The sequence below is a fragment of the Cololabis saira genome, chromosome 20 (genome assembly GCF_033807715.1).
Source record: "Cololabis saira isolate AMF1-May2022 chromosome 20, fColSai1.1, whole genome shotgun sequence".
Lineage (NCBI taxonomy): Eukaryota > Metazoa > Chordata > Actinopteri > Beloniformes > Belonidae > Cololabis > Cololabis saira.
In genome coordinates this window covers 37,041,634-37,113,722 of record NC_084606.1, presented here as the reverse complement: position 1 = coordinate 37,113,722, position 72,089 = coordinate 37,041,634, and the positions used below count along the sequence as shown (strand labels likewise).

Sequence of the window (72,089 nt, the reverse complement as noted above, 5' to 3'; positions counted from 1 at the left end):
TGTCCATCAAATAAAATCAACAACGTACATTTTCATATTGTTTCAACAATATTTATTCTCAATTTTCAAAGTGGGATTTAACATACACATGGAACTTGTATGGCACTTGAATAGTAAACAAACAGCTGCCTTTACCATAAATAAAATGTATCCCAGCCTAATGAACTTAAGGCCTACATTTCAAGTAAAAGAAAACAACACAGACTATTCAAAATAAAATAAATAAAAAAGTGCCTCTTTAGAAAAAAGTGCCAACAGAGCCCCTCTTTATTTTTTTTCTTTTACATTTTTTCTACTTCCTTCCTGAATGAGAGAAATGAGCATGTGACTGCCCTGCCAGTATTTTGAATCTTGGCTTGAATGGAGTTAGTGCCATTCTCATGCACATGTGTATGACATGTGTATTTGCTTGATTTTTTCACACAACCCGTCTTTTTGTTTTCTTTCAAGTAACGTCTCAGGAACGGCGTTTAAGCACTCCTTCACAACTGTCCCATCACTAAATATTTTCTTATGTTGCCCCAAAATCCACGCTACCTTTAGTGCACATTCACTTGCCCGTTGCTGGGCTGTAAATGAGTGCATGATGAGTCGGGTAGATCTGTCATACTGTGCTCTCAGTTCGGTTATTTTGCGTGCCCTCAGCTCGGACTTCAGTGGATAAGTTTGCTCAAAAGATTTGTGTTTTGTCTCGTAGTGGCGCTTCACATTACCGCTTTTGATTAATGCCACCTTTTCGGAACATATGAGGAACACTGGTTTAGAACTGGCTGCCGGAAGAATGAACATAAATTGGTCCGTCCATTCATCTTTAAAAGTTCGGTTTTCTGCATCAACTTTCCTTATTTTGGAGCAAGCCATGCTACGCTATCTCTCTCACGTCTCTCTTCCTCTCTCCACAGTCCACAGCATGCAGGCCACACAGGGTAAGCAAACGATTTGATTTGCTCAATTGAGTGACGCTTTGCCGTGTTAACTGGATTAGCTCCGCCCACTGTTTATAGCCGACCCGTGACCGTCAGAAAAAAAATGTTTTTTTGTGATCAACTTTTTATTTCTTTTTCATTTATATATATATAGAGGAGAAGCATCCCCATAGTCCAAGAGAAAAAGACAACAAAACACCACCTGAAAAAAATATATAAAACTCCTGTGTACAGTAAAATTTATTCTGGCTGTTGCGGCTCTGCTGTTGCGTGCTTGCGGATTGGGTAACGTACTGCGTCACGCATCGCGTCACTTCCTGGTGTTGCGGCCTGTTGCTGCTGCACGGCGTGCAGGCTCAGATCTCTCTCGACTTTTTTGTCTAAAACTTTCAACACTCGCTCATTTTCTCTTCCGTAACTTTCACTGTCACCAATCAGCGATACATTTTCTGTCCGTTAGCCTCTGTTAGCATCTTAGCATGGCCTCTCCGTCTTCCACCGTTTCACCTCTTTGCTGCTCAGTGTGTGAAATGTTTAGTTATTCCTCTGCCTCCTTTAGTGAAGACGGTAAGTGCTGAAAATGTAGTTTATTTGCAGGGCTGGAGGCGAGGCTCAGTCAGTTAGAGGTCCGGTTCTGCCAAGTTGACCATAGTCCTCCTCAGCTAACCAGGCTAAGCTAGCGGCAGACCGGCCTGTAGCAGCAGCTGCTAGCCGCTCCCCTGCAGCTCCTGAGCAGCCGGCCAGTCAGGGCCGGTGGGTGACGGTTCGGAGGAAGCGTAGTCCTAAAGGGCTCACGGAACACCACCACCCGCTTCATGTGTCTAACAGATTTTCCCCACTCAGCGACACACCCGTTGAAAAGCCGACCCTGGTGATTGGCGACTCCATAGTCAGGCATGTGAGGCCGACTCCAGCGACCATAGTTAGGTGTATCCCGGGGGCCAGAGCGGGCGACATAGAAGCAAATTTGAAGCTACTGGCAAAGGGTAATCGTAAATATGGTAAAGTTATCATCAATGTCGGAGCTAATGACTCCCGTCTTCGCCAGTCAGAAGTGACCAAAATGAATATTGTCTCGGTGTGTAACTACGCCAAAACCATGTCGGACTCCGTAGGTTTCTCTGGTCCCCTCCCCAATCTGACCAGCGATGACATGTTTAGTCGCATGCTCTCGCTCCGTCGCTGGTTGTATCGGTGGTGTTCAGAAAACGAAGTGGCCTTTATTGACAATTGGGAAACATTCTGGGAAAAGCCCCATCTGATTAGAAGAGACGGCATTCATCCCACCCGGGTTGGTGCTGCTCTTGTAAATAAGAGACCGAAAAATTAGATGCGGACTACTAAATATACAATCGTTAAGCTCCAAGTCTCTGTTAGTAAATTATATAATTACAGAGAGTAGGAGTGATGTTTTCTGCTTAACAGAAACATGGTTATAGGAGGAAGAGTATGTTAGTTTGAATAAATTGACTCCGCCCGGCTATTTTAATCATCACATTCCTAGAAACACAGGCCGAGGCGGAGGAGTCGCAGCAATTTATAATTCCAGTCTCCAAACAAAAATTTAACATACAGTAAGAATCAGAATCAGAATCAGAAAAAGCTTTATTGCCAGGTCAGACATAATCAGACGAGAGAACATGACTCCGGTTTACACCGATGGCACCATTAATATGGACGCCATTTTTAGAGAAAGAATGACACTGGGATGGGGGGGAGGAGGGAAAAAAAAGGCATCTTCACACTGTGTATTTATACCTAGTGTCAAGGTGCAAAAAAACACCTCAGCACAGAAAAGCAACATACACACAACAAAACAACATCATGCTTATGGGTATGATATGGGAAGGTCGAGGGGCGGGGGGGACCCAGCACAGGTCATCCAGGTGAGGGCCGCGGCCATTGCACGTGGCGCTCAAACCCGGAGTCTGTGAGGGGGGGGCTGGTAAGAGGGGGGCCGATAGAAGGCGTTGACATTAATTGAGGGAATTGTGTGTGCTTATCAGTGAGTGTCTGTGAAGCAGTGAGTCTGTCCGTGAACCTCCGCCCAGATCTGCACACAGCCAAGTCCACGGTGTTGTCAGGCGGCTCGGTCAGTTCTGGAAACAGGATCCGCAGTGTTGTGGGAGAGGGAAGGGATAGGGGACAGAGTTATCTTGTTTGCATTCCTCCAGGAGATTGTGAGCAGGAGCGGTCGTGCCAAGCCGCTCTCTCGAGGTCAAATTGGTAGAATCAGCGGTTGTTTTGAGAACAGGCAGCCCAGTAATTTTCCGTTTGCCTTTTCAGTCTCTGATCATCATCAGCAATCAGACGAAATAGTGATCAATCAATTCAATTTCGGCCAAGCTGAGCTCCCAACTTCTCCATGTTGTTAATGTTGTTATCCACCTTGTTAATGAGCTCAAAGACCCCCGCCAGCCTACGGTTCTGCTTGAGAATCGCATCCAGCTTACGGGCCTGCTCCCCCAGCGTAAAAGTCAGAGCGCTGATCGCTTTGCTTGATCCTTCTGCCACGTCCGGCAGCTTTGCCAAGTGGCTGAAAGAGGCCGCCGACGACTTACACATTTGTCGATACATCAGGAAACCGCCACCTCCGATCATGGAGAAAATCAGGAGAAATCCTGCGATCATAAATCCAAATATGTAGGCATCCTCGACTGACAAAATTGCTAAACATAACGGCTTCCACGCTCTGTACGCATCCATCGAATATCCAGCAAAGAATGTCCCGTCAGGGCAGGAGGGCTCCCTTACCCCCTGTCTTCTTGTTGCAAAAATTTGGTCAATTGTGCTGAGAGACCAGTTAATCAATTCCATGTTTGTAGTTTTCGGAGGAGTGAAAAGAAGGAAACTCTGGAGACGAGACAAGCAAGCGGTAGCAGGGCAGACAGATAGGGAGAGGGAGAGGGAGAGGGAGCAGAGGAAAAAGCGTCCGCCTTCGTCGAGAGCCGGAAGAAGAGCTTCAATTATAATACATTTGAAAGCCTCACGCTTAGTCTGAAATTTCCGAGCTGGAAATCAGAGAAGCCAGTTGTGTTAGTGGTAGTGTGTCGGCCCCCTGCTGGCGCTTATCCAGAGTTTTTGTCTGAATTTTCAGATTTCCTTTCTGGATTATTGATCAGTACAGATAAATTCATCATATTGGGTGATTTTAATATTCATATGGATGTTGAAAGCGATAATCTTAAATTAGCTTTCAATTCTCTTCTAGAATCAAGGGGTATCTCACAAAAAGTGGACGGGCCGACGCATTGTTTTGATCATACTCTCGATCTCGTTCTCACCTACGGTGTTGAAACTGATGGTCTGTTGGTGTCACCTGTTAACTCCCTTTTATCCGACCATTATTTAATAACGTTGGAATTGAATGTTGTTGATGTTGAAGTGCAGGTCAGGAGGTATTATTTTAGCAGATGTTTGTCTGATGAAGCTATTGCTAAATTTAAGGAGGCCATTGCTCATCTTGCGACAGTGGAAAATAGTGAAGCCTCTACTGAAGCAATAGAGGCCAGTGACCTGGGTTCTACCTCTGATGTTGATGTTGATTTTCTTGTTAGTTGCTCCTTTGAAAAGGAGGGTTTCTAGCCACAGGAGCTTAACTCCCTGGTATAATTCAGATATTCGCATGTTAAAACAAAACGTGCGTAAAATGGAAAGGAAGTGGTACTCTTGTAAGTCTGTAGACTCCTATCGTGAATGGAAAGATATTCTAATAGTATATAAAAAAGCCATTCGCAAAGCCAGAACAGCTTATTATTCAACGTTGATAGAGGATAACAAAAGTAACCCACGTTTTCTGTTCAGCATTGTAGCCAGGCTGACAAAGAGTCACAACTCTGTTGAGCCGTGCATTCATGCAGCTCTCAGTAGTGAAGACTTTATGAGCTTCTTTAACAGTAAAATCACGAGAATTAGAGAAGAAATCAACCAGCCGGTTGTGGGTGTTTCTTCAGCTTTAGCGACTTCCCTAGGCTCTGACTTGACTCTAGACTGTTTTGATCCTATAGACCTCCCTGAGCTGACTTCACTCGTTAATAGAGCTAAGTCTACCACATGTATGTCAGACCCCATCCCGACTCGACTATTCAAAAATGTTTTTTCTCTTATTAGTGCGACAATACTGGACCAAATCAACCTATCCCTAAGCTTAGGATATGTACCACAGGCTTTCAAAGTGGCAGTAATTAAACCTTTACTTAAAAAACCTTCTCTTGACCCAGACACCTTAGCTAATTATAGGCCAATTTCCAACCTTCCCTCTGTGTCTAAAATTCTGGAAAAGGCAGTTTCAAGCCAGTTATGTGACTATTTGTATAGAAATGATCTGTTTGAAGTCTTTCAGTCAGGGTTCAGAATGCATCATAGCACAGAGACAGCACTGGTTCGAGTCACGAATGACTTCCTCAGATAAGGGACTAGTGTCCATATTGGTTCTACTGGACCTCAGTGCTGCTTTTGACACTGTTGATCATGGCATTTTACTGCACAGGTTAGAGCATGTTGTTGGGATTAAAGGGACAGCTCTACGTTGGTTTAAATCATATCTATCTGACAGGTTCCAGTTCGTTCATGTACATGAGGTTTCTTCAGAACAGTCAGGGGTCTGTTGTGGTGGGGTTCAGTGCTAGGGCTAATCTTGTTCAGTTTGTACATGCAGCAGTTGGGAAGTATAATCCAGAATCACGGCATACACTTTCATTGCTATGCTGATGATACACAGCTCTATTTGTCTATGAAGTTGGATGAAACAGAACCGTTAGTTAAACTTCAGGCATGTCTTAGGGACATCAAGGACTGGATGTCCAGAAATTTCTTGCTTCTAAATTCAGATAAAACAGAGGTTATCATTCTTGGTCCAGAGCATGTTAGGAAGGAATTAGATGGTGTTGCGATGGCTTCCAGTGCAACTGTGAGAAACCTTGGTGTTGTTTTCGATCAGGATTTGTCGTTTAAACCATATAATAATCAGGTTTGTAAAATAGTGTTTTTCCATCTCCGTAATATTGCAAAAATTAGGAAAATCCTCTCGCAGAGTGATGCAGAAAAACTAGTTCATGCGTTTGTATCTTCTAGACTGGATTACTGTAATGTGTTATTAGCAGGATGTCAAAGTAATTTGCTGAATAGGTTCCAGCTGATCCAGAATGCAGCAGCACGAGTACTGACAGGAATCAGCAGGAGAGACCACGTCTCTCCAGTGTTAGCGTCACTCCATTGGCTACCTGTAAAATTCAGAATCCAATTTAAAATTGTATTACTTGCATATAAAGCCCAAAACGGCTTAGCTCCGCATTATTTACAAGATTTGATAGTGCCTTATGTTCCTGGCAGAGCTCTCCGCTCCCAGAGTACAGGTTTACTCGTAGTTCCTAGAGTATCTAAATGTAGATTTGGAGGGCGGGCATTCTGCTATCAGGCACCATTACTTTGGAACCAACTTCCAATCTGGGTTAAGGAGGCTGACACCACCTCCACCTTTAAAACTAAACTTAAAACCTTTCTGTTTAGTAAAGCCTATAGTTAGTGTTTAGTAAACCTTTAGCTGGTGTTGGTAAATCTCTAGGTAGTGTAAACTCTAGTGTGTTAGAGTCAGTAGTCATAGTTGCAGCTATAGAACAAGACTATAATAGTTAGTCTCAAATATAGCTTCGCGGTAGATATGCTGCTATAGGCTTATGCTGCAGGGGGGCACCGACATGATCTGCTGGGCGGTGCCTCTCACCCTTCTTCTCCTCTCCTTTTCCCTTCCTCTCTTCTCCATTACCATTTTTATTTATTATAAATATCTCACAGCTATCATTTTTGTCCATCGTTCCTGTACTTTCTAGCTGGGGGGGTGGGGCCGGGTCTGGGGATCGGGCCTCCCCTGGCCGGGGGGTGCGCGGGCTGGCGCGGCGGCGGTGTGGCACCATTCCCAGGTGTCTATGTCTTATGTTGTCAGTATGAATGGGGGGATGTTGGACTGCACACTCACACTCACACGCGCGCGCGCACACACACACACACACACACACACACACACACACACACACACACACACACACACACACACACACACACACACACACACACAAACACAGACACACAGACACACAGACACACAGACACACAGACACACACACACACACACACACACACACACACACACACACACACACACACACACACACACACACACACTCCCACTCCCATACCCACACACATACACATAGACATGTGCACACACACAAAAGCACACATACACATATATGTGTATGTATTCATACATGCACACATACGCACACATAGCTATACATACACACACACACCTAGCCACACATACATATACACGTGTACACGCACACATACAGCCACTTAAGTCATATTCATATACACACACACATACACACACATAGCCACACATACACAGCCACACAAACATATACGTACACACACACACACACATACATACACACACACGAATAGCCAAACAGACATGTACATACACACGGACGTATACATATACATACACACACACACACACACACACACACCGGACACACACACACACACACACACACACACACACACACACACACAGTCATATACATACACGCATACACACACATAGACATACACACAGGCTTGTTCACCTGCATGCTTTCTCTGTAGTTTTTGGGGTTAGGTAGCGGTAGCGGTAGCTTAGCTCAGACCGTATTCGGATCTCGAGATTTGGGTTGATCGCTGCTCGTGTTTTGGTCGGCTCCGTGTCGGTTTTGTGTTTTGTTTGTGGTTTTTGTTGCAGATTTCCAGTGCTTGACGTGTGCCTCCGTGTGTTCCTGCTTCCTGGATCGGCAGTGGATGTCAGCCCCCCCCCCACCATCCCCACCACCCCAAAAGAAAAAGAATAATAAATCACTGGGTTTGTATGTGTATATGTATGTATGCATATATATATATATGTATATATACTAAATACAGTAATAATGCACATATGTATGCCTCTGGTTTCTACCGGCATGGTATCAACCATTAATATGTGTGCAGACAAGGTAAAAAAAATAAAAAATTACCACACATCCGGGTCCCTACATAGTAACAACCAGCCCCCCTGATTGGCGGAGACATACTAAGAATATGCTGTACTGTAACAGGTTGGATTAAATTTACACAACACTACTGGGCTACACAAACAAGGGATCACTGAAACAAATGGCTGGTAACTACTAGCACGTTATTAGGTCCCCGCTAGCCCATAATTATGGGACTAAAGTGTGCCTCATTCAATGGGCTGATAACAGTCAAATCGGGTGCACTCGATCGGGGCACTGGTCACGTGTTCAGGATCCCGACTCGTCACTTTATGACGTAGATGGGACGCCCAGAGGGAATTCCCTGTGTCAAACGTTCCCTGGTTCAAAAGTCATTAAAAATTATATTTTGTGTTTTGACGACGCTCTGGTTAAGGTCTGGTTAAGTTAAGGCACCACTTATGATTGGTTAGAAGTAGGAAACGGTTGTGGTTTGTGTTAAAAATAATAATTTCACATCAGTTACACCACCTCTGTCGTCATGGCAACAGCAAACCTCACGATTAAATACTCAAATTTACGTTAAATACTAGAAAACACGGTTAAATACTCACCATCAAAACACCATTAAAACATCAATAACACAATGACTACCCCCCCAAAGACCAGTGTTGGGAAACACTGATTTATGCAAGTATAGAAAAAGGTGTGTTTATAATAAAATATTATAAACAATAAAGGTAAATAAAAGTAAATACTGCTGTTTTAAACTTGAAAAACATCATCCAAGTGTTATTATTATTTCAAGTTTATTCAACGTAAATAGTTTTTACAGAAAATTGTTCAGCAATGTTTAATAATACATATGTGTATATTTCATTTATAAAGCAGTATTTGCGTACAGCTTTATGAACTCTAAAACAGTTAACTTCTAATGAATATAAATGAATAAAACAAACATTGAGATGTGATAATTCATCCAACTCTTTCATATGTAAGAAACAATTCTCGGGTCTCGGGACGTAGCAGGCGGGTCAGGAAGCCGTTCTTGGGACGTAGCGGGCGGGTCAGGAGGCCGGTCTCCTGACGTAGCAGGTGGGTCAGGAGGCCGGTCTCGGGACGTAGCAGGCGGGTCAGGAGGCCGGTCTCCTGACGTAGCAGGCGGGTCAGGAGGCCGGTCTCCTGACGTAGCAGGTGGGTCAGGAGGCCGGTCTCGGGACGTAGCAGGCGGGTCAGGAGGCCGGTCTCCTGACGTAGCAGGTGGGTCAGGAGGCCGGTCTCGGGACGTAGCAGGCGGGTCAGGAGGCCGGTCTCCTGACGTAGCAGGTGGGTCAGGAGGCCGGTCTCCTGATGTAGCAGGCGGGTCAGGAGGCCGGTCTCCTGACGTAGCAGGCGGGTCAGGAGGCCGGTCTCGGGACGTAGCAGACGGGTCAGGAGGCCGGTCTCGGGACGTAGCAGGCGGGTCAGGAGGCCGGTCTCCTGATGTAGCAGGCGGGTCAGGAGGCCGGTCTCCTGACGTAGCAGGCGGGTCAGGAGGCCGGTCTCGGGACGTAGCAGGCGGGTCAGGAGGCCGGTCTCGGGACGTAGCAGGCGGGTCAGGAGGCCGGTCTCCTGATGTAGCAGGCGGGTCAGGAGGCCGGTCTCGGGACGTAGCAGGCGGGTCAGGAGGCCGGTCTCCTGACGTAGCAGGTGGGTCAGGAGGCCGGTCTCGGGACGTAGCAGGCAGGTCAGGAGGCCGGTCTCCTGACGTAGCAGGCGGGTCAGGAGGCCGGTCTCGGGACGTAGCAGGCAGGTCAGGAGGCCGGTCTCCTGACGTAGCAGGTGGGTCAGGAGGCCGGTCTCGGGACGTAGCAGGCGGGTCAGGAGGCCGGTCTCCTGACGTAGCAGGTGGGTCAGGAGGCCGGTCTCGGGACGTAGCAGACGGGTCAGGAGGCCGGTCTCGGGACGTAGCAGGCGGGTCAGGAGGCCGGTCTCCTGATGTAGCAGGCGGGTCAGGAGGCCGGTCTCGGGACGTAGCAGGCGGGTCAGGAGGCCGGTCTCCTGACGTAGCAGGTGGGTCAGGAGGCCGGTCTCGGGACGTAGCAGGCAGGTCAGGAGGCCGGTCTCCTGACGTAGCAGGCGGGTCAGGAGGCCGGTCTCGGGACGTAGCAGGCAGGTCAGGAGGCCGGTCTCCTGACGTAGCAGGTGGGTCAGGAGGCCGGTCTCGGGACGTAGCAGGCGGGTCAGGAGGCCGGTCTCCTGATGTAGCAGGCGGGTCAGGAGGCCGGTCTCGGGACGTAGCAGGCGGGTCAGGAGGCCGGTCTCGGGACGTAGCAGGCGGGTCAGGAGGCCGGTATCGAGACTCGAGAGCTGCCTGAGGGGGAACCCGGGTCCTCTGAGCTGCCTGGGCCCGTGTACAAGGGGCTGATGAGGATGAGGGGTTGATCTGGCTGATGAGGGTGGCAGGATCTGGAATGACAGGAGAGTGAGTGATCATGGAGAAAACCTATCCCCAACTGGGAAACCATGACATTTTCTGTCTTGCTTGGGCCAGTTCGTAAAGACCAATGATGTAAAACGGGCGACACACTTTTACATAAATGTTACAGAATGCCAGTATTGAAGATCCTACAACTGACGATCCAGAAGAAAGTTAACCCAAAGATAGTGTATTGTAGGAAGTCCAGATTTCTCTGTAAAACCTTATTGTCTTCATGTAAATCCGATTCAGAATCCACTTCATTCACCACATTTGTTCAAACAAACAAAGAATTTGGCCTCTTCCTGTAACGCTTGAATACGTAGATACATATGTCATTACTCATCCAGATCTGAGGGCGCAGAGGCCATAAATTCAGCTCTCTTTGCATCTATTGACAGTATTTTGTGCCATTCACAACATGACCTGTACAGACGTATAATGAGATAGCAGTGAACAGAAGGAGATGTCTGTACTAACAGTATTTTCATACACTTTCTGTATGTTTAAAGAGTTCAAATGTATTCAGTTTGTTGAAACTCAATCTAGAGAACCACTTTTATATAATAAAATGTCAGGGTTCCTGTAAATTATTTAAATGTTGGTCAAACGGCTTATGTTCCAACATTAATTTGTATTTTTCTGGAAATTGATTTTCCAGTTTCAGTAAGAACTGCATCAACACATATAGTCTTTGACACTAACAAAAGATTAAACTCCATGTTATCTAATAATTAATCTATGGTTGTTCAAATCAATAATCTTCCTTTAAATGTTCCAATTTAAAAGTCATATAACTTAAATAATGAAAGTTGTAGAACATGAGTGCCATGACATGTAAAACACAGTTACTTTCTTTATCGAACAAAACAACTTCATCAAATACAACTTTATTTTTGTTTTTCTTTGATCTGCATTTTTCATTGTTTTTTTATGTGATAAATCTCATTTCAATATTCAAGAAATTAAATTGTTCTAAATGTATAAAAGATAAAACATTTGACCAGTTTATAAGTATAAAACATGCAGTTAACACTAGAACTTGCATTAATCTGGATTCCTACCTTTGCTGCTGCTGACAGAGACTGATTCTGACCGAGTCTCAAGTAGGAACTTCTTTAATTGTCGTGTAAACGAGTTTCTCTTGTTATCAGAAATGCCAACACTATTATTAAACTGACCTAAAGATTCCTGTATTTGGAGGACGGTCTTCCTGTTTTCATCACAGATCAGTAGTCCTGGTACAGTCTCGTGGAAGAAGACATCAACATCCAGGACAATATTCCTGAAGGTCTCAGACCACCTTCTCCCAACGGTTGAGTAGTTGACCTTTCGGGTGTGATGCATCACAACTAGAATGATTTATAACTCCGGTCTCCAAACAAAAATTGAACCTAAGTGCAACTATAATACATTTGAAAGCCTCATGCTTGGTCTGAAATTTCCGAGCTGGAAATCAGAGAAGCCAGTTGTGTTAGTGGTAGTGTACCGGCCCCCTGCTGGTGCGTATCTAGAGTTTTTGTCTGAATTTTCAGATTTCCTTTCTGGATTATTGATCAGCACAGATAAATTCATCATAGTGGGTGATTTTAACATTCATATGGATGTTGAAAGCGATAATCTTAAATTAGCCTTCGATTCTCTTCTAGAATCAATGGGTATCTCACAAAAAGTGGATAAACCGACGCACTGTTTTAATCATACTCTCGATCTCGTTCTCACCTACGGTGTTGAAACTGATGGTCTGTTGGTGTCACCTGTAAACTCCCTTTTATCCGACCATTACTTAATAACGTTTGAATTTAATTTTGTTGATGTTGAAGTGCAAAATAGGAGGTATTATTTTAGCAGATGTTTGTCTGATGAAGTTATTGTTAAATTTAGGGAGGCCATTGCTTATCTTACGACAGTGCGAAATAGTGATGTAATCGAGGCCAGTGACCTGGGTTCTACCTCTGCAGATGTGGATTTCCTTGCTAGTAACACTGCTGATTTGTTGCATTCAGCTTTAGATGAAGTTGCTCCTTTGAAAAGGAGGGTTTCTAGCCACAGGAGCTTAACTCCCTGGTATAATTCAGATATCCGCATGTTGAAACAAAACGTGCGTAAAATGGAAAGGAAGTAGTACTCTTGTAGGTCTGTAGACTCTTATCGTGAATGGAAAGATATTCTAATAGTATATAAAAAAGCCATTCGCAAAGCCAGAACAGCTTATTATTCAACGTTGATAGAGGATAACAAAAGTAACCCACGTTTTCTGTTCAGCACTGTAGCCAGGCTGACAAAGAGTCACAACTCTGTTGAGCCGTGCATTCCTGCAGCTCTCAGTAGTGAGGACTTTATGAGCTTCTTCAACAGTAAAATCGCGAGAATTAGACAAGAAATCAACCAGCCGGTTGTAGGTGTTTCTTCAGCTTTAGCGACTTCCCTAGGCTCTGACTTGCCTCTAGACTGTTTTGATCCTATAGACCTCCCTGAGCTGACCTCACTCGTCAATAGAGCTAAGTCAACCACATGTATGTTAGACCCCATCCCGACTCGACTATTCAAACATATTTTTTCTCTTATTGGTACGACAATACTGGACCAAATTAACCTATCCCTAAGTTTAGGATATGTACCACAGGTTTTCAAAGTCGCAGTAATTAAACCTTTACTTAAAAAACCTTCTCTTGACCCAGACACCTTAGCTAATTATAGACCAATTTCCAACCTTCCATTTGTATCTAAAATTCTGGAAAAGGCAGTTTCAAGCCAGTTATGTGACTATTTGTATAGAAATGATCTGTTTGAAGTCTTTCAGTCAGGGTTCAGAATGCATCATAGCACAGAGACAGCACTGGTTCGAGTCACGAATGACCTCCTTATGGCCTCAGATAAGGGATTAGTGTCCATACTGGTTCTACTGGACCTCAGTGCTGCTTTTGACACTATAGATCATGGCATTTTACTGCACAGGTTAGAGCATGTCGTTGGGATTAAAGGGACAGCTCTATGTTGGTTTAAATCATATCTATCTGACAGGTTCCAGTTTGTTCATGTACATGAGGTTTCTTCAGAACAGTCAAGGGTCTGTTATGGTGTTCCGCAGGGTTCAGTGCTAGGGCCAATCTTGTTCAGTTTATACATGCAGCCATTGGGAAGTATAATCCAGAATCACGGCATACACTTTCATTGTTATGCTGATGATACGCAGCTCTACTTGTCTATGAAGCCGGATGAAACAGAACCGTTAGTTAAACTTCAGGCATGTCTTAGGGACATCAAGGACTGGATGTCCAGAAATTTCCTGCTTCTAAATTCAGATAAAACAGAGGTTATCATTCTTGGTCCAGAGCATCTTAGGAAGGGACTAGATGGTGTTGCGATGGCTTCCACTGCAACTGTGAGAAACCTTGGTGTTGTTTTCGATCAGGATTTGTCGTTTAAACCATATGTCAATCAGGTTTGTAAAATAGCCTTTTTCCATCTCCGTAATATTGCAAAGATTAGGAAAATCCTCTCGCAGAGTGATGCAGAAAAACTAGTTCATGCGTTTGTATCTTCTAGACTAGATTACTGTAATGTGTTGTTAGCAGGATGTCCAAGTAATTTGCTGAATAGGCTCCAGCTGATCCAAAATGCAGCAGCACGAGTACTGACAGGAATTAGCAGGAGAGACCACGTCTCTCCAGTGTTAGCGTCGCTCCATTGGTTACCCGTAAAATTCAGAATCCAATTTAAAATTTTATTACTTGCGTATAAAGCCCAAAACGGCTTAGCTCCGCATTATTTGCAAGACCTGATAGTGCCTTATGTTCCTGTCAGAGCTCTCCGTTCTCAGAGTGCAGGTTTACTCGTAGTTCCTAGAGTATCTAAATGTAGATTTGGAGGGCGGGCGTTCTGCTATCAGGCACCACTACTATGGAACCAACTTCCAATCTGGGTTAAGGAGGCTGACACCACCTCCACCTTTAAAACTAAACTTAAAACATTTCTGTTTAGTAAAGCCTATAGTTAGTTTTTAGTAAACCTCTAGCTGGTGTTGGTAAATCTCTAGGTAGTGTAAACTTTAGTGTGTCAGAGTCGCTCCTGTAGTTTCTTGTGCTGGCCCCCCCTTCTCCTCCCTTTTCTCTCTTTTGTCCATGTTGCAGCATCCTTTGCCGGACACCGGAACCTGCAGGTGGTCGTGGGTGGCTTGTAGCTTGCATTACGGAGCACAAGTCTTTCCCTGACCCTGCACCCCAAACTGGGACTTGCTGATTGGGCCGGAGCTTCGGGAGCTGCATGCTGGCCTGCGGTCCCCACCCCTGGTCATCCCGTTGCTGGCCCCCCCTTCTCCTCCCTTTTCTCTCTTTTGTCCTGCAGGTGGTCGTGGGTGGCTTGTAGCTTGCATTACGGAGCACAAGTCTTTCCCTGACCCTGCACCCCAACCTGGGACTTGCTGATTGGGCCGGAGCTTCGGGAGCTGCGTGCTGGCCTGCGGTCCCCACCCCTGGTCATCTCGTTGCTGGCCCCCCCTTCTCCTCCCTTTTCTCTCTTTTGTCCTGCAGGTGGTCGTGGGTGGCTTGTAGCTTGCATTACGGAGCACAAGTCTTTCCCCGACCCTGCACCCCGACCTGGGACTTGCTGATTGGGCCGGAGCTTCGGGAGCTGCGTGCCGGCCTGCGGTCCCCACCCCTGGTCATCCCGTTGCTGCTTCCACCTGCCTGCTGTGCTGTTGCCGTCCCTGACCCACCAGTCTGGCCCTCGGCAGGAGGGTCCCCCCTTATGAGCCTGGTCCTGCTCAAGGTTTCTTCCCTCCTAAAGGGGAGTTTTTCCTTGCCACTGTTTGGCTTAAGGTTTTTCTCCCACTAGGGGAGTTTTTACCTGCCATTGTTTATGTAATAACTGCTCGGGGGTCATGTTCTGGGTATGGGTCTCTGTAAAGCGTCTAGAGACAACTCTGTTGTATTAGACGCTATATAAATAAAATTGAATTGAATTGAATTGAATTTTTATCATCTGCTGACACCAGAAAAAAGAACATGAGATGCAACTGAGGCTTCAACCTCATTTATTAAAATAGTATTTATTCATGTTTATTGTAGCTGTTTAAAGGTCCGTTACAAGACTACTACATGTGTCTATGTATTTATAAAATGCATCCATGTGTACATTAACATGGTGGTTTCATGTGAAACATCAGTCCAACATGAAGTAATCTGTTGCATACCAACAGATAAAACAGCTGGAACACAGTACCTGAAACCTTCCTCATGGCTGCTTCCACATCTGACCCAACACGAGAGCTGATTGGACAGAACACAATGATGACATCACTCTCCTCTGGGCTTGTGTACTCCACACGTAGCCCAACTGTTGTTTGTCTCAGTAGATCTTCATCTGCTCCAAATGTTTCTCCTGTAGTGACTTTATGGACCTTAACTGGTGGTACATGTGTAATACTCTGATAAATATCAGTGGTATTTAATTTATATGAATGGTTATTTCATACAGATAAGATGTTTAAGTGTATAATAATTTATGTTTAAAAATTATTTACTTAAAACAGAACGAAAAAACATCATTTCATGGGGTGTGAATGTTTAAAAATATGTTAGAAGTAATTCTGTTACATGCGTGAGTTCATGACATTTGGGTTTTTTTATACTTCCGGAGAGGAACGGGAGAAAGAAAAAAAGAGGGGCAACGTGTTAATGGCGGAGACTCTGGGACTGCGTGCGCCGTCAGTGTTATCCGTGAATAAGACTGCGAACTGTAGCTGAGCTGCCAGCTCAGAGTTTGTGGGTCGGATTCGCCACCATCGTTTGAGTTTGGTGACCACGTCTGTTGGCTGGTCGGAGCCGGGTGAACACCTGCCGTCCTCGCTGGGGAAGAACGCCGCCTGCACGAGTCGGAGTGCGCTGCTGCTGCGGGAGACGGAGTTTGCTGCTGCCGTGGTCGGAAACGGAGGCTGCCGCGACGAGGGTGACGGAGGACGCGTCCTGGCTGCCGGGGAAGCTGGAGTGCTGCTGTGGTCGGAGACGGAGGCTGCCAGACGAGCGAGGGATCTATCGGATGCGGTTTGGTCTTGCTGTTTTCATCTATACATGGAGGTACCATTTTCATGAGCTCCAACTAAAGCGCGCCAACGAGAGTTTAAAAAAAGAGTGCACTCAAATCAAACTTAGACGTTTGAACTAAAGTAAGAAAACCATACCCCGGGGTACTTTTTTGGGTTTTACTTCTCTATTGTATTTCTATTGAGAAAAGTTTGGTTGGATGTGTGTTTCTTGTTAATACATTTTCTAAAACTGAGATCTTGTGTTGGTTTTAATTGTTTTGTGTTTATTATCAGAGACTAGTACTGCATAAGAGTTTAAAGGCCTAGTGTAATTTCTCATAGCCTCTAAAGGGTAATTTAGAAGCAAGAATCATACAGTATCCTAGACTGATATTTAGAATTTGAGATGTGACTTTTACCATAAAGTGTCTGACAAGAGTTAAAGCTTAATTTTCCAGCATAAAGTGGGTTTTAATACACGAGCCGGTGGTAAAAGGGTTACACATGCAAGAAAATATAAATCAGGACAAACATGTACAGATGAGAAATAATAACTGCAAACTGGATCTTCATATGAGCAAAGACACTCACCCACACCGCTGGACGTTATCTTGTGCCTCCCTAATAAGAAATAAAGATCTTTTAGGTCATATTTAGAGGCATGAAATTAACTGATGTGCAACTTGAATTTTCTGAATAAATAGTTTGAGGAAAATAAAAGGAAATATTTGAGCATTTTCTCTAATGTCCACACTTGATTCACAGTCTCCCAAATTACAGCAGAATCTATCAAATTCTTTCGTGGTCACAGCAGCTACCTTTACAAGGTCCAAGAGTGTTGAATGTTAATCATCAAGAAATGTTGGCCTTCATTTGAGATCATTTGTTGGTGCTCTTCTTGTTTCATGTATGGAAGAACACATGTTTGCAGGGTTGTTACAACCAAAAATGTAATAACGGCCAATAACGTAATAACTGCCAATAATGTAATAATGTTGGCCATTTCAAATGTAATAAAGCCAAAAGTGTAATAATGTGCCAATAATGTAATAAAACTTTTGAGTCAATAACGTAATAACTTTTTGCCGATAATGTAATATGGCATTACATTATGAAAGGTTTTTTTTAATACCAGGCCAATAACGTAATAACCAGCCAATAATGTAATGCCTTATTACATTATTGGCAAAAAGTTATTACGTTATTGGCTCAAAAGTTTTATTACATTATTGGCACATTATTACACTATTGGCTTTATTACATTTGAAATGGCCAAAATTATTACATTATTGGCAGTTATTACGTTATTGGCCGTTATTACGTTTTTGGTTGTAACAAGGGTTTTTCTGTCTTGTTTGGGCCAGTTTGTAAAGACCAATGATGTAAAACGGGTGACACACTTTTACATAAATGTTACAGAATGCCAGTATTGAAGATCCTACAACTGACGATCCAGAAGAAATTAACCCAAAGATAGTGTATTGTAGGAAGTCCAGATTTCTCTGTAAAACCACATTGTCTTCATGTAAATCCGATTCAGAATCTACTTCATTCACCACATTTGTTCAAACAAACAAAGAATTTGGCCTCTTCCTCTAACGCTTGAATACGTAGTTATACATATGTCATTACTCATCCAGATCTGAGGGCGCAGAGGCCATAAATTCAGCTCTCTTTGCATCTATTGACAGTATTTTGTGCCATTCACAACATGACCTGCACAGACGTATAATGAGATAGCAGTGAACAGAAGGAGATGTCTGTACTAACAGTATTTTCATACACTTTCTGTATGTTTAAAGAGTTCAAATGTATTCAGTTTGTTGAAACTCAATCTAGAGAACCACTTTTATATAATAAAATGTCAGGCTTCCTGTAAATTATTTAAATGTTGGTCAAACGGCTTATGTTCCAACATTAATTTGTATTTTTCTGGAAATTGGTTTTCCAGTTTCAGTAAGAACTGCATCAACACATATAGTCTTTGACACTAACAAAAGATTAAGCTCCATGTTTTCTAATAATTAATCTATGGTTGTTAAAATCAATAATCTTCCTTTAAATGTTCCAATTTAAAAGTCATACAACTTAAATTATGAAAGTGTAGAAGATGAGTGCCATGACATGTAAAACACAGTTACTTTCTTTATCGAACAAAACAACTTCATCAAATACAACTTTATTTTTGTTTTTCTTTGATCTGCATTTTTCATTGTTTTTTTCTGTGATAAATCTCATTTTAATATTCAAGAAATTAAATTGTTCCAAATGTATAAAGATAAAACATTTGACCAGTTTATTATGGAGGATTTTTTGTGCCAAAATTAAATAAATAAATACATCATTAATTAATTAAAATGGGAATGAAATATATCATTAATTAATTAAATGTGTCATTAATTAATTAAAATGGGAATTAAATATATCATTAATTAATTAAATGTGTCATTAATTAATTAAAATTAGAATGAAATATGTAATTAATTAATTTAAATACAATTCATTTTAAGTAAAAATATATATTTATTATTTCAGCATTTAATTAATTAATGACACATTTAATTCATGATTTCGTGTTGCGTGTGAATCATGAAATGTAAAACTGCATTTAATTAATTAATGACACATTTAATTAATGATTTCGTGTTGCTGAATCATGAAATGTAAATGTAAAACTGTCAGTTTCACTCGTCAAACTCAGTGGGCGGGGCTAACGCAAATCTAGTGGAATCCACTGCTTTGGTCTGAAACTGGAGTTGGAAGACTTTCTAAACATGACAGCTGTGAGTTTGGAGGATTTTCGTGAACTTTGTAGAGAGTTGGTGAGCGATATCTTCGACCTTGCAGAGTATGTGGAAGCAGGACCTGCTGACCCCGAGCATGTAGCATGTAAAGCAGAGGAACTGCTCGAAGTTGTTGGAGTTATTTCTGCGCTTTCCCACCAAGATGTGGACCATAGAGTGGGTGCAAATTTAGAAGAAGTTCTCCGGCGCTTCTCTGGTACCAGGGCGCAACAGGAGCTTGCAGGTGGACCAGGCCGTTTGGCATTTGACGTTCCGAGAGAAGTTCTGACACATCACGTTCTTTGTGGAATACCAGCCTCTCAAATTGCAACGATACTAGGAATGTCAGCGAGGACCATCAGGAGGCGCATGCAACAATACGGCTTAAGGTATTTACCCTAAATTCATGAGTTTTCATTTTATGAATTGCCAGTCTCATTCACTCAGAGAGGATATTACATTTAGTGTATTACGCAATGTTAATTTTTTATTTATTTTTTTTTGTGCAGAAAGACAGACTTGTATTCATGAATGATGAGGAGTTGGACCATATTGTGAGTGAAATTCATAGAAGACATCCAAACACGGGCTACAAGCTCATGCGTGGTCATCTGAATGCAAGAGGTGTGCGTGTTCCAAGTGAGTATAATATGGGCAATATGCAGTAATATATCACAACCTCTCGTGTGATATTGCTTTTATACAAAAGTTCAACCACAGCTTGTAGCAATGCTGCATAAGGAAATGTTAAGAGGGTGAAGGAAAAAATGATTTAAGTAGGCTATATAGCTCCTCGGAAATATTTCGAAAACCTGTGAGAGAAGTAATGATGTACTGTATCAGCACTCATGGAAGGCCTCTTGACCAATCAAATTACCAGGTCAGAACGAATTGTTGTATAATTGAATTTATTTTTACTGTCTTTATTATTTAAATATGAACTACAAACTAAAAACAAGCTAATTTTAAGATATTCATGAATCTATTTGCAATGCATCAGTAATTTTATTTGCAGTTCATTTGAAGCTAATAGCTGTCCAATAATGTATCCTATCCTGAAGTATGGTTTGCAACTTGTTTATTCTCTTTCAGAAAATTAAGTGAACTCCGATTATTTTTGAGGCTGTGGTGGTTCTGTAAGTGCAGTAGTTTTACACATATTATATTGTCTTTTATTATGACACCACCATTTCATCAAAAAAATATTTATATTTTGTTCCAGTACTGTCAAGTATATTGAACAGGTGTTTCTAATGAAGTTGGCATTGAGTTTATGGTTATTTCTCTTCTTCCCCTCAGTCTCAAGACTGCAAGAGTCTTTACGCAGAGTTGATGCAGAGGGAGTCTACATGAGACGTCTAAGACTGCGTGTATTAAGACGACGGCAGTATTCTGTTCCTGGCCCAAACTCTTTATGGCATATAGATGGGAATCATAAGCTCATCAGGTCAGTTATACTAGCAGATAAACAGTGCCTCTTTCTATAGATGTCATTAGTATTGTTTTACAATAAAGTTGTGCCTTTTTGTGTTTGCAATTGCCTGACAGGTGGAGATTTGTTGTCCATGGTGGGGTGGATGGATTCAGTCGTTTAGTCGTCTACCTGACTGTGGCTGGCAATAACAGAGCTAGTACAGTCTTACAGAGCTTTATCGCTGCTGTTGAGCAGTACGGGCTGCCATCAAGGGTACGGTCTGATAAAGGGGGCGAGAATGCAGATATAGCAGAATTCATGATCAGGAGCAGAGGTACCGACAGGAATTCGCACATCACAGGCAGAAGTGTCCACAATCAACGGTAAATAGATGTTTGGCAACGAGGCTCACACAAGCAGCATACCAGTTGAATGTACTTAAGCCTGTCACACATACAGTACTGTCTCAGAAAATGAGAATATTGTGATAAAGTTCTTTATTTCCTGTAATGCAATTAAAAAAACAAAAATGTCATACATTCTGGATTCATTACAAATCGACTGAAATATTGCAAGCCTTTTATTATTTTAATATTGCTGATTATGGCTTACAGTTTAAGATTAAGATTCCCAGAATATTCTATTTTTTTGAGAGAGGATATTTGAGTTTTCTTAAGCTATAAGCCATGATCAGCAATATTAAAATAAAAGGCTTGCAATATCAGTTTTGTAATGAATCCAGAATGTATGACATTTGTTTTTGTAATTGCATTACAGAAAATCCCAATATTCTAATTTTCTGAGACAGTCCTGTATATTAACACCATGTCATTTTTTTTCCTAACCACAGAATAGAAAGGATGTGGAGAGATGTGTATGAACATACTCTGGACCTCTTCTATCAGAGTCCACCTTTTTGCACTGCACCGGAGCTTCCTTCCACTAATCCAGCAAAGCCTCGACTCCTTCAGGGATGCTTGGAACTTTCATGGGCTTAGAACTGAAAGGAATCAGTCACCACAGCAACTCTGGACAAGATACAGAGAGCAAGGCCCTATGGAGGATCCTAATGAGGTTAAAGAACGATACATTTGACAGTTTTTAAATGTCTGTTCCTCCAATTGAATTATGGGAGAAAATATTTTACTTGACACAGAGGTTATAGCATCTTTTAAGTCTTCTCAGCTTTCAAAGATCAACTTCTGAGCTGTTGTTTCTATTGTTTATATATGCATAACTGCCATTTACAAAACTGAAGAGGCAACATCTAATTTCTCACCAACTGGGTGACCAAAAATAACAGTCTTAAATGTTTTGTGTAACAATGTGTCAGACTAGTTTTAAGTACAAGATTGATTATGCTTGTCCTCCATTCAGGTTTATGAAGACTATGGGATCGACTGGAACGGACCTCACAGTCTTCATGGAGGCACTGTGTCAGTCCCCGAGGTTCGGCTGGTCCAGGAACCATCACTGTGTCAGTCCCCGAGGTTCAGCTGGCCCCTGAACCATCACTGTGTCAGTCCCCGAGGTTCAGCTGGCCCCTGAACCATCACTGTGTCAGTCCCCGAGGTTCAGCTGGCCCCTGAACCATCACTGTGTCAGTCCCCGAGGTTCAGCTGGCCCCTGAACCATCACTGTGTCAGTCCCCGAGGTTCAGCTGGCCCCTGAACCATCACTGTGTCAGTCCCCGAGGTTCAGCTGGCCCCTGAACCATCACTGTGTCAGTCCCCGAGGTTCAGCTGGCCCCTGAACCATCACTGTGTCAGTCCCCGAGGTTCAGCTGGCCCCTGAACCATCACTGTGTCAGTCCCCGAGGTTCAGCTGGCCCCTGAACCATCACTGTGTCAGTCCCCGAGGTTCAGCTGGCCCCTGAACCATCACTGTGTCAGTCCCCGAGGTTCAGCTGGTCCAGGAACCATCACTGTGTCAGTCCCCGAGGTTCAGCTGGCCCCTGAACCATCACTGTGTCAGTCCCCGAGGTTCAGCTGGTCCAGGAACCATCACTGTGTCAGTCCCCGAGGTTCAGCTGGTCCAGGAACCATCACTGTGTCGGTCCCCGAGGTTCAGCTGGTCCAGGAACCATCACTGTGTCGGTCCCCGAGGTTCAGCTGGCCCCTGAACCATCACTGTGTCAGTCCCCGAGGTTCAGCTGGCCCCTGAACCATCACTGTGTCAGTCCCCGAGGTTCAGCTGGCCCCTGAACCATCACTGTGTCAGTCCCCGAGGTTCAGCTGGCCCCTGAACCATCACTGTGTCAGTCCCCGAGGTTCAGCTGGCCCCTGAACCATCACTGTGTCAGTCCCCGAGGTTCAGCTGGTCCAGGAACCATCACTGTGTCAGTCCCCGAGGTTCAGCTGGCCCCTGAACCATCACTGTGTCAGTCCCCGAGGTTCAGCTGGTCCAGGAACCATCACTGTGTCGGTCCCCGAGGTTCAGCTGGTCCAGGAACCATCACTGTGTCGGTCCCCGAGGTTCAGCTGGCCCGTGAGCTATCGCTGGAAGAGGCTGCCATGCTGCCAGCTCCAGGAGTTTCTGTAACTGATGCACTGGGATCATATATAGAGACTATAGAAGTTTTATCAAGCATCATAGCACACTGATGTCCAACCCATGCTTTTATTTAACATATTAAAAGCAAACATTAACAAAAAAGTTTGATTTCCTTAAAAAAAAAAAAACTACTACTATGGTCCTCTACCATAATGATTGTTAGATCTTGTAAATGCACTTTATGCACAGAATGAATAACATGAATGCTGTTCTGTTAACACTTAAAATTAAATATTTTGAATAAACCATGAACTACTCAATCTTTTTTTTTAAAGACATTGAACTCGTGTCAATTGACCTGACCTACTGAACAGTGCATTCAATGACATCTGTCTGAAAACTTAAATAAGTCCAAATCCAGTCTGTGAACTACTAATGGCAGAGACAAGTGCTGCCTCAAAGTCCTCATAGGTTGTGAAATGAGCTGGCAGCTTTAGTGTTTCAAAGCATGTGGAGGATGTAGGAAAGGTTCCCCCAGAGATCTCCACATTCAGTTCAGGAGGAAGCTTCTCCCAGCCAACCCAGAATGTCAGCAGTTGGGCCAGTGTACTTGATGAAGCTGAAAGTCATAAAATAGATTTAAGACAAAATTTAGTTAAACTTTAATTGACCATATCTATCCACGAGACATAGAAGCATTTGTAAAGAGAGCAATACATTTGCAAAGTAACTTAATACCTGTTTCAATGAACATCCTTAGAAACCCAGTGATGCGGCACGTGGATTCTATGTCAAAGTCCTCATCATCACTGTCCTCAGCTGGCCATAGGATTTTTTCTAGGAGCATCTTAAAAAACGCATCAGTGTTATTATTTTAAAAGGGAGAACTTATTTTGGTGAAGGAATATGCAGATCACATTCTTAGTAAATGCAAAAAACAACCGTCTCAATCAATGAAAACATGTAAATTGACATGTAAAATGACTGACATACCTGGGGTGTGAACTGCATTTCAGCCATTTTAGGGAAAAGTAGTGAGACAACATCTGGCCTAGATGTCAGCAGGGGCCATACCATCACATCTTTCAGTCCCTTTCTCAGCTGTTTAATTTGGCGCATGGTCCTCCCAATGACCTAAGAGACAGGCCCGACCCATATTACTGATCAAATCCTCAAACTAACTTTTACAAAAGTTGGCACAGCAGGGAAAATGTTCACAAAAGCATAATGAAGTGCTTTATAAAATCTGTTCAAATAGTACAGAATATCAACCCTTAAGACCCTAACACATTTTAGAATGTATTCTATTTTATACATTTCTGCAACTGATGTCTTTAGTGCTCAAATGCAGTGAACAATTTACTGTATCACCTTTTTAAAGTATATTATCTAAAGGCAAACTCACAAAACCAGATGCGTGTTGCACTGCTCTGACTGTAGTGTTATTTTATTTTTGTAAAGGATTACATTTAATTTTTTATAATAATTTTCCAACTGTGTCAACATTTGTGAAATTGTTTTTTTATTTTTTAAATGCCACTGTTCTATCAACACTTTCAGGATTGAGATATTGAAGTAGTATATGAAATAAATGCTGGTTTTCAAGCGCTTTAACATGACTATGGGCAAAGAATAAAGATTATGTTAAACATTTTCTATCTCTGTCAGTGTTGATATAACATAACAAGCCAGGGTTCATAATACTTTCAACAACTACAGAAATGAATTCTGTCACTTAACCAGCAGGAACTCACTGCATGCAGCAGAAGTTTGTTATGGAGCCATCTCCGATTTGTTTTGTTGACTGCCGGGAGATCCCAAGACTGGGAAAGATCTGAAACTGTGTCCTTCTGTTCTTGTGTAAGTTCTTCATGTTCAAGCTAAAATCAAGATCACACAAGTTAGTACATTTGCCCAAACAATTTTGCAGGGCAAAGTTTTTTATGATACATACCAGTTTTATGATACTTCTGATGTGCAGATCAGGACAGTCTTCTATAACAACAGTTGCCGTTTCAGGGTCCCCGTTACAAAGTACATGAACTACAGCAGGACTTAATCCTGTGACATTGGGACCGTCATGCAGAAAGCTGTGGGCCAACATCCTTCCTGCAACCCGGAACAGGTTGCTATCAATAAGCACCTGTGATGCTGCTGGAACCAGATGGTCAGGTTCACCCTCAAAAAGCAGTGTTCGGCCCATTCCTCCTGTAAAGTACCAAGAGAGCAGGGGATAAAGTGACAATTAACGACTGATACACATTTAAAAATTGCATCATATTAACCTTCAAAATAGTAAGAGACTTACCAAGATCTAGACTGAATCCAAACTGAAGTTTGGATATTATTGTTGTCATAAAGTACCGCATCACTCCCTCTCCGATAGCAACATCACCTGAAAACAAAATTCTGATAATATATATCATATATATTTTTTGGATCCCATTCTCCCATGTAACAATTCCTTATAAGATATTTGAGTGGTATCAACTTTACTGATACATTTATTTTACCTACCAAGAAGACGACATTGAATTTGACATGCCCATTCTTGTGGCTGTTTGTAGAATGAGAGAAGCTCCCGTTCCCTGTCCTCTTCAGAGTCCCTTTGATCCATTTTCATTTTTAATGGTTTCCCAGATGCATGTTGGCTTAGCAGATTCTCTTTGAAAACTTTGGCAGCTTGAGCTGGTTCTTTAATAAGTTTCCATTCTAGACAACAACAATAATAAAGTTATTCTATTCCAGACAGACATGTGAGTTGGCATGTCACCTGCAGATACAGATATCCTCTGTCTACAGAAAGGGAAGAAAGTTCTGTCCATGTCACTTACAAACATGAGACCAAACATCTTCAGAATCTTTTACAAAGCTGAGTTGTCGTATAAACAGCAAAACAGAATTCCGAAGAAAAACTAAATATTTTAACAGTTACAATATATAACAAAGTTGAGTGTTATTGAATTCTCTTATTCAGTTATATCTTGCAGGTGTCATTTTTCTATTGAGCGAGTTTAAGTTAAACACAATCTTACAGCAACCTTATTGATGACACTAACCATTCTCTTTGTGACCCAAGTCCTCGTCAATCACTGCTGGTACAACTAGACTCTCAGCTGGTGTTCCAGGCCTCACTCTCAGCTGGTGTTCCTCACTCTCAGCTGATGTTCCAGGCCTCACTCTCAGCTGGTGTTGCTCACTCTCAGCTGATGTTCCAGGCCTCACTCTCAGCTGGTGTTCCTCACTCTCAGCTGATGTTCCAGGCCTCACTCTCATCTGTTGTTCCTCACTCTCAGCTGATGTTCCAGGCCTCACTCTCAGCTGGTGTTCCTCACTCTCAGCTGATGTTCCAGGCCTCACTCTCAGCTGGTGTTCCTCACTCTCAGCTGATGTTCCAGGCCTCACTCTCATCTGTTGTTCCTCACTCTCAGCTGATGTTCCAGGCCTCACTCTCAGCTGGTGTTCCTCACTCTCAGCTGATGTTCCAGGCCTCACTCTCATCTGTTGTTGCTCACTCTCAGCTGATGTTCCAGGCCTCACTGGAACGCTGTCACTGACTGGGACTGTCTCTCTAGCATTTTCTTCACTTTGGCCTTCCTCTTTTTCTCTCTCTGATTCCTGCATGGGTGTCCTTGAAGTCAACAAAATTGCAATTATGGTCATACTTTATTTGTGCGCACAACACTCTTAAGAGAGGCATTTTACAAAATAAAACGGAATATGCTACCCTTGCATTTCTTTAGGAATTACATACCCATTGCAGCTCAATCTGTGCAGCTTCATCTCCGAAAAGGGAACTTCCTCCTGACAGGTGATGCAGGGGATGACTGGACCAGAGGCAGTTTGTGAGCTCTCCTAACAACAACAGATAAAGTTCAACTAGTGATTAAAGTCACCAATGAGCTTTGTTTTGACTATGTATTAAACTGAGTGTGTAAATATGTACACAATCTATGGGTAGATCCTGTTGAAGTGGACGTATATAGATTGTAGCCTGTCCAATCATGGTCGATGGATCTTTCAGATAGGCAAGAGTGTATCCAGTGCGTGGACATGGAAGCAACATAAGATTTCGGCTACGAGTAGATCCTACAATTTTAAGAAATTCAAAGCCTCCTCCTTCTTTGAGCTTAGGAAACACCTCCATCAATGTATTGGTTATAACCATGGGATCGTTGTCATTCCCTGTTAAAAAAAAAGAAGACATAATTCATATTGACTCATCTAAAGCCTGTGACAACTCTTATTCACAGTATGAAAATCAATCAAGTTTGAGTCAAATATGAGAATATCTATGACTAAAAAGAAATACCAAGCTGAACTGCAGATCATTTCAACAACCTACAGAAAATACAAACCCATTTCCCGTACATTCCTATTTTCATACTGACCTGAAAATGTCACTTTTTGCTCTCCAAGTCCAGAAGCAATGAGGTTTGCTTTAAGTACCACGCTTGGAACTTTATCCGCCTTGTGGTCAGCCAAACAACAGACAGTGTGTGTGTAGCTTGTTCGGCTTGTTCGGTTAACTTCGATTTGTGCTGATCGTCCTCTGGTCATATTCCTTCTGCCTCCAATGTTATACGGCGCAAAGAGCCTCGCTACCTCGGCTGAAACACAGAAACATGTCACAGCTCACTGGTCACCAGTCAGATAAAACAGCTTTGGTACACCTTGCTGTACCAAAATTTGTTGTTAGAGGACCGAGTCTTCAGTGGAATAAAGTAAAAAGTTTGGCGTATCCAAATCCAAACGTAGAGGTGAATAGCTCCACCTAGTGTATCGGAATGTGTTCACAAGCCCTGCAACAATCCATTATGTGGATTCGATTTGCCTTGACTTGATGTACAGGGGAACCAATCAGGTGTTTGGAATCCGCCCACTGAGTTTGACGAGTGAAACTGACAGTTTTACATTTACATTTCATGATTCACACGCAACACAAATAATTAATTAAATGTGTCATTAATTAATTAAATGCTGAAATAATAAATATATATTTTTACTTAAAATGAATTGTATTTTAATTAATTAATGGCATATTTCATTCCCATTTTAATTAATTAATGACACATTTAATTAATTAATGATATATTTCATTCCCATTTTAATTAATTAATGATGTATTTATTTATTTAATTTTGGCACAAAAAATCCCAATGTGTAAAAGATAAAACATTTGACCAGTTTATAAGTATAAAACATGCAGTTAACACTAGAACTTGCATTAATCTGGATTCCTACCTTTGCTGCTGCTGACAGAGACTGATTCTGACCGAGTCTCAAGTAGGAACTTCTGTGATTGTCGTGTAAACGAGTTTCCATTGTTATCAGAAATGCCAACACTATTATTAAACTGACCTAAAGATTCCTGTATTTGGAGGACGGTCTTCTTGTTTTCATCACGGATCAGTAGTCCTGGTACAGTCTCGTGGAAGAGGACATCCACATCCAGGACAACATTCCTGAAGGTCTCAGACCACCTTCTCCCAACGGTGGAGTAGTCGACATGTCGGGTGTGATGCATCACAACCAGAATGATCTTTTTATCATCTGCTAACACCAGAAAAAAGAACATGAGATGCAACTGAAGCTTCATCCTCATTTATTAAAATAGTATTTATTCATGTTTATTGTAGCTGTTTAAAGTTTTGTTACAAGACTACTACATGTGTCTATGTATTTATAAAATGCATCCATGTGTACATTAACATGGTGGTTTCATGTGAAACATCAGTCCAACATGAAGTAATCTGTTGCGTACCAACAGATCAAACAGCTGGAACACAGTACCTGGAACCTTCCTCATGGCTGCTTCCACATCTGACCCAACACGAGAGCTGATTGGACAGAAGACAATGATGACATCACTGTCCTCTGGGCTTGTGTACTCCACATGTAGCCCAACTGTTGTTTGTCTCAGTAGATCTTCATCTGCTCCAAATGTTTCTCCTGTAGTGACTTTATGGACCTTAACTGGTGGTACATGCAAGAAAATATAAATCAGGACAAACATGTACAGATGAGAAATAATAACTGCAAACTGGATCTTCATATGAGCAAAGACACTCACCCACACCGCTGGACGTTATCTTGTGCCTCCCTAATAAGAAATAAAGCACTTTTAGATCATATTTAGAGGCATGAAATTAACTCATGTGCAACTTGAATTTCCTGAATAAATAGTTTGAGGACAATAAAAGGAAATATTTGAGCATTTTCTCTAACGTCCACACTTGATTCACAGTCTCCCAAATTACAGCAGAATCTATCAAATTATTTCGTGGTCACAGCAGCTACCTTTACAAAGTCCAAGAGTGTTGAATGTTAATCATCAAGAAATGTTGGCCTTCATTTGAGATCATTTTTTGGTGCTGGGTTTTTCTGTCTTGCTTGGGCCAGTTTGTAAAGACCAATGATGTAAAACGGGTGACACACTTTTACATAAATGTTACAGAATGCCAGTATTGAAGATCCTACAACTGACAATCCAGAAGAAATTAACCCAAAGATAGTGTATTGTAGGAAGTCCAGATTTCTCTGTAAAACCTTATTGTCTTCATGTAAATCCGATTCAGAATCTACTTCATTCACCACGTTTGTTCAAACAAACAAAGAATTTGGCCTCTTCCTGTAACGCTTGAATACGTAGTTATACATATGTCATTACTCATCCAGATCTGAGGGCGCAGAGGCCATAAATTCAGCTCTCTTTGCATCTATTGACACTATTTTGTGCCATTCACAACATGACCTGTACAGACGTATAATGAGATAGCAGTGAACAGAAGGAGATGTCTGTACTAACAGTATTTTCATACACTTTCTGTTTGTTTAAAGAGTTCAAATCTATTCAGTTTGTTGAAACTCAATCTAGAGAACCACTTTTATATAATAAAATGTCAGGCTTCCTGTAAATTATTTAAATGTTGTCAAACGGCTTATGTACCAACATTAATTTGTATTTTTCTGGAAATTGGTTTTCCAGTTTCAGTAAGAACTGCATCAACACATATAGTCTTTGATACTAACAAAAGATTAAACTCCATGTTATCTAATAATTAATCTATGGTTGTTCAAATCAATAAACTTCCTTTAAATGTTCCAATTTAAAAGTCATATAACTTAAATTATGAAAGTTGTAGAAGATGAGTGCCATGACATGTAAAACACAGTTACTTTCTTTATCGAACAAAACAACTTCATCAAATACAACTTTATTTTTGTTTTTCTTTGATCTGCATTTTTCATTGTTTTTTTCTGTAATAAATCTCATTTCAATATTCAAGAAATTAAATTGTTCCAAATGTATAAAGATAAAACATTTGACCAGTTTATAAGTATAAAACATGCAGTTAACACAAGAACTTGCATTAATCTGGATTCCTACCTTTGCTGCTGCTGTCAGAGACTGATTCTGACCGAGTCTCAGGTCCTAACTTTCTCTTGTTATCAGAAATGCCAACACTATTATTATACTGACCTAAAGATTCCTGTATTTGGAGGACGGCCTTCCTGTTTTCATCACAGATCAGTAGTCCTGGTACAGTCTCGTGGAAGAGGACATCAACATCCAGGACAACATTCCTGAAGGTCTCAGACCACCTTCTCCCAACGGTTGAGTAGTTGACCTTTCGGGTGTGATGCATCACAACCAGAATGATCTTTTTATCATCTGCTGATACCAGAAAAAAGAACATGAGATGCAACTGAAGCTTCATCCTCATTTATTAAAATAGTATTTATTCATGTTTATTGTAGCTGTTTAAAGGTCCGTTACAAGACTACTACATGTGTCTATGTATTTATAAAATGCATCCATGTGTACATTAACATGGTGGTTTCATGTGAAACATCAGTCCAACATGAAGTAATCTGTTGCATACCAACAGATCAAACAGCTGGAACTCAGTACCTGAAACCTTCCTCATGGCTGCTTCCACATCTGACCCAACACGAGAGCTGATTGGACAGAACACAATGATGACATCACTCTCCTCTGGCCTTGTGTACTCCACATGTAGCCCAACTGTTGTTTGTCTCAGTAGATCTTCATCTGCTCCAAATGTTTCTCCTGTAGTGACTTTATAGACCTTAACTGGTGGTACATGCAAGAAAATATAAATCAGGACAAACATGTACAGATGAGAAATAATAACTGCAAACTGGATCTTCATATGAGCAAAGACACTCACCCACACCGCTGGACGTTATCTTGTGCCTCCCTAATAAGAAATAAAGCACTTTTAGATCATATTTAGAGGCATGAAATTAACTCATGTGCAACTTGAATTTCCTGAATAAATAGTTTGAGGACAATAAAAGGAAATATTTGAGCATTTTCTCTAATGTCCACACTTGATTCACAGTCTCCCAAATTACAGCAGAATCTATCAAATTATTTCGTGGTCACAGCAGCTACCTTTACAAAGTCCAAAAGTGTTGAATGTTAATCATCAAGAAATGTTGGCCTTCATTTGAGATCATTTTTTGGTGCTGGGTTTTTCTGTCTTGCTTGGATCAGTTTGTAAAGACCAATGATGTAAAACGGGTGACACACTTTTACATAAATGTTACAGAATGCCAGTATTGAAGATCCTACAACTGACGATTCAGAAGAAATTAACCCAAAGATAGTGTATTGTAGGAAGTCCAGATTTCTCTGTAAAACCTCATTGTCTTCATGTAAATCCGATTCAGAATCTACTTCATTCACCACGTTTGTTCAAACAAACAAAGAATTTGGCCTCTTCCTCTAACGCTTGAATACGTAGTTATACATATGTCATTACTCATCCAGATCTGAGGGCGCAGAGGCCATAAATTCAACTCTCTTTGCATCTATTGACAGTTTTTTGTGTCATTCACATGACCTGTAAAGACGTATAATGAGATAGCAGTGAACAGAAGGAGACGTCTGTACTAACAGTATTTTCATACACTTTCTGTATGTTTAAAGAGTTCAAATGTATTCAGTTTGTTGAAACTCAATCTAGAGAACCACTTTTATATAATAAAATGTCAGGCTTCCTGTAAATTATTTAAATGTTGGTCAAACGGCTTATGTACCAACATTAATTTGTATTTTTCTGGAAATTGATTTTACAGTTTCAGTAAGAACTGCATCAACACATATAGTCTTTGATACTAACAAAAGATTAAACTCCATGTTATCTAATAATTAATCTATGGTTGTTCAAATCAATAAACTTCCTTTAAATGTTCCAATTTAAAAGTCATATAACTTAAATTATGAAAGTTGTAGAAGATGAGTGCCATGACATGTAAAACACAGTTACTTTCTTTATCGAACAAAACAACTTCATCAAATACTACTTTATTTTTGTTTTTCTTTGATCTGCATTTTTCATTGTTTTTTTTCTGTGATAAATCTCATTTTAATATTCAAGAAATTAAATTGTTCCAAATGTATAAAAGATAAAACATTTGACCAGTTTATAAGTATAAAACATGCAGTTAACACTAGAACTTGCATTAATCTGGATTCCTACCTTTGCTGCTGCTGTCAGAGACTGATTCTGACCGAGTCTCAGGTCCTAACTTTCTCTTGTTATCAGAAATGCCAACACTATTATTATACTGACCTAAAGATTCCTGTATTTGGAGGACGGCCTTCCTGTTTTCATCACATTTCAGTAGTCCTGGTACAGTCTCGTGGAAGAGGACATCAACATCCAGGACAACATTCCTGAAGGTCTCAGACCACCTTCTCCCAACGGTTGAGTAGTTGACATTTCGGGTGTGATGCATCACAACCAGAATGATCTTTTTATCATCTGCTGATACCAGAAAAAAGAACATGAGATGCAACTGAGGCTTCAACCTCATTTATTAAAATAGTATTTATTCATGTTTATTGTAGCTGTTTAAAGTTTTGTTACAAGACTACTACATGTGTCTATGTATTTATAAAATGCATCCATGTGTACATTAACATGGTGGTTTCATGTGAAACATCAGTCCAACATGAAGTAATCTGTTGCATACCAACAGATAAAACAGCTGGAACACAGTACCTGGAACCTTCCTCATGGCTGCTTCCACATCTGACCCAACACGAGAGCTGATTGGACAGAAGACAATGATGACATCACTCTCCTCTGGCCTTGTGTACTCCACATGTAGCCCAACTGTTGTTTGTCTCAGTAGATCTTCATCTGCTCCAAATGTTTCTCCTGTAGTGACTTTATGGACCTTAACTGGTGGTACATGCAAGAAAATATAAATCAGGACAAACATGTACAGATGAGAAATAATAACTGCAAACTGGATCTTCATATGAGCAAAGACACTCACCCACACCGCTGGACGTTATCTCGGGCCTCCCTAATAAGAAATAAAGCACTTTTAGATCATATTTAGAGGCATGAAATTAACTGATGTGCAACTTGAATTTCCTGAATAAATAGTTTGAGGAAAATAAAAGAAAATATTGGAGCATTTTCTCTAATGTCCACACTTGATTCACAGTCTCCCAAATTACAGCAGAATCTATCAAATTATTTCGTGGTCACAGCAGCTACCTTTACAAAGTCCAAGAGTGTTGAATGTTAATCATCAAGAAATGTTGGCCTTCATTTGAGATCATTTTTTGGTGCAGGGTTTTTCTGTCTTGCTTGGGTCAGTGTGTAAAGACCAATGATGTAAAACGGGTGACACACTTTTACATAAATGTTACAGAATGCCAGTATTGAAGATCCTACAACTGACGATCCAGAAGAAATTAACCCAAAGATAGTGTATTGTAGGAAGTCCAGATTTCTCTGTAAAACCTCATTGTCTTCATGTAAATCCGATTCAGAATCTACTTCATTCACCACGTTTGTTCAAACAAACAAAGAATTTGGCCTCTTCCTCTAACGCTTGAATATTTGGTTATACATATGTCATTACTCATCCAGATCTGAGGGCGCAGAGGCCATAAATTCAGCTCTCTTTGCATCTATTGACACTATTTTGTGCCATTCACAACATGACCTGTACAGACGTATAATGAGATAGCAGTGAACAGAAGGAGACGTCTGTACTAAAAGTATTTTCATACACTTTCTGTATGTTTAAAGAGTTCAAATCTATTCAGTTTGTTGAAACTCAATCTAGAGAACCACTTTTATATAATAAAATGTCAGGCTTCCTGTAAATTATTTAAATGTTGGTCAAACGGCTTATGTACCAACATTAATTTGTATTTTTCTGGAAATTGGTTTTCCAGTTTCAGTAAGAACTGCATCAACACATATAGTCTTTGATACTAACAAAAGATTAAACTCCATGTTATCTAATAATTAATCTATGGGTGTTCAAATCAATAATCTTCCTTTAAATGTTCCAATTTAAAAGTCATATAACTTAAATTATGAAAGTTGTAGAAGATGAGTGCCGTGACATGTAAAACACAGTTACTTTCTTTATCGAACAAAACAACTTCATCAAATACAACTTTATTTTTGTTTTTCTTTGATCTGCATTTTTCATTGTTTTTTTCTGTGATAAATCTCATTTCAATACTCAAGAAATTAAATTGTTCCAAATGTATAAAGATAAAACATTTGACCAGTTTATAAGTATAAAACATGCAGTTAACACTAGAACTTGCATTAATCTGGATTCCTACCTTTGCTGCTGCTGTCAGAGACTGATTCTGACCGAGTCTCAAGTAGGAACTTCTGTGATTGTCGTGTAAACGAGTTTCCATTGTTATCAGAAATGCCAACACTATTATTAAACTGACCTAAAGATTCCTGTATTTGGAGGACGGTCTTCCTGTTTTCATCACAGATCAGTAGTCCTGGTACAGTCTCGTGGAAGAGGACATCAACATCCAGGACAATATTCCTGAAGGTCTCAGACCACCTTCTCCCAACGGTTGAGTAGTTGACCTTTCGGGTGTGATGCATCACAACCAGAATGATCTTTTTATCATCTGCTGACACCAGACAAAAGAACATGAGATGCAACTGAAGCTTCAACCTCATTTATTAAAATAGTATTTATTCATGTTTATTGTAGCTGTTTAAAGTTTTGTTACAAGACTACTACATGTGTCTATGTATTTATAAAATGCATCCATGTGTACATTAACATGGTGGTTTCATGTGAAACATCAGTCCAACATGAAGTAATCTGTTGCGTACCAACAGATAAAACAGCTGGAACACAGTACCTGGAACCTTCCTCATGGCTGCTTCCACATCTGACCCAACTGGAGAGCTGATTGGACAGAAGACAATGATGACATCACTCTCCTCTGGGCTTGTGTACTCCACATGTAGCCCAACTGTTGTTTGTCTCAGTAGATCTTCATCTGCTCCAAATGTTTCTCCTGTAGTGACTTTATGGACCTTAACTGGTGGTACATGCAAGAAGATATAAATCAGGACAAACATGTACAGATGAGAAATAATAACTGCAAACTGGATCTTCATATGAGCAAAGACACTCACCCACACCGCTGGACGTTATCTTGTGCCTCCCTAATAAGAAATAAAGCACTTTTAGATCATATTTAGATGCATGAAATTAACTGATGTGCAACTTGAATTTCCTGAATAAATAGTTTGAGGAAAATAAAAGAAAATATTGGAGCATTTTCTCTAATGTCCACACTTGATTCACAGTCTCCCAAATTACAGCAGAATCTATCAAAGTCTTTCGTGGTCACAGCAGCTACCTTTACAAGGTCCAAAAGTGTTGAATGTTAATCATCAAGAAATGTTGGCCTTCATTTGAGATCATTTTTTGGAGCTCTTCTTGTTTCATGTATGGAAGAACACATGTTTGCAGGGTTTTTCTGTCTTGCTTGGGCCAGAGTGTAAAGACCAATGATGTAAAACGGGTGACACACTTTTACATAAATGTTACAGAATGCCAGTATTGAAGATCCTACAACTGACGATCCAGAAGAAATTAACCCAAAGATAGTGTATTGTAGGAAGTCCAGATTTCTCTGTAAAACCTCATTGTCTTCATGTAAATCCGATTCAGAATCTACTTCATTCACCACGTTTGTTCAAACAAACAAAGAATTTGGCCTCTTCCTCTAACGCTTGAATACGTAGTTATACATATGTCATTACTCATCCAGATCTGAGGGCGCAGAGGCCATAAATTCAGCTCTCTTTGCATCTATTGACAGTATTTTGTGCCATTCACAACATGACCTGTACAGACGTATAATGAGATAGCAGTGAACAGAAGGAGACGTCTGTACTAACAGTATTTTCATACACTTTCTGTATGTTTAAAGAGTTCAAATGTATTCAGTTTGTTGAAACTCAATCTAGAGAACCACTTTTATATAATAAAATGTCAGGCTTCCTGTAAATTATTTAAATGTTGGTCAAACGGCTTATGTACCAACATTAATTTGTATTTTTCTGGAAATTGGTTTTCCAGTTTCAGTAAGAACTGCATCAACACATACAGTCTTTGACACTAACAAAAGATTAAGCTCCATGTTATCTAATAATTAATCTATGGTTGTTCAAATCAATAAACTTCCTTTAAATGTTCCAATTTAAAAGTCATACAACTTAAATTATGAAAGTGTAGAAGATGAGTGCCATGACATGTAAAACACAGTTACTTTCTTTATCGAACAAAACAACTTCATCAAATACAACTTTATTTTTGTTTTTCTTTGATCTGCATTTTTCATTGTTTTTTTCTGTGATAAATCTCATTTCAATATTCAAGAAATTAAATTGTTCCAAATGTATAAAGATAAAACATTTGACCAGTTTATAAGTATAAAACATGCAGTTAACACTAGAACTTGCATTAATCTGGATTCCTACCTTTGCTGCTGCTGTCAGAGACTGATTCTGACCGAGTCTCAAGTAGGAACTTCTGTGATTGTTGTGGAAACGAGTTTCTCTTGTTATCAGAAATGCCAACACTATTATTAAACTGACCTAAAGATTCCTGTATTTGACGGACGGCCTTCCTGTTTTCATCACGGATCAGTAGTCCTGGTACAGTCTCGTGGAAGAGGACATCAACATCCAGGACAACATTCCTGAAGGTCTCAGACCACCTTCTCCCAACGGTTGAGTAGTTGACATTTCGGGTGTGATGCATCACAACCAGAATGATCTTTTTATCATCTGCTGACACCAGAAAAAAGAACATGAGATGCAACTGAAGCTTCAACCTCATTCATTAAAATAGTATTTATTTATGTTTATTGTAGCTGTTTAAAGGTCCGTTACAAGACTACTACATGTGTCTATGTATTTATAAAATGCATCCATGTGTACATTAACATGGTGGTTTCATGTGAAACATCAGTCCAACATGAAGTAATCTGTTGCATACCAACAGATAAAACAGCTGGAACACAGTACCTGGAACCTTCCTCATGGCTGCTTCCACATCTGACCCAACTGGAGAGCTGATTGGACAGAAGACAATGATGACATCACTCTCCTCTGGCCTTGTGTACTCCACATGTAGCCCAACTGTTGTTTGTCTCAGTAGATCTTCATCTGCTCCAAATGTTTCTCCTGTAGTGACTTTATAGACCTTAACTGGTGGTACATGCAAGAAAATATAAATCAGGACAAACATGTACAGATGAGAAATAATAACTGCAAACTGGATCTTCATATGAGCAAAGACACTCACCCACACCGCTGGACGTTATCTCGGGCCTCCCTAATAAGAAATAAAGCACTTTTAGATCATATTTAGAGGCATGAAATTAACTGATGTGCAATTGAATTTCCTGAATAAATAGTTTGAGGAAAATAAAAGAAAATATTTGAGCATTTTCTCTAATGTCCACACTTGATTCACAGTCTCCCAAATTACAGCAGAATCTATCAAATTCTTCGTCAGGAGGCCGGTCTCGGGACGTAGCAGGCGGGTCAGGAGGCCGGTCTCGGGACGTAGCAGGCGGGTCAGGAGGCCGGTCTCGGGACGTAGCAGGCGGGTCAGGAGGCCGGTATCGAGACTCGAGAGCTGCCTGAGGGGGAACCCGGGTCCTCTGAGCTGCCGGTGTACAAGGGGCTGATGAGGATGAGGGGTTGATCTGGCTGATGAGGGTGGCAGGATCTGGAATGACAGGAGAGTGAGTGATCATGGAGAAAACCTATCCCCAACTGGGAAACCATGACATTTTCTGTCTTGCTTGGGCCAGTTCGTAAAGACCAATGATGTAAAACGGGCGACACACTTTTACATAAATGTTACAGAATGCCAGTATTGAAGATCCTACAACTGACAATCCAGAAGAAATTAACCCAAAGATAGTGTATTGTAGGAAGTCCAGATTTCTCTGTAAAACCTCATTGTCTTCATGTAAATCCGATTCAGAATCTACTTCATTCACCACGTTTGTTCAAACAAACAAAGAATTTGGCCTCTTCCTGTAACGCTTGAATACGTAGTTATACATATGTCATTACTCATCCAGATCTGAGGGCACAGAGGCCATAAATTCAGCTCTCTTTGCATCTATTGACAGTATTTTGTGCCATTCACAACATGACCTGTACAGACGTATAATGAGATAGCAGTGAACAGAAGGAGATGTCTGTACTAACAGTATTTTCATACACTTTCTGTTTGTTTAAAGAGTTCAAATGTATTCAGTTTGTTGAAACTCAATCTAGAGAACTGCTTTAATATAATAAAATGTCAGGCTTCCTGTAAATTATTTAAATGTTGGTCAAACGGCTTATGTACCAACATTAATTTGTATTTTTCTGGAAATTGATTTTACAGTTTCAGTAAGAACTGCATCAACACATATAGTCTTTGACACTAACAAAAGATTAAGCTCCATGTTATCTAATAATTAATCCATGGTTGTTCAAATCAATAATCTTCCTTTAAATGTTCCAATTTAAAGTCATAAAACTTAAATTATGAAAGTTGTAGAAGATGAGTGCCATGACATGTAAAACACAGTTACTTTCTTTATCGAACAAAACAACTTCATCAAATACAACTTTATTTTTGTTTTTCTTTGATCTGCATTTTTCATAGTTTTTTTCTGTGATAAATCTCATTTTAATATTCAAGAAATGAAATTGTTCCAAATGTATAAAAGATAAAACATTTGACCAGTCTATAAGTATAAAACATGCAGTTAACACTAGAACTTGCATTAATCTGGATTCCTACCTTTGCTGCTGCTGTCAGAGACTGATTCTGACCGAGTCTCAAGTAGGAACTTCTGTGATTGTCGTGTAAACGAGTTTCCATTGTTATCAGAAATGCCAACACTATTATTATACTGACCTAAAGATTCCTGTATTTGGAGGATGGTCTTCCTGTTTTCATCACAGATCAGTAGTCCTGGTACAGTCTCGTGGAAGAGGACATCAACATCCAGGACAACATTCCTGAAGGTCTCAGACCACCTTCTCCCAACGGTTGAGTAGTTGACATTTCGGGTGTGATGCATCACAACTAGAATGATCTTTTTATCATCTGCTAACACCAGAAAAAAGAACATGAGATGCAACTGAAGCTTCAACCTCATTTATTAAAATAGTATTTATTCATGTTTATTGTAGCTGTTTAAAGTTTTGTTACAAGACTACTACATGTGTCTATGTATTTATAAAATGCATCCATGTGTACATTAACATGGTGGTTTCATGTGAAACATCAGTCCAACATGAAGTAATCTGTTGCGTACCAACAGATAAAACAGCTGGAACACAGTACCTGGAACCTTCCTCATGGCTGCTTCCACATCTGACCCAACTGGAGAGCTGATTGGACAGAAGACAATGATGACATCACTCTTCTGACGGTTTGTGAACTTCACATGCAGCCCATCTCTCATTTGTCTCAGTAGATCTTCATCTGCTCCAAATGTTTCTCCTGTAGTGACTTTATGGACCTTAACTGGTGGTACATGCAAGAAGATATAAATCAGGACAAACATGTACAGATGAGAAATAATAACTGCAAACTGGATCTTCATATGAGCAAAGACACTCACCCACACCGCTGGACGTTATCTCGGGCCTCCCTAATAAGAAATAAAGCACTTTTAGATCATATTTAGAGGCATGAAATTAACTGATGTGCAACTTGAATTTCCTGAATAAATAGTTTGAGGAAAATAAAAGAAAATATTTGAGCATTTTCTCTAACGTCCACACTTGATTCACAGTCTCCCAAATTACAGCAGAATCTATCAAATTCTTTCATGGTCACGGCAGCTACCTTTACAAAGTCCAAAAGTGTTGAATGTTAATCATCAAGAAATGTTGGCCTTCATTTGAGATCATTTTTTGGTGCTCTTCTTGTTTCATGTATGGAAGAACACATGTTTGCAGGGTTTTTCTGTCTTGCTTGGGCCAGAGTGTAAAGACCAATGATGTAAAACGGGTGACACACTTTTACATAAATGTTACAGAATGCCAGTATTGAAGATCCTACAACTGACGATTCAGAAGAAATTAACCCAAAGATAGTGTATTGTAGGAAGTCCAGATTTCTCTGTAAAACCTCATTGTGTTCATGTAAATCCGATTCAGAATCTACTTCATTCACCACGTTTGTTCAAACAAACAAAGAATTTGGCCTCTTCCTCTAACGCTTGAATATTTGGTTATACATATGTCATTACTCATCCAGATCTGAGGGCGCAGAGGCCATAAATTCAGCTCTCTTTGCATCTATTGACAGTATTTTGTGCCATTCACAACATGACCTGTACAGACGTATAATGAGATAGCAGTGAACAGAAGGAGACGTCTGTACTAACAGTATTTTCATACACTTTCTGTATGTTTAAAGAGTTCAAATGTATTCAGTTTGTTGAAACTCAATCTAGAGAACCACTTTTATATAAAAAAATGTTAGGCTTCCTGTAAATTATTTAAATGTTGGTCAAACGGCTTATGTACCAACATTAATTTGTATTTTTCTGGAAATTGGTTTTCCAGTTTCAGTAAGAACTGCATCAACACATATAGTCTTTGATACTAACAAAAGATTAAACTCCATGTTATCTAATAATTAATCTATGGGTGTTCAAATCAATAAACTTCCTTTAAATGTTCCAATTTAAAAGTCATAAAACTTAAATTATGAAAGTTGTAGAAGATGAGTGCCATGACATGTAAAACACAGTTACTTTCTTTATCGAACAAAACAACTTCATCAAATACAACTTTATTTTTGTTTTTCTTTGATCTGCATTTTTCATTGTTTTTTTCTGTGATAAATCTCATTTTAATATTCAAGAAATTAAATTGTTCCAACTGTATAAAGATAAAACATTTTACCAGTTTATAAGTATAAAACATGCAGTTAACACTAGAACTTGCATTAATCTGGATTCCTACCTTTGTTGCTGCTGTCAGAGACTGATTCTGACCGAGTCCAAGGTATGAATCTCTGTATTTGTCGTTTAAACATGTTTCCATTGTTATCAGAAATGCCAACACTATTATTAAACTGAGCTAAAGATTCCTGTATTTGGAGGACGGTCTTCTTGTTTTCATCACAGATCAGTAGTCCTGGTACAGTCTCGTGGAAGAGGACATCAACATCCAGGACAACATTCTTGAAGGTCTCAGACCACCTTCTCCCAACGGTTGAGTAGTTGACCTTTCGGGTGTGATGCATCACAACCAGAATGATCTTTTTATCATCTGCTAACACCAGAAAAAAGAACATGAGATGCAACTGAGGCTTCAACCTCATTTATTAAAATAGTATTTATTCATGTTTATTGTAGCTGTTTAAAGTTTTGTTACAAGACTACTACATGTGTCTATGTATTTATAAAATGCATCCATGTGTACATTAACATGGTGGTTTCATGTGACACATCAGTCCAACATGAAGTAATCTGTTGCATACCAACAGATCAAACAGCTGGAACACAGTACCTGGAACCTTCCTCATGGCTGCTTCCACATCTGACCCAACTGGAGAGCTGATTGGACAGAAGACAATGATGACATCACTCTCCTCTGGCCTTGTGTACTCCACATGTAGCCCAACTGTTGTTTGTCTCAGTAGATCTTCATCTGCTCCAAATGTTTCTCCTGTAGTGACTTTATGGACCTTAACTGGTGGTACATGCAAGAAAATATAAATCAGGACAAACATGTACAGATGAGAAATAATTACTGCAAACTGGATCTTCATATGAGCAAAGACACTCATCCACAACGCTGGACGTTATCTTGTGCCTCCCTAATCAGACATAAAGCACTTTTAAATCATATTTAGAGGCATGAAATTAACTGATGTGCAACTTGAATTTCCTGAATAAATAGTTTGAGGACAATAAAAGGAAATATTTGAGCATTTTCTCTACTGAAGACCTTTTATTAATATTCTGAAGACCTCTGTCAAATGTAACAGTTCGCTGTTATCTTTTTCCTATGCTGCAACATCACAAGATCTTAGGAGTGGAGTGCTATGGTCACAGCAGCAACTTTCACACAGTTCACAAAGGGGTTGATTGTTTAGCAGCATGAAATGTCCTGCACACAATTGTGCAAGCTCAACAACTCCCTTCCATACCCTTAACCAGCATTCCATTAGTAAAGTGCAACTCAACACTGTGCGCTTGAAACATGATGTCAGGCATCATGTCCATTGCGCGCTGGTGTGTGCCGGTAAATTAAAACAATGAGACGATGCTGTCAGCTTTCTTCAACAAGCAACATGATCAGAAAGTTGTTGAAAATTCACAAAAACACTTCTCACTTACAGAACATGGGGGAAGTAAACCCTGGAAAGGATCATCAGCCCTTTGCAGCGCCTGACAGGTGTGTCAGTCATCAAAATCAACTAATGTGATAAAAGGCTATTTAGATTTTTTAAAACTTTTGTCTGGTAAATTGGATTTAAAAATAAGACATTTTCACAGTAAAATAGTTGTATGTGATTGTCATTAGATATTACTTTATTGATTCCTAAATTATGATTTAAAGGGGTTTTCGACCATGCATTTTGAGACTTGAGGGCTTTTAATTCAAAGTCCTAAATAAGAAAGTGCGGTGGACACTAAGATGTACATGTATGCGTTTCACACCAGAAGGTGGACTCTTTTTGTGAAGGGGCAGGGAGAGCAGATATATAGGAGGGGGTTAAAATGGTGTGGAGAGTTGTCTTGACAGGGTTGGAACAGGCGCAAAATAAAGAATAGGAAATACCTTCCATGTCTTCTGGCTTACTTCCACAATAGGTTGGATCCAGATGGACTCCGCTTTATTTCCTTACAAAGCTGGAAGACGGACACAGTCAGAGAAAGTAATGAGGAAGGAGCTGTGTTACTCTAAAGAGGTGATCCTAATCCCAATTTGGTGTGATTTGTTAGGAAACAAGGACATGGTCTTTGTCTCTTTGTTTGCTTTCCTTATTATAAAGCAGCTCGATTTATCCAATACATTATATAAACCCAAGACAGTAGATGTCCCAAAATCAGAGGTGTATAATCCAGGTGTCATAAAGTAAAAATCCAGTCCAGCAGTTGTTCCAACCAGTCACTAAACCAGTTCCTCTGCAGGTAAATGGTAGGTTGTTAGTGAAAACCCCTGTTTTAAATGTACAGGTTGATCCAGAAACATGGCAGGGTTTTTACTTTATGGCTCCTGGATTATACACCTCTGCCCAAAATATGTAAGACATTTTGGATTTTAACAATAAAATAAGCTTTTAACACAATATTTAGTATTAATCTGGAGTCCTACCGTTGCTGAGTTGCTGCAGAGAAGAACAGACTGAAACAGCTGAGTAAGAGCCATGGGCTGTAATCTCATATAAAAACATACCCTGCCTACGTTGGTCCAAAGTGCAAAAACGTAGAGGGGTTAATATAATAGCCTTTGAATTGTATAACTGTATAACTGTATAACATTTTTTTCTGCCTACTGCCTACGTTGGTCCAAGATATTCAAGATGGCGCCCCCTACGGCCGCCACGGTTTTTCGCTCTCAGTTTTTCTTCTGCTTTTTGTTTATTTTTCTTGTTTTCTGCTGCCCCTCACGGGTCACCTTCAGCAGAGAAGAACTATTTAATATTAGGAAGTCTTCTCCCGGCACATCTTGCCCAATTTTCTCCGATCCGGACAGCTTTAAGGAGATTCTGATCGGAGCAGCAGCCGCTGTTTACCGGCTTTACAGGAGACGCAAGCGGGGGAAGCGCGCCGGAGCCCTCGTGCGGCTGAGAGAGAGAGGATTCCGAACCGCGCTCCCCTCCATTCACCTGGGAAACGTCCGATCCCTTACTAACAAAATAGATGAACTTCTTATGCTCATCACAAGGAACCGGGATTTTAGCAGATCTGCCGCCTTTTGCTTCACGGAAACCTGGCTCAGTGATCTGATCCCGGACAGCGCAGTACGGCTGCCGGGATTCCAGCTCATCCGAGCGGATCGCTGCAAGGAATCATCAGGGAAACGAAAAGGCGGCGGGGTCTGCCTCTATATAAACGAAGGTTGGTGCACAGATGCCACAGTGCTAAAAGTTTCTTGCAGTCCTCACTTAGAGACACTTTTTGTGAACTGTAAACCATTTTATTCACCGCGGGAGTTTTCATCCTTTGTTCTGGTCGGCGTTTACATTCCACCCGACGCGTGTGTGGCTGAAGCCACTCAGTGTCTCGCCGATCAGATAACAGACCTGGAGAAAAAACTCCCGAACTCATTCTTTATTGTTTTGGGGGACTTTAACAAAGCAAACCTCACTCACGAACTCCCGAAATTCAGACAACACGTCACGTGTCCCACCAGGACACGCGGACTCTGGACCATTGTTACACCGTCATAAAAAATGCATACCGCTCTGTTCCCCGCGCAGCTCTTGGTCACTCTGACCATTGTCTGCTCCATCTCATCCCTACCTACAGGCAGAAATTAAAGACCTCGAAGCCTGTAGTTAATACTGTTAAAAAGTGGACTGAGGAGTCAAAGCTGGAGCTTCAGGACTGTTTTCAGATCACCGACTGGAGTGTCTTTGAAGCTGCGGCCTCAGATCTCCATGAACTGACTGATACTGTTACATCCTATATCAGTTTCTGCGAGGACATGTGTGTGCAGACCAAGACGTTCTGCACATACAATAACAACAAATCCTGGTTCACTCCGACTCTCAGAAAACTACGCAGAGACAAGGAGAAGGCCTACAGGAGCGGCGACCGAGCCCTGTTCAGGCAGGCCAAAAACACACTGACGAGAGAAATCAGGAAGACGAAGCGATCCTACGGCGAACGGCTGCAGAATCGCCTCTCTGCCAACCCTGACCCCTCGTCTGTGTGGAGAGGCCTGCAGAACATCACTGGGTTCAAAAGACCAGCTCCACGCCCTGCAGGCAACCACAAACTCGCCAACCAGCTTAACAGCTTTTACTGCCGGTTCGACTCATCATCATCACCATCATCATCATCACCATCATCATCACCTTCATCATCTTCCTCATCATCATCATCACCTTCATCACCTTCATCATCATCATCATCATCATCACCGTCATCATCATCACCTTCATCATCATCACCTTCATCATCACCAGCTGGTCCACTGGTGCGGTCGGAACCATCTGGAGCTGAACCCGCTCAAGACTGTGGAGTTGACAGTGGACTTCAGGAAAAACCCACCGCCACTCCTCCCCCTCACCATCCTCAACAGCACCGTCTCCTCCACAGACTCCTTCAAGTTCCTGGGGTCCACCATCTCCCGGGACCTGAAGTGGTCCACCCACATCAACTCCATCAGGAAGAAGGCGCAGCAAAGGTTGTACTTCCTGCGGCAGCTCAGGAAGTTCAACCTGCCACAGCAGCTGCTGATCGCATTTTACACTGCCATCATCCAGTCTGTTCTCTGCTCTTCCATCACTGTCTGGTTTGGATCAGCCACCAAACTGGACAGGCACAGACTGCAACGGACCATCAGGACTGCAGAGAGGATAGTTGGGACTAACCTCCCATCTATCCAGGACCTGTACCGGTCCAGGACCAGGAAACAGGCAGGTCGAATCTCTGCCGACCCCTCACACCCGGGACACCGCCTGTTCCAACTCCTCCCTCTGGACGGCGCTACAGAGCACTGTACGCCAAAACCTCCAGACACAAAGACAGTTTCTTCCCGCAAGCGGTTGCTCTGATGAACTCCCACAAATAATAAGTCTCAGAGTAACCAAACACGTGCAATAAAAATCATCCAGCACCCTCTTTAATAATCATGTCTGCCTCACTCTGCTGCACCTCTCACTTTGGTACTTCCTTTTGTATAATTTTTTGTATTTTTTGTATAATTTGTCTGTTAAAATTGTATATAGGTTATACTTATACTTATTCTTATTTTTATTCAGAACTGTCCTTCTCACTACCTCAAACTGCTGCACCTTAAAATGTTAAAATGTTTATACTGTAGATAGTAATACCACATAGAAATACCACATTTGTTTATTGTTTATTTGTTTATTGTTTATTTTTTACTACCAAAGAGCGAAATAACCGGAGTCAAATTCCTTGTTGGACAATGTTCGAACCTGGCCAATAAAGCTGATTCTGATTCTGATTCTGAAAGTGCAAAAACGTAGAGGGGTTACAATAATAGCCCTTGAATTGTATAACTGTTACATTTTTTCTACCTACCGTATTTTCACGAACATTCGGCGCACCGTGTGAAAAGGCGCACCCTCATTTTTGTGGTTAATTTTTGGATTTAAAACACACATACAGCGCACCGTCCCAAAAGGCGCAGTCTACAGACACGGAGCTGCACACACGGAGCTGCACACACGCAGAACACTCACACACAAGCACACGAGTGTGCTTATTTTAAAAATAGAGCGGAAGCAAAACTTAGTTTGATTGTATTTTATTTCAGTTTTTACATTAATCAAACCCTTCAAAGTCCTCATCCTCTGTTTCTGTATTAAACAGTGAACAGTGAACAGTTTTAGAGGCTTCTCTTTCACTATTGCGGTCTATGGGAAAAAAGCTTTTTGGGCCCCATGGGATTTTTTGTTGCACTACCGCCATGGGCGTGGTAGTGGGGGGAAAAGTGGACCTGACTACCCAGGGCCCGAGTAGAGAGAGGGGCCCATGAAAATCCTGATTTTTTTTTTTTTTTTTTTTTGTGATGTTTTTATTTTGAATGAATTGGGCCCTCCAATTAATTGGTGTCATCATTTATTTCAAATATATTGATAACATCAAATGAGAGAATTAACTTAAGGTCACAGTTCTCCCAACATATTGGACATTCTGGGGCCCCCTCTCGGAGATGCAAAATGGTTTAGTCCGCCCAACAGCGACCGGCAACAGGTCAGTGCGCCCAGATCAGACACCTGTGTGCAGGACATCATGTTGCCCAAAAAACATAAATCGGGCTATCAAAAAAAGAAAGAGGGGAAACAAAAAGAAAGACGGCAGAACGAGAGGAGGCAGCTGCTGACTGCTTTCTTTCCCAAAGGTGAACCGAGTTAGCTTGTCATGCAAAGTCCAATTAAAGTTAACATAGTCCACTCCAGACAGCTGCTGCTTATACAGGCCCGGTTCTATGAGGGTGCATAAGCATTGCACCCTCAGTTTATGTGTTTGCTCAGTTGAAAAGACGAAAAGAAAACATGCGCGCGCGTTAAGCCTCATTTATTGTTCCGCGTTAAATCGACGGCGTAGCCCACGGCGAGAGGTACGCGGCGACGCGCACCGTACTTTCGCGTCCCCGCGTATACTACGCTTGTAGGCTCTGCGTTGGTGCAGCGCGGAACCATAAATCAGCCGGTGTACGTCACTGATCTGCAAGACGCTGCTCCCTGCTGCTCCATTAACACAAATGTAACGATGGATATTCAGAAGTGGTTCAAAACCACGCCAGCAAGTTTACAGGACTGTCTCAGAATATTTGAATATTGTGGTAAAGTCCTTTATTTTCTGTAATGCAATTAAAAAAACAAAAATGTCATACATTCTGGATTCATTACAAATCAACTGAAATATTGCAAGCCTCTTATAATTTTAATATTGCTGATTATGGTTTACAGTTTAAGATTAAGATTCCCAGAATATTAGAATTTTTTGAGATAGGATATTTGAGTTTTCTTAAGCTGTAAGCCATGATCAGCAATATCAAAATAATAAAATAAAATTAAAATAATAATAATAATTAATTATAATAATAATTAAAATGATAAAAGGCTTGCATTATTTCAGTTGATTTTTAATGAATCCAGAATATATGACATTTTTGCATTACAGAAAAATAAAATGAAAATTTAATGAATAATCCATCTAGCAATATTGCTGCTGCATATATCAACATGTAAATAACATACCAATATCACTGTAGGCTCAAGTGCACATTAGTAATATATTAATTGAGCAATAACGCAATTTATTATTTTTGTCTGGTAAAAAGCCTTAGCATTGCGGTGCAATGCTGTGTTTAAAAGCTATTGTCAATGTTCAATAAATTCATGATGTTACCAAAGCCAATGAATAATCATGTTAAATAACTGTGATCTCACTATCAATCAAAAATGATTGTGATTCTGATTTTTGCCACAGATAGATAGTCGGGGATCCAGTCACTGAAAATTTGAGAGGACCTGTGATGTCATGCTATACTTTTTTTGTGTGTTTTTTCTATTAATTTGGCCATTAAGGTCCACAGAATGAGAGGCCTGCTCTGCCGGAAACATTGCGAAAAAAAGTTATGGTCATTTTTGTATATTGAAGCCTGTATTTTTTGACTGTGTGACGCGAACTAGGTTTATTTTCTTTAAGTGCTCAATAGGTTGGTTAGGCTGTCAAAAAATGATTCCCAGATACACAGAACACATATGTGAACAACACCAAGTCAAGAAATACACTCACAAAGCCTTTTCTAATGATTTTTAGTCATTTTTTGTACAAAAAATACAACCGTTTTTTGCATTTTTCCCAATACTTTCATCTTTACTTCAATAGTAATCAACTTTGCCATGGGTTATGACATCAGCCAATGTCTCATTATTGTCAACAATCTTAATAGTCATTCCACAAAAAATATTATTAAAATCAAGCCTATATTAAAGAAACTGTGGTGACTTTATTACCCTTATGCTCAAAATTCCCAGAGACTTTTTTTGTTGTTGAAAAAAACTGTACCCCCCAAAAAAAACAAATTCAAAACATATATATATATATATTTTATAGGAAAATAAACAGTTGTGCACAGTAGATTTGTTATGTATTAGTAAAAAAGGAAAAACATTGGCTGAATAAAATAAAGATACGTCTAATATCACAAAAATTAAAATGATCAGGAAAATAAAAACAACGGATTAACTCACTCACTCTCACTGTCTTCGAGCGTGAGTTCAACTCGTGAACATTTGTTCGGGTCCCCAGTGCAGAGACACGCAATAACACACTTGACACCGGCTCTTGCACAGGAGCATCCTCGGGCACACTTGCTTTTCTTACAGTGGCAGTATTTGCTGCGCTTGCAATGTGCAGATTTTGCATCCTTCAGCATCATTTTTGCCACTAGCTTACCACTGACAAGCTCTCTGCCAAAGTTTGTTGCCACAGGGTAATTTGGCTGAGACATGTGTGCCCTCTTACATATAACCAACTGATGCACAGCTCTGAGAAGGTGTAATTGGAAGGCATCTTCAGTAGGTGGAAGGCAACGGATGTCTCCTTTGACGTTGCCAAAAAGATGGACCCGCAGTGCATCGAAGTTACCACTGAAGTCACTCCTGTCATACAGTGAAGCCATGTATCGTCTGGCTGCTGTCACAACATCTTCGGTAACATTCAGACTTTCCCCAGAGTCACCGTATTGGCCCAGAGGCAGAAGATCCTTCAGTTGATCAACAGTGGCTTTGTAGGCACGCCTTTTCCCTCTTCTGTAAAAGTAACTCACTGTGTCACATCCGGTTAGTATATAGGTGCTGAGGAGTATGGATGAAAGATCTGAAGCTTCAACACTGTACTTCACTGCCAGGGCATCCATAATTGCATGAGCAGGTAGGTAGGTATCCATCTTCTTTACCCATAGCTCCTGTAGGCCATCCATGTGTGTGATGTAATATATGCACATCATGATTACATCTGTGTCAGTAGCCACAACCACAGCCCGTTCGTGGTGCAGATGTTGTGCTGAGTATGCAATATGGGCAAACATCCTGGTATCTGCCTCCTCGTGCTTCTCACAGGACAGTTCTGGAAGCTCAACCTGACAATCTGCTGCTAACAGAACAGTGCGACCAGGATCACAGAAAAGTCCACCGAGAATAAGTGTACATCCAGGAGGAAGTAATTTGTGCTGAGCAGCCCATGTTTCTCCCATATAGTTCAGCAGGTTCGCTTTATTCAGTGGATTTTGAACAAATCCTTTCCATTCCGGTAAGGCAAGTGTATCATGTGGCTTGTACTCCTTCATCTTGCTGGGGCAAGTCTTCATTCTCTTCTCTCGTTCCTCTCCTTTCAGACTTTCAGCTGGAGAGACATCATATCGATCACCAACAAAGCGGATGCAGTCACAGTTGTCGGTGATACCACTAAGGAGATGCTTCAGATACTTTGCTTGCAGTTCATGGAAGGTGCTGCTACCAAGATGTTGGTGACGCTGGATGAATGCCATGGCATCAACTATCATTACAACAGGCTTGTCGAATGTGGGCAATCTGTCCACTTCACACCATGAGCTGCCAAGGGATGTCTTGATCGCAGCCAAGTAGTCTGCCTTATTCCCTTTACGCATGGCATAACCTTGGTCAAGGGATGGATCTGGCTCAAACAGGGAGGCTGGGCAACTTGTCCACTCATGACCAAAGACTTCTACCTTCTTGTCTTCATCCAAGTCCGTCACAAAGTACAGGTTTCGGACAACAGCACTCTCTTCCTGGTAGACCTTCTTGGCTTTGAGAGCCATGGACATTGTCTTTTATGTCTTTGCTGCAAATGTGGCAAGTTTCATTGGGGTTATTTTCTCACTGTTTTTCTTGCTGCAGCCAGTGCCTCCAATCCTTTTTCACGGGCGTACACCAAGTCTGCAGATGCAGATTTGTGGCCTGTTGAAATGTTAAGCAGCTCCTGTTCTTCACACATGAAGGGATTGATCATCTGGTTTTTGACTACATCTGTTATTTTCAGAACACTTCCTGTGTCCTTTTGTCCTTGGCTTTTGGAGTCTTCATGGTGTTTGGTGTCCAGGTGTACCATAGCTTTTGTCTGCTCTGATACCGCTGTCAGACATGGAAGAGCTCGCAAGTATTTCTCCATGGCTGCTGGCTGCTGACTGATGCCCGTGAAGAGTTCTGTTTTGGCATCACGGTTGTATGTTTTCTCAAGTGCCATGTCTGTCCAGACAAGATTGAAATGAACTTCAGTTTGATGCACAGTAAAGTTCCCATTCTTGAATTCTCTATGGACTTCCGGAGCCAGTGTAGGTAGGCTTCTCATGGCTTCCAAATAGTGAGGCAAGCAAGACACATACTTGTAGTGGCCAGCAGCTACAAGGTATGGTAGCATCCTTTCTACTTCAGCCAGGTGTTCCTCCCACAGGCCTGCACGCTCAGCATGGATGAATCGCTTCAGAATCATCACCATGTCCATGTACATTATCCAGAGCTTTGAGGTAGGTTAAGTACATGTGTCATCACACTCTGCCATCAAACACGACAGCTCTTTCAGCTGGTCAGTTGCATCAGCACATGCAGCAGATGCCTTCTCCTCATCCTTTTCTGACAGGGCGTCTAGGAGTAGCTGGACATTGATGGTAAGTGCAGATATGCACTCCAGGTCCTTCTCTTCAATGATCAACCATTTGGAAAATGCTTCCCAGTGTAGGGCAAACATGGCTGCATGTACCATATTGTGGGCAAGCAGCATTGCATAGTAGTCTTTCCCACTGATGATCTTGTTTGCTGTTCCACGGAGACAAACATCAGCTTCTACCATGATGTCTTCGATTCCAGTTGCCTGCATGAAATGCCCAATTGCTTTAAGGAAATTTTGAGCAATATGAAATCCACCCATGCGCAAGATAACTTTTGCATACATCTGAGGGTTCTTCTTTTGCAGACCCAGAACCACTTCATAGATTGCTTGGTCACATGTAATGGTGGTGAACTCTTGGCCTTGTTTTCTGGACACATCCATGCAGTATTGGACTGACTGTTCAACCACATCTGGGTCTGTTGGAGACTTGGGAAAGAAAGGCCCATAGCCAATCACAGTTGCAGGGGTAGCAGCTGGGATGAGAAATGCCTGGAATAAACTCCATGTTGGAGTGGTGCAGCTTGGTTTCAGATCCTCCAAGAGAACAGTAGGGCAGATATGCACCAAATGCCACAACATGCTCAGGTGGTTAAGAGGTTCAGCTAGGCACATGGGTAGCTTAGGCTCTGTTTCAACTCCAACCAGAGAACGACTCTTTTGACGATCTTTGAGACTCAGGTGGCTATCCTTGGTTTGAAATGGCTGAGAAGGGCCCAGGGACTGAGAAAGGAGACTGCTAGATTCCAGTAACAGCTTAAAATGTCTATTGCCTTTAGTTTTTTGTTTTATTTTTATTTTTTCTTTTGCTCTTAGAATTTTGAGCATAAGGGTAATAAAGTCAACACAGTTCCTTTGATTTAGGCTTGTTTTTAATAATATTTTTTGTGGAATGACTTTTAAGATTGATGAAAATAATGAGACATTAGCTGATGTCATAACCCATGGCAAAGTTGATTACTATTGAAGTGAAGATGAAAGTATTGGGAAAAATGCAAAAAACGGTTGTATTTTTTGTACAAAAAATGACTAAAAATCATTAGAAAAGGCTTTGTGAGTGTATTTCTTGACTTGGTGTTGTTCACACATGTGTTCTGTGTATCTGGGAATCATTTATTGACAGCCTAACCAACTTATTGAGCACTTAAAGAAAATAAACCTAGTTCGCTTCACCCAGTCAAAAAATACAGGCTTCAGTGTACAAAAATGGCCATAACTTTTTTTCGCAATGTTTCCGGCAGAGCAGGCCTCTCATTCTGTGGACCTTAATGACCAAATTAATAGAAAAAACACACAAAAAAGGTATAGCATGACATCACAGGTTCAACCCATTTTCAAGAGCTTTTGGGCATGTGGATCCCCGACTAAGATAGATGGAGAGAGAAAGAGATAGGTCTGGGTGGTGAGAACATAGAAAAACAATTAGCTATTCTTCTCAATCTGTCTGCAAAATGGCTTAAAACATTTTTGCCTCTGCCAGATGTAGCCCAATGTTTTAGGTATTTGAGCACAAGTAGGCCAAATGCATCAATTCAGAACCACTCATCAATATAATCTGATCTGATTGTAGTTGATTGACACCTCCCCCCCCCCTTTTTTTTTCTCTCACGCGCCTCGTGGGAATGGATAGGGGCCCACTGACATTGAGAGTGTACAGGGCCCAGAATTTGGTGCTACACCCCTGACTACCGCAGCTGGCTACTGGGAAAAATCGGCGTGCTGCTGAGTGGAGACCGTTCTATAATACATTCATGGTGGAGACCCGGGAGGCTGGAATGTCCCCGGTCGGTCCTCAAGATGGCGCTGACAACAAAAAACGTCACGTGACTGATCCCGAGTTCTTTGTATCTGCACTCGATTGCTGTTCCTCCAGAAGACCCGGATGACTGGCACAGTAAAATGGAAATTGAATTTCAAGAACTGAATTTGAATTGTGAGAACTGAATGTAGATTCAGTTTTTCGGAATGTAGATTCAGTTTTTCAATGCAATGATTCAAATTAAACAATACAAATTCAAATTATGTGATTCAAATTCAGTTTTTTAATGCAATTATTCAAGTTGAGCAATTCAAATTCAAATATAAATTATTCAAATTCAGTTTCTAGTGGCACATATTTCTGCCCATAGACCTCCATGAAAATGTTCAATTTTAATTTCTTCCGCCAGCGCTACTGCTTTCAGTCTGAGGATGGTCTCATTCACGTCCGCAACTCACGGGTGCTTCACACGCCCCCTTCTCCCTTTACCGTTCTCATGGTGGCCGGCCGCCTTACATTACCGTAATACAGGTATTAGATACGGCGCACCGTTTCATTGGGCGCGCAGCACATTTTTAAAAAGAAAAAATAATTTTATGTGCGCTTTATGGTCGTGAAAATACGGTTTTCGTTTTGCGTCCAAGTCACATGACTTTCAAGATTCTGGCCGTGACACCAAAAAACATGGTGGACATTTCTCATTTTTTAGAGAATAAAATCAATATTTTAAGTTAGTTTCCGCATAAAAATGCGTTTTTGATTACATATCTAGCGAGAAATATATATTTTACTTTCATAATATTCACTCAGTGAATGTACATAATCACTCGCTTGCTAGTTGTTGCGAAGTTTTTTCAGATCTCGCCAGAATAAAAGCTGAATTATGGTTCCACGTTACACCAACGCAGAGCCTATGGCGTAGGGTACGCGGTGGCGCCCACCGTACGGCGCGTGTCGCCGCGACCCTACGCCGTAGGCTGTGCGTCGATTTAACGCGGAACCATAATTCAGGCTTAATGTGAAGCTGCAACGTTTTCAACCTGATCTCACAAAAATCTGTGAAATGCCCACGACCTCTCACCACTATTTTCAGTGGCACCAGCACGGAAAGTGGTAAATTCCGTGTGAGCACCACGGATATTGTCCCTATGCGAAGTCAATTGGGATCCGTTGTCAACCGTTTCCTACTTCTAACCAATCGTAAGTGGTGCTTTAACCTAACCAGACCTTAACCAGAGCGTCGTCCAGCCACAAATCATTTTTAATGGCTTTTGAACCAGGGAGTGGAAACAGGCGATATTTAAATTAATTGTTTTAACCATTCTCCCATTTCGTCAACTACAGGGAATTCCCTGGGCGTCCCCTCTACGTCATAGAGTGACGAGCGCCTCGACGTGCACGTGGAAGTAAACGGTTTAATATGTTGTGCTTTTGAACGGTAAATATTAAAATAAACCGTACACAGTACATTTACAACTTTTTGGGGGGGCCTTTTGCCCCCCTAAATGTGCCCCAAAAGTCAGCAAATTTTGCACGCAAGCCAGGCCTTGCGAAAAATGTGATATTTAATGGTTTGCATTAATGGCTCAACAGCACCCCCTAGAAAACTTTGTGCCCCAAACCCCACAATACGGTTTGACGTACATGCACGAAAATCGGTACAAACCTGTATCATGTCGCAACTTAAAGAAAAGTCTCTTGGCGCCTAGCCGAAATCGAACGGGAAGTCGGCCATTTTTAATTAATCATGTAATTTTGGCGCAATTTATGCCATTTCTTCGGCAGTTAATGTTGCCCGAAACGTAACGTGCACCCAGGTGTGTTATACATCAAAATGTGCGTCTCGGTCCTGCGACAATGGGCATTACTTTTCTCAGTCAAAAGCATTCACTTTTGCATCAGTCATTTACTTTGTCACATTTCTTGAACTACAGAACATTTTAAGTAATATGTGGTTTAATATTCTATTCTAGTGAGTTTTGGGTCTTCTTGACCCGACAGAATTGAACATAATCAGTTTGCAGGCCCCAGCCTGAGACGAAATTAGATGTTTTCACGTTGACATATTGTCATATCGGTCACTTGCCCACCATCTGCTATGCTTTAAAGATGTGACCCCTTGCATGCTGTGGAAGTGAACAACACTCAGTTCTTGTCAGAGTTAAGTCTTTCTTTTTTCAGTCTTTCTTAGTCTTTGTCTAGAGGACATTCTTTCACAATTTATGAGACCCAGACCATGTTGCCCACTATCATGAACACTGTTGCAAAGTGAACATTCAAAAGCATTACCAAACATTACCTGGCATGTATTTCATGGCTGCATCCACATCTGATCCAACACGAGAGGTGACTGGACAGAAAAGAATGATGACACTGCTTTTCTCCAAAGGCTTGGATTTCACTTTGAAGGTGATTTTCCTCACTTGGTCCATGAGAGTTTTATCAGCCCCAAATATTTGACCTTTACAGATTTGGTGGACCTTAACTGTATCAATGAATAAATAACAGGAAGAAAATTCATGAATGGAGCAGAGCAAATCACTAGTAACAGCAACTCACCTCAGAAGGTCACTTACCTACATGACTGGAGAACATATTGCGATCCCTAATGAGAAACAGAAACAATATTACAAAATTACAGATTTACAAAATACAATTTGAAAGTAATAGAAGTTGGTACATTGCAACCTACTAGTGAGGCCATGGCACTTTCTTCTTTGGGAAGAATGATCGTCAGTTTTGACTACAGACTACAGCCTTGTCCCAACCCATAATGCAATTTTCTCCTATTTTCTGAGGCATGGTCATCCCTTTATCAGTGAGAGGATGACCACACCTCAATAACACCGGCTGATAAAAGTGACACGACGACTTTTCTGAGGAAAACCCGAAGATTTCATCAAAACAGGTCAAAAAGGTATGAAAAACCTAATGTCTGAATAGAACAAAAAAATATATAAAAACTGAAGACATGACAAGCTTAAGTGAACAGTGTTAGAAGTAACCTAGTTTTTGATTGTCCAAGAGTTCCCTGATGGTCCCATGTGAATCCCCCAAATAGGTTTATTTTTGGACCCATCATTATTCAAGGGTATATGCAGGGCCAAATTGGGGCCCTAAGCGAAATTTTTTTTGGAAACAAATAAACAAATTTGAGTCACAAATAGCCACCAATTACTCATCAAAGGAAATAACATCCACCACCTCAATCCCCCACAAAAAACTAAAAGCAAGTCTAGCAGGACTAAAAAAAGCCCCGAGGCCGCCCCCCTGACCCGCCTGCTAAGCCCCGAGGCCGCCCCCCTGACCCGCCTGCTAAGCCCCGAGACCGACACCGGGATCCACCGGTTACGTCCCGAGGACAGCCCCCGGAACTGTCTCACCAGTCGGCTCGGCCCCGAGGACGGACATCCGGACACCCTCCACCCGCCCTGAGTGGGGGGTTTTGGGACATGTGGAATCCGTCCCTTGAGGGGGAGGTTCTGTCACGGTTTCCCAGTTGGGGATAAAGTTTTTACTTGTTAACTCACTCTCCTGTCATTCCAGATCCTGCCACCCTCATCAGCCAGACAACCCACCCATTCCCCTCACCTGTGCTTCCCCGCCCAGCTCCACACCTGGTTCCCTTGATGATCAGTTCCCCTTCATATACCGGCCCTGTTCCTCATGCCAGTGGCCAGATTGTCTAGCGCTGTCAGGGGATTGTACTGTCATTGTCTAGGAGCTGGGCAGGGAAGCACAGGTGAGGGGAATGAGTGGATTGTCTGGCTGATGAGGGTGGCAGGATCTGGAATGACAGGAGAGTGAGTTAACAAGTAAAAACTCTATCCCCAACTGGGAAACCGTGACAGGTTCTGTCTGAGGTGGTTATAGTTGTGTTGGGCAGGTTCAGTGGCTCCAGGTAGTGACATTTCAATAATGGTTTGCATTCAATCTGATCTCACAAAAATCTGTGAAATGCCCACGACCTCTCACCACTATTTTCAGTGGCACCAGCACGGAAAGTGGTAAATTCCGTGTGAGCACCACGGATATTGTCCCTATGCGAAGTCAATTGGGATCCGTTGTCAACCGTTTCCTACTTCTAACCAATCGTAAGTGGTGCTTTAACCTAACCAGACCTTAACCAGAGCGTCGTCCAGCCACAAATCATTTTTAATGGCTTTTGAACCAGGGAGTGGAAACAGGCGATATTTAAATTAATTGTTTTAACCATTCTCCCATTTCGTCAACTACAGGGAATTCCCTGGGGGTCCCCTCTACGTCATAGAGTGACGAGCGCCTCGACGTGCACGTGGAAGTAAACGGTTTAATATGTTGTGCTTTTGAACGGTAAATATTAAAATAAACCGTACACAGTACATTTACAACTTTTTGGGGGGGCCTTTTGCCCCCCTAAATGTGCCCCAAAAGTCAGCAAATTTTGCACGCAAGCCAGGCCTTGCGAAAAATGTGATATTTAATGGTTTGCATTAATGGCTCAACAGTCAAGTGTTCATCTGAAGATTCGATGCAGAGTGACACAGAAAGTGGCTATCGTACAGCTATTTTACCAGAACAGGCTGGTGGAATCCTGTAAGTCATGGGTTAAGTGGAACTTTGCACTTGCTCAGCTTCGATCATTGTTTCTGTTAATAGCAGCGACAACACAGCAACTGTAGGAATCCGGATTAAGTCTAATGTTTCATAGAAGTTTTAGAGATTTTATGAGTTTAATGACAGAAATTAATACTTTGTTGTCCTATTTTAAAACACCATATGAAATATATTTGTATTAAACTGAAATGTAGCTGTGTTCAATTTGAGCATTTTCAGCACTAAATACAGACAGACCGGGAGGGAAAAGCCATTTAATTTAATTTAAAAACGGCTCAGGTGGAGAGAGGCTCAAGGTGAAGAAGGCGACAGGTCCAGATGGCATCACCTCCAAGGTGCTTAAATCCTTCTCCAGGAAACTGTGCAGGATTGTGGAGCACATCTTCAACCTGTGCCTGAGGCTGCACAAGGTACCACAGCTGTGGAAGACGTCCTGTGTGGTACCGGTGCCCAGGTAATCTCGTCCCAGCGACTTCAACCACTACCAGTCAGCGGCCTTGGAGGAGCTGGTAGCGGACTTCCACCGGCGCAAAGTCCCCCCCTCTCCGGTGAACATCCAGGGAATGGACATAGAGATAGTGGACTCTTACAAGTACCTGGGTGTTCACCTGAATAAAAAACTGAACTGGACCATAAACACTCAATACAAGAAAGGCCAAAGCAGACTGTGGTCCTTTGGAGTGAGGGACGGCCTCCTGAGGACCTTTTATGACCTCTGTGGTGGCGTCGGCCATCTTTTATGGTGTGGTCTGCTGGAGCAGCAACATCACAGCAGCAGAGAGGAAGAGACTGGACAAAGTGGTTCTACTGCTTCGTCGAAAAATGCTACCGCCGCATAAACCAATAGCGTCTGTCTATCGATTTTTGCTACCCTATCAAAAAATGCTACCTAATGTTTTCTACCTTTGTAGAGCTACAATTTCAGTGTGTTTTACTCCCTAGCCCACTTCCTTTTCCCCCAAGTGGTCCTTGTTGCTTGCCAGGCCGTCATTGTAAATAAGAATGTGTTCTTAATGACCTGCCTGGTTAAATAAAGGCCAATGACTGAATTAATATCAAATAAAGCGATATAATTGTTTTTCTTTCGCGTGTCAATCAAACTTTGAAAATCGACTGTGCACGTGCGCAGAACAACAAAGTAGCAGATCTCAACAGGTAGCATGGATCAACAGAACACCGGCTCTGTCCTGGGCTGCAGTCTCCATCCTGTGGAGGTGGTGGGGGAGAGGAGGATGGTGGCAAAGCTGTCATCCATCATGGACAATTTCACCCACCCCCTTCATGATTCCCAGTTTGCTGTCGTAGTGTCCTTGGGCAAGACACCTTACCCACTTTGCCCCGTGTGAATGTGTTTGTATGTGTATGAATGTTTGGTGGTGGTCGGAGGGGCCGTTTGGCGCGATATGACAGCCACGCTTCTGTCAGTCTGCAGGGCAGCTTTGGCTACAAAACGTAGCTACCACCACCCGTGAGGATGTGTATGAATGAATAATGATCTCTGTAAAGCTCTGGGTGCTGTTGGGCTCAGCCCATGTGAAAATATGATGATGAATCCATGACATGTGCGATCGGAGGAACATTACATTGTCGTCAAATTCCAGCAAAGCCAGACCCGGCCTCCTTCCTGAAAAGCAGAGTTATGGCCCTGCTGCTATCTTCTCGCTCAGGCCAATTTATAACCCTTGTGGCCTGGCTCGAGATGGTCCGCATATGACCTCACTACACGGCCCCAGATCAAAGGGCGCCCACGGAAACAGAACTCAGGTTTATGACACCTAGAGGGGGGTCAAAACGGCGAATCAGCAGGATTTCTGCCAGGAACAGACTCCCCAGGGTTTTACGGCACCTGGGCAGGTCAGACACACCGGAGCCCGAACGCCAGGCCTCAACCGGCCGGGGGAGTAGGAGGCACTGCCTGCTGATCAGTCCCACCCCCAAAGAGACTATAAAGAGGAGCAACCATCTGATGCTCTCTGCTTTTTTCTTCGTTTCTCTGCTTTTTCCGTTTTTCCGTTGCCACTCCTCGTTTTTTTGGCATCAGGCCAAAGTTTAGCTCCAAGTTTTCTTCTCTTTTTATTTTTCCCTTTTCACTTTTTCATCTGCCCGGCCTTGTTGCCTGCTGGCAGAGGTGCAATTTTTCCTAGCCCGACTCCCACATCCAACCAGCGCAGCATCTGCCCCGGGCACCCTGCCAGCCGACTCCGTGGGCGCCACCTCGGTAAAACGGTCTTTCCCGGAGCATCCCGACATCGGGGCCCGGCGCCGACCGCCACAAAGGACCACTGGAGACCGTCCAGCGCTGGTAATAAGGGTCGCCGGTCCTGCAATCCTGCCTGTGTTCCTTTCCCCAGAGTCGGACGGGGCGAGACGGAGTCCCCCCCCCCCGGGTGCGCGCAAGGAGCGCTTACTGCACCAACGGGCTGGACGCAACCCCCCTCCTCCTCCTCCTCAAACAGAGCGGCTGCTCTCCCATCTACCGCAAAGTAAGAGGCAAATTAGTGTCCGGGCAGATTTAGTTTAAAGTTTATTTCGGTTGTTTTGATCCTGTTTATTGAGTTTATGCACTGTGTGACGTATTGATTGTACTGTACGCCTGTTTACGTGAGCTTTCACCGCCGAGTGATCGGACCGCGGCTCCCGACTGTATCTCGGAGCGGGTGGGTTTCACTCCCGACCCGGCTCGAGTGGGACCTGCGGCCGATCTACCGAACCGGCCGTTAGAGCTCACAAACCCCCGGCTGCGGTGTGACCACCTGCAGCCGCGCATCTGTGTGACGCGTCGGAGATCCCGCAGGCACGTCGGTGCGACGTCCGAGTGCGGCCCGCTGACCCACTCCTCCGCCCCCCCCCCTCTCTTCACTAAACCCGGTTGCGCGTCAGATCCACGTGGTGTTTCACCGTTGTTTTATCCGTGATCTGCTGCGCTTTCCGTCACATTTCCCTCACGGCTGTACTGCCGTGGTTCGCCTTCCGGGAGGCGTGTTCACGTAGCGCGACGTAGCACGCCCCTTCTGGCAACGTGCTCACGTACCGCAGCGTGACCCGCCCCCAGACCGCGTGACGCGCAGCGTACGCTGCTCTGACGCATACACACACACACCCACACACACACACACACACCCACACACACACACACACACACACACACACACACACACACACACACACACACACACACACACACACACACACACACACACACACACACACACACACACACACACACACACACACACACACACACACCAGTCTCCGCCCGGAGGATCCGAAGAACCCCTCCTTTTTCCCTTATGATTTTGTGTCTCTATTTGTGTAATTAAACCATCAGAATTTATGAGTGTTGCTTACCAACTGTTTGACACTAATGTGAATAAATTTCTGATCGCAAAAGTCGTCTCTGTTTATTCTGTGCATGTCTGCCGCCAAGGCTGGGTGACGAAGTGTGTGTTCGGATCTCGCTCCTTCAACTAATAACTGGGTATAGTAATTACTTTGAGACTGATATTCTGCTGTTAAGTTATCATTTCCCTAGATTAAGGCCTAGGGTGGTGCCCCGAGGATTTTATTTATCATATTGGTCATTCAATTTGATAAATAGTCGACTTTATTAATTATTAATAATTCTTGAATCAAATTATTATGGAGAGCTCCATCAGTGACCGGCTTCGTCACCCACAATGCATCACTGAGAGGCATCGCAGGTCCTTCCTCCCCGCTGCCATCAGACTGCGCAACTAGGCTGATCACCGTAGCAACGGACAATAACAACATGTGCAAAATCTTTCTACCTTATAAACATCCTGCCTGCTTTTTTTGCATTGTTTTTCTTTTTTTCCCGCACTGCACTACTTTTATTTTCATTCCAATACATATACTGTTTATATTTTGGAGAATGTCCCCATTGAGGGAGGAATAAAGGACAATCTAATTTAATCTTTATGACTGTATGTACTGTAATACAGTCCAAAGGTTTAAGTGTTTATTCTCATAATTTCATAGTCACATGTCTTCAAATTTATTTTGACTTTTTATGTGTCAACCTTTTGATTTTAAACTCTATTGTTTGTTTTTTTTCTCATTTGGAATCAAAGTTTGGTCATTCACATTTTTGTTATCTTCTAGGATTTAGAAGTCCAACAGAGGCCAGCTAACATTTGTATTCAAGGTCCATGTAGGTTTCCAACAGGCTGAAAAATGCTCATCCAGGGCTTAAAGTAAAAGAAAAATCCTGAGCCTGAACCTCTTTCCTGGAGCGTGGGCATATGCGCTGGCAATTTGGCAAGCAACAAAAATGACATCCTTTGAATATTATTTTCCTTTTCACTAGGGATGCTTTTGATATCAAGTTTCCCTTCTTGTCATTGTGTTTGACAGGGTATAAGAGGACCTACAATCTAAAATATGAATATTTTAAACTAAAGGTCATCATGTTATAAGGGCAGGTGATACTCAGGCAGGCTAATTAATTGGTGGAATTATTGATTAGCAACCATTTAATTCAACACAGGACAATATATATATATACACACATATATATATATACAGTGCCTTGCGAAAGTATCTGGCCCCCTTGAACTATATATATATATATATATATATATATATATACAGTGCCTTGCGAAAGTATCTGGCCCCCTTGAACTTTGTGACCGTTTGCCACATTTCAGGCTTCAAACATAAAGATATAAAACTGCAATTGATTAACATTTATTGAATGCCTTGTTAACGCCCTAAGCATTCACCTCTGTTGAAAAGGAGTGGTAAAATGAGCAGTTAGTGGTCGTATATGAGCTATAAACATTAGCAATTGATGACTTTGCATCCAGAAAGTGCAGACACATGCATCTGTAAAAGGCACACGTGCATGTTTATTTCTGCTTTAAGATATAAAACGCTGGGGGAAGAAAATGTGTATATGATGTTGTTTTTTCGAAAGTCAATGTAACCCTGTGCTGGAACTGTAAATCCAGTCATCCGGTTCATGTATAAAATGCTTTATAAATGGAGAAATGGCATTTGTTGCGCCATATCTTAGGTTTCTTCCCAACTGTACGACATCTGTACTAAAGGTAGGATTTAACTTTTTCAAAAAAATGTACCAGTTTTTCTTCTTCCACTGTTTTAACTTATCTTTAGTTGGTATTTTCAGCGGGAGACTCAGCTCATGTACATTATTAATAAAAAGCTTTAAAGCCTAATAAAATATAAATAAATATATAAAAATAAAAAAAATAAAAAGTGTCCATAATGTGAAAAGAGGAGGATGAAGAAAAAGAACTAAGATGACTTCAGTGACTGCTTTTCTTTCTTTCTTTCTTTCTTTCTTTCTTTCTTTCTTTCTTTCTTTCTTTCTTTCTTTCTTTCTTTCTTTCTTTCTTTCTTTCTTTCTTTCTTTCTTTCTTTCTTTCTTTCTTTCTTTCTTTCTGTCCCTTACATATGCAGTTTTTGTTGCAGCTATGGAACCCCACCTATTGACGTAAGTAAAATGAATACGACCATGTATTTAAGTTGCGTGTGCCAACAGTTTCACTGCTATTCTTGTACCCCCCCCCCCCCCCCCCCCAATACAGTAAAATACTACATGTTTTTCAAAATAAATGTTTTTTAAGAATTATCTGACTAAATCTTTGCATTTATAAGCAGAAGACTCGGACTACTTTTTCCCCCACCACGTAAGTAGAGAAAGCTTGCTTCTCCCTCCCTCTCACTCCAGTGCTCCAGGAAAACATGCCCCACCCTTAACTCTCTGAAGTAGGGCTGCAACTAACGACTATTTTAATAGTCGACTAGTCACCGACTATTGAAACGATTAGTCGACTAATCGGATAATTAGTAATTTTTTTTAAATTTTAGTATGAGGTTGCATTAATTATGTGGCAAATGATAATAAACACAAGAAAGTTGGCACTAGTACGGAGCCCCTCTGGTGACATTTGAAAAAAAATTTAATAATGCGTGGCCACGCATTAATAACTCGGGGCCACGAGATAATCAATGCGTGGCCACGAGATATTAATGCGTGGCTACGAGATATTAATGTGTGGCCACGAGATATTAATGCGTGGCCACGAGATATTAATGCGTGGCCACGCATTATTTTACTCGTGGATGGCATTATAATGTACTGTCTGGACTTCGTGGATGCAACTTCCTTGGTGGGATGGTTATTCATCATTAATAACGGTAATTATAGTTTATTTATATTAAAGAGCAAGAGTATTGTCATGGTGAGTGTAGTAATAACGTGACATTTGAAAAAAATAAAATAATGCGTGGCCACGCATTAATAACTTGTGGCCACGCAATAATAACTCGTGGCCACGCATTGATTATCTCGTGGCCACGCATTAATAACTCGTGGCCACGCATTATTTTATTTTTTTCAAATGTCACCAGAGGGGCTCCGTACACTAGAGCCCTGCTATAGCGGGACTGTTTTCTTCATCCTGCTCCCGCTGAATTTCTGACCATTACCGCCTGCAACGTGTGTGTTCCACTCCCGCCCCTCCCGCAAAACTCATTAATTCATGCCCGCACGGCACACAATAAAGATCCATTGATAGTGTATTCTCCCGTCCCACAAGAGAAATGTCCAGACAAATCTATCTGATTTAATGTTAACATGATCATTGTGGAGCTTGATGGATGATTGACAGTTCATAGGAAACCTGACTGAAAGTTAGACGCAAATCCATCATTGTCATCAGCGCACAAGCCTTTTTTCGCCTTTCGCGCTGCATCAATTATGTGATTGAGGTTATAACGAGAGTAGCTGTGAGTGGCTCAAATAATACTAATAAATAACATAAAATGAACAAAGTTTAGAATGAAACAAATTAATTTAACAAATGAATCGCTTGGCCGTTACATTGCTGTGGAGGGAGAGAATGCTGCCGACCGACTGCGGTCCCGTGCGTCTCTCTTCCAAAATGCGCCACAGACACTAAACGCAGTTTCTCCAAATATCTGACTTAATTTAATACTTTGTCAGGCATAACGTTAAAGCTCTCTTTTAAAGCCAAAATACGCTTAATATCTTACCAAGCCGTTTCGTTCAGCACTCCGACGTGCTTTCTCTTCAAACGCATTACCGACGTGCTCCCGTGAAAAGCAACGTCGGCTTTGCAAACCTTGCAAGTCATCTTTTTATTCACAGTATCAAGGCTAAAATGCTCCCAAAATTTTGAAGTTTTATTAGGCGCAGCTGCACTGAGACGCAGTCGTGCATGCGCGACTCGGCAGAGATTGTATTGAAGTGAGATGCCTCACTCCATTGGAAAACAATTGGGCGACAATTGTCGACAATGGAATTCATTGTCAACAATTTTGATTATCGATTTTTGTCGACAACGTCGACGAATCGTTGCAGCCCTACTCTGAAGCTCCTTCCTCTCCTCCACCCCCATTGCATGTGCACGAGCATGAACCCCCCTCCTGTTGATCTATATTTGCTGTGGTTTTTAGCCACAGCTGCTCTGCTCTTCTGGCTTATTTTGCTTTTAATATTTATAAGGTGGGCAGCAACGGCTTGGTGAGGAGATATTAAGCAAATGTGACAAAAGGTGGTTAGAAATTGTGATTGAAATTGTGTAGAATTTTAACCCAAATTCAAATTCTGAGTACTCATAAGATACTTTATAGTGAAACTGAAACAGCAGTTTGATTTTTTGGTCCATGCAGTAAACTCACACACACACACGCGCACGCGCACGCGCACGCGCACACGCACACGCACACGCACACGCACACGCACACGCACACGCACACGCACACGCACACGCACACGCACACTCACACTCACACTCACACTCACACTCACACTCACACTCACACACACACACACACACACACACACACACACACACACACACACACACACACACAAACTGAGTGTGTACTGTCGCATTACTAATATTTTCTGAATTAACTGAATTAATTCCTCCTTTGTCAGTATTGAGAGATCCTTGGAGACAAATATCGTGGGAGTGAGTATATCTTTATTTTCTACACTTATATGGTGACAGTAGTGCTAGCTAATATTGCTTGTCTTCTTATGTTTATTTCTAAAAAAAATTAAAAAAGCCATATTTTCAGCTACAGCAGTGTGGCTCACTGGCTGGCCGTCCCATCATGTTTCACTGAAATATCCCATAGTTGTAAAAGAAATAGAAACCATGGAGTGAGAACTCCTGGATGGATCTGTTTTAGTGTACACAGGAAAAAACAACACACCTCTGACGCACAACCAGAGACTTTGAGACAGGATGCAGCAGGTAATGATGATGACTTACCTTCAGGACTTTTTAAAAAACTGATGGAATACCTTATAGAAGTATGAGAAGCTAGCAAGCATTGCTACGACTATCCCCCAAAAATGCAAAATACACAAAAATATATATATTTAAATATTATCACATACCCTTATTATTTGAATCCTTACTTAAGTTACAAAGCATATTTCTGGACTGTGAGAGGAAGCCAGGGTACCTGGATAAAACCTACACATTGATGGGGAGAACATGCAAACTAAACAGAAATATTCCTGTCGGGCCTCAAAAAGCAGGAACCCTCTTCCTCAGAGGCATCAGTAAGACCCATGTTCAAAACTGTTTTATTAAATGATATTCTTTGTTTTTGCATGTCAACAGAAACAATGAGAAAGAGCTGAAGTACGTGAGGGACTATCAACCACAAAATGATGAAATCAGTCATCTCAGAATTTTGCTGTACGGACCAGTTGGTGCTGGAAAGTCCAGCCTCATCAACTCTTTCAGCAGTGTTGTCAGAGGGAGAATGGCCCTCCCGGCGTCAGCCAGCGCTACCAGCTCTGACCAAAGTCACACAAAGATGGTTCGTCTGACCATTTGAAATAAATATGCTTTCTGATCTGGATATTTTCACCATACAGTACCTAGCTAATTTACCTAATTAAAACTATAAACTACAACAGTACTTTTATATACTGTCATGCACCCTAAACAGTATAATTGTTTGAAGATAGACTGGATCTTTGGAGCTGCTCTGATGTGCACAGCCAGACTTTGTTTGTTAAAAGAATTTACATCATTTACTGTCTGATTAAGACAATATGATATTGTTATGCAAAACTCAGAAGCCTTTCTTCTCTTTTGATCCTATGTTTCCTTATGTGAAAGCCTGTTAAAAATCATTTGTTCTTACTGAGTGGTTACAACCTCAGATGACCGACATCTAACTTGACAAAAAAGACAAAAAGGAAGATAAAAAAGATGTTAGAAATATTTAATATCTACATTATTCAATGAGGATGCGTCAACATCTTTGGAACTTAGGTTATTTTCTTTCAGTCTATTTAGAGACAGCGGTCTATAACATCATTTCTGAGCTCTATAACAGAGAATAGACTCTAGTCTAGTTGACATCAACACAAAACACATTCAAATAGGCAGGTGGTCAAGGCTACACAACATTCTGATAAAGAAATTATTTATGAAAGTTACACTGACTCACCAATGGCAGTTGACTCTTCCATAAAACTTTTACATGCTTAGTCCTCTTTTAAAGTTTAGCTCATCTCCTTCATGGCAGCAAATTTGCCGAGTCGGCAAATTGGCTGTAACGGTTAAGGCTGATTTATGGTTCTGCGTTACACCAACGCAGAGCCTACGGCGTAGGCTACGTGGCGATGCGCACGTACGTTGCGCGTCACCGCGTACCCTACGCCGTACGGCGTAGGCTCTGCGTCGATTTAACGCAGAACCATAAATCAGGCTTTACAGCCAATCAGCGTTGGCTCACAGCCCCGATGCGTTCAGGACAGTTGTAAAGTAAGAATTAGCCTACACTGGCCGCACAATGCACATTTTATCATAATTATAGCCTACAATTTACGATTATATATGAACGTATCACACAAAACGGGGCCCTATCATTGGGCCCTATGAGCTTGTGGGCCCCGGGGCGCCCGCCCCCTCGCCCCCTCTGACTCCGCTACCGGGCACAGCACAGTATTTGCCTCCAGCAATACTGTTAATGTGCAATCAGTGTATCATGTCATAGAGTATAATAGTCTTTGAAAATCCTTCATAATAACATTTTTTATGATGAGTTAAAGGGCCACTGTCCAGCACGACTACTTGGTGTAGGGTGTTTTTTTTTGTATGTTTTGTCACACTGGGATGAAGGATGTGAACTGCTCCAGCACCTAAGACACAGAATTGAGGACTTTGTCACAAATTTGATCTCTAATGAAAACAATCTTATTTAAAAAGATATTTTTTGTATTAGTCTATTTATTATTCTGAGTGTTATCTGCATAAACATGTTGTTGCCAACCTTAAAGGGAAAGTTCGGTTTTTTACAACCTGGACCTTATTTCTGGCATATTTTATGGTTGTATACTCACCCAGAGGTGTTTGGTGTCATTTGGAGTCCTTTGGAAGATATTAGGAGTTTTTTGCGAGACGCTTCTCCATATAACGGTAGCGGATGGGGGCACCCGCGGGACACAGACGATGCAGCGTCTAAATAACACATGATTGCCGCGAAACTCTTCATTTCTTTTATGAATCACTAGATCTGCTTCCAGGACCTATTGTAACATTGTGGCGCTGTCTGTGTAATAAGTAAATCCGTTTGTAAACAAGACCTCTGAACTCATGACGTCATCTCTGTGCGCGCACTCTGTCCTCCGTTCAGTGAGCTCTTCAGCCGTGTACTCTGGCTCAAAACGGTAAGGACGTCCATCATATTCAAAGTCGTCGTCCACAACCTCAGAATTTGACAAATATTCAGACATGTTTCAAATAACTAACAGTAAACTAACAGTAGCGAACTCCAGCTGTACACAGAGCTGTATCTGGGACGCACGCACAGAGATGACGTCATGAGTTCAGAGGTCTTGTTTACAAACTGATTTATTTATTTTATTTATTACACAGACAGCGCCACAATGTTACAACAGGTCCTGGAAGCAGATCTAGTGATTCATAAAAGAAATGAAGAGTTTCGCGGCAATCATGTGTTATTTAGACGCTGCATCGTCTGTGTCCCGCGGGTGCCCCCGTGTGCTACCGTTATATGGAGAAGCGGCTCGCACAAAACTCCTAATATCTTCCGAAGGATTCCAAATGACACCAAACACCTCTGGGTGAGTATACAACCATAAAAAATGCCAGAAATAAGGTCCAGGTTGTAAAAAACCGAACTTTCTCTTTAAGCAGTGCTAACAGAAGTTTTTGGTGGTTGCATCATGAGTTGATTTTCTCAATTTCTGGTTGATCTTACAGTATAAAACCCATAAAATCCCGAAGGAAGGAAGAGGAAACTTCTACCCCTTTGTGTTCAATGACATCATGGGTTTGGGAGAAGGGGATGCAAACGGAGTTAGTCCACATGACATCAAACTGGCTCTGGAGGGACATGTGGAAGAGAGACATAAGGTTGTACATACGTCCTTCATTTACTTTGTTTGATGAAGAATAATACGCTCTTATACAGTAGAAACCTGTTAGACCCTCCAGGAATCCGCGATTCCGTGATCGCGGAAATTTACGCGGATTTCACGGCTGTCCGTGGATTTACAGACCTTCCGTGGATTTCAATGTCTGGTGCAGAAAAATCACTTTTACTGGGGTTAATATTTCCCGCGATGATGGCATATGTCCGCGCTGAATATGCAAATTATGCGGGGCTCGCTTGATTTCACCGCATAATCGCCGCACATTTTCGCATAAAGTTTGGAAAAAGGGGGGAGTGTTGTGAGTGACATGTCGGGACGCCCGGTCGCGACGTGCGGGACCCGCCCGGGGACCTCCGCACCCCTCGCAGAAACCGCCACCCCCCAAACAGCAGCTCTCACCCGCGGCGGTGAGAGGAAAAAGAGAGTGCCGTCTCCGTCCAGCCCCCCGCTTGCGCGGGGGGGGGCGGCTGCCGGGGGACTCAGGATCCGCGCTGACCGCGTACCACTGCGCCTGCGGAGGTGGACGCACGCTCCCATCCACTGGGGGATCTTGGCGGCGGACGCGTGGGGTGACGGAGCTCTGTCTTGTCCCCCTCGTCGTGCCGGTGCGCCCGGCAATCATCCGAGCACTGAGCCGCGGGCTGGAGGGAGAGAGGCGGCCGGCCCCCGGGCTGCCACCGCCTCTCCACCCGCGCTCTCCTTTTTTTTTCTCCTACGACCTCAGATCAGACGAGACAGCCCGCTAAATTTAAGAGGGAAGAGCTTGGCGCCGAATCCGCAACTTCCTGCATATTTCGCATATTTTGCAACTTTCCGCATATTCCACGACTTCCCGCATATTCCGCAACTTCCAGCATATTCCGCAATTTCACCGCATAAAAGCACATAAAAAACCTGCACATTTAATCGCATAATCAATTATTTTAGCCCGCAGAATCAAGGATTTTTGCCCGCGTTTTTCTGGAGGGTCTAACCTGTTTAATTTTCCAGACTTCTGTACCTTTGTATTTCTGCAGTTCAATCCTGCATCTCGTCTGTCCCATCGCGATCCTGGCTACAAGGCCTCACCATCGCTTGATGACAAAGTCCATGTTCTGGTTTGTGTTTATTCTGCCAATGCCAGTGAAGTGAAATCCTCCGTTTTAGAAAAAATGAAGGACATCAGAGAAGCAGCCAGTGAGTTGGGTAAGAAACCATAAGACAGTAGAGGGGATCAGAGAGAGATGAACTCTGTACCGTTTTAAAATAAGTTCAGGAAAATGGTAATATTTTGGTTGTATTGTTGTATTGTATTATGGTGAAAAAAACTATGCTGAATGCCATTACTTACTTATGAATTATGTAAAGTGTGAAGATGTTGTGTCACAAAGGTTTGCAGCTGCTTAGGTTTTAGTCCTGTCTTTAAAAAAATGGTGTTGCACTTGATTGATGACAAGTCAAGTGTTAAAATCAGCTCCCACAGATTGAGTCTTTTTTTTCAGGTTTATGAGTTTTATAATCACTCTCGAGATTTCTGAAAATTTAAGACTTTTTTTTCCAATCCTGGAAGACCGTTAAGATTACAGCAAATACATCCTAAATAATATTTGTTACCTTCAAGAAAGACATAAAAGTGTATACATAAAATGTCTAAAACAAACTCCCAACAAACAGAAAAATCTTCATTGAACATTTATTTTAATAATAATAATAATAATAATAATAATAATAATAATAATAATAATAATAATAATAATAATACATTTTATTTGAAAGCGCCTTTCTAGACACTCAAGGTTGCCATACAATGGTTAAAAACAGTGCAACACAGTAATTAAAGCTAGGGGGTAAACAAATACTCAGATTAAGTTAAAATACCACAACAGCAACGACGACGACATAGTGCAAGTGAGGTCAGAGGGAGAAGGCAGTTCTGAACAGGTGGGTTTTCAGTTTGAAATTTTGAAATATATCTAAAGAAGGTACCATATACACACTTTTGCTGAATTAATTTTCGGCCTCAAATGGCTTGCAAAACTTGATATCAGACATTTTCATGATTACATTGTAAGTATGTATAATTACAAAATACATTACTTATACTTCTGTCTAGTCTTAAAGCATGATAATGCTCATGTCGAGCAAGTATTCATGCTAAAATAGACAAATACACCTTCTTATCTGCAGATATTCCTCAACTGGCTATTCTCACCCACATTGATGAGGCGTGTGCTGAAACTGAAAAGAGCCTGAGGAACGTCTACAACAGCAAACATCTGACGAAAAAGGTAAATTTCAGCTGGAGTCTTTTATAATGTGAGGTTAGACCCACAGAGGTAAACATTGAAGTTACAATAAAATGTTTTTCATTTTAATTTTAGATGTCAGACTTCAGCTCCACACTGGGGATTCCAATGGACTGCATTCTCCCTGTGAAGAACTACACTGATGAAACCAGCTTAGATGAGGATGTCAACACTCTGATCCTG

The 72,089-nt window shown here is 41.7% G+C and overlaps 1 protein-coding gene and 1 long non-coding RNA gene across 2 annotated transcripts; both read right to left on the bottom strand.

Annotated features, from left to right (window-relative positions):
* Positions 1–15,406: 15,406 nt before the first annotated feature.
* On the bottom strand, positions 15,407–50,981 carry LOC133420532 (uncharacterized). Its single transcript, XM_061710226.1, has 17 exons — positions 50,351–50,981; positions 44,227–44,492; positions 43,806–43,818; positions 41,991–42,173; positions 39,808–39,990; positions 39,376–39,567; positions 35,574–35,603; positions 35,294–35,476; positions 34,862–35,053; positions 31,305–31,334; positions 31,025–31,207; positions 30,593–30,784; positions 29,183–29,212; positions 28,903–29,085; positions 28,471–28,662; positions 17,011–17,040; positions 15,407–15,800 (listed from the first exon to the last, which is right to left on the bottom strand). The coding sequence occupies exons 1-17, from the start codon at positions 50,979–50,981 to the stop codon at positions 15,532–15,534; spliced, it is 2,982 nt and encodes a 993-aa protein (XP_061566210.1). The 3' UTR covers positions 15,407–15,531.
* Positions 32,309–34,386, bottom strand: LOC133420255 (uncharacterized). The gene is made up of 3 exons (XR_009770593.1): positions 33,427–34,386; positions 33,147–33,329; positions 32,309–32,906 (listed from the first exon to the last, which is right to left on the bottom strand). It is a non-coding gene; the product is annotated as an uncharacterized LOC133420255 (long non-coding RNA).
* Positions 50,982–72,089: the final 21,108 nt, after the last annotated feature.

Coding starts and splice junctions, on each gene's coding strand:
- LOC133420532 (XM_061710226.1), bottom strand. CDS start 50,981: ATGGCTCTCAAAGCCAAGAAGGTCTACCAGGAAGAGAGTGCTGTTGTC. Junction 29,213..30,592: donor CCAAATACAGGAATCTTTAG/GTCAGTATAATA, acceptor ATTTCTTATTAG/GGAGGCACAAGATAACGTCC. Junction 17,041..28,470: donor CCAAATACAGGAATCTTTAG/GTCAGTTTAATA, acceptor ATTTCTTATTAG/GGAGGCACAAGATAACGTCC.